General features: G+C 43.8%; 2 protein-coding genes across 2 annotated transcripts; one reads left to right on the top strand and one right to left on the bottom strand.

Moving 5' to 3' along the window:
* The first annotated feature begins 28,786 nt into the window (after window positions 1-28,786).
* Tm4sf18 (transmembrane 4 L six family member 18) lies at window positions 28,787-42,469 on the top strand. The gene is made up of 5 exons (XM_005325735.5): window positions 28,787-29,278; window positions 32,040-32,129; window positions 35,914-36,056; window positions 39,894-40,074; window positions 41,005-42,469. The coding sequence occupies exons 1-5, from the start codon at window positions 29,102-29,104 to the stop codon at window positions 41,017-41,019; spliced, it is 606 nt and encodes a 201-aa protein (XP_005325792.1). The 5' UTR covers window positions 28,787-29,101; the 3' UTR covers window positions 41,020-42,469.
* Window positions 42,470-48,487: 6,018 nt separating this feature from the next.
* On the bottom strand, window positions 48,488-50,260 carry Mar1 (syncytin-Mar1). Its single transcript, NM_001305587.1, is given in 1 exon segment — window positions 48,488-50,260. A coding segment is annotated over 1 exon segment (1,773 nt).
* Window positions 50,261-57,198: the final 6,938 nt, after the last annotated feature.

Genomic DNA, 57,198 nt, shown 5'->3' with positions numbered 1-57,198 from the left:
GCAGTGTCTATATCTGGCTTTAGTATGAAGGTAGTGCTGGCCTCATAATATATGAGTTTGGTGGTATTTCTTTTTCTTAAAATTTTTGGAAGAGTTTGAGGAGTATTGACATGAGTTCTTTAAATGCTTGGTAGACTTCATCTGTGAAGCCATCAGGTTCTGGGTTTTTCTTTTGAGGAGGGTTTTTAATTACTGATTCAATCTACTTACTCATTAATGCTCTGTTTTGATTTTCTATTTTTTCCTTTCTTGCCTATTCATTCATTCATTTATTTATTTGCAGAACTGGATATCAAACCCAATGGCCCTGCACTTTCTAGACAAGTGCTGTACCACTGAGCTTTTTAGTTTTTGTTTTGAGACAAGATTTTGCTAAGTTGCCCAGACTGGCCTCCAACTGGTGATCCTCCTTCCTCAGTCTCCTAATTAGCTGAGATTACAGGGGTGCACCACTGCACCCAGCTAGATTTTCTATTTCTTCAAGATTCAATCTTGGTAGGTTGTATGTTTCTAGAAATTGATCTATTTTTTTCTAGATTATTCAAGTTTTTGGTATTCATAATCATTTCTTATAATTCTTTGTTTCTGTAGTATAATTTGTAATGTCATAATTTCTTCTCCTTCATTTATCCTTTCTTTTTCCTCTCTCTTTTCATGGTTAGTCTAGTTAAAGCTTTGTCAATTGTATTTATTCATTTTTTTTCAAAAATTAACTCTTAGTTTCACAGATCTTTTCAATTGTATTTTTAGTTTTCTTATTTGTTTCTGTTCTAATCTTTATTTTCTTCCTTTTGCAATTTTGGGCTTGGTTTGTTGTTTTTCTATTTCCTTAAGTGTAAAGTTAGATTTATCTTAAATTTTTTTTCTTAATATTGGCCTTTCTTAATATCGCCCTTAGAACTGCTTTTACTGCATTCTCTAGTTCTTGGAATACACTGCATTTCCACTTTTTGTCCTAGGATTTTTTTTAAAAATTCCTTTTTGGTTTATTCAGAAGAGTGCTATTTAATTTCCACATATTTGCAAGTTTTCCAGTAGACAGTGGGAGAGGCTGTGTATGTGGGGACAGGAAGTGTATGTGAACTGAACTCTCTGTGCTTTCTTTTCAATTTTATTGTAAGCCTAAAAATGTTCTAAAAAATAAAGTTTCTATTTAGAAACCTACCCTGTAGCTTTCAAAATTCCCAATGCCAAAGTTGGCACAGTGTCACGTATTGTAGTTACAGTTGCTTGGGAGGCCTAAGCAGGAGGACTGTTTGAACCAGTTTGAGACCAGGCTGGGCAACACAGCAAGACTTTATCAGAGAAAAAAAAATTGCAATGCCTTGATTATGCCCAAGATCGATTAAATCAAATCAGGATGTATGGGGTGTGAACTATATATCAGTCAGCTTAATATACACTTAATATACCTCCATGAAATCCCAATTACAGTCAAGGCTGAGAACTACAGCCCTATACAGCCAAGGATCTCAATTAGAGTTAATGTAGAATTACCAATTAAATCGCAATTAGAGTTAGAGTAGAATTGCCAATGAAAATCACCTAGCCGTTTTCAAAACTATGTAGATGGCCAGGCCCCATTCACTGAAATTCTGATCCAGTTTTTCTGCTCTCTAGCAGTGTTTTTTTTTAAATTTATCTATTTTTTGTTTATATATGACAGCTGAGTGCATTACAGTTCTTATTACACATATAGAGCACAATTTTCATATTTCTAGTTGTATACAAAGTATATTCACACTAATTTGTGTCTTCATATATGTACTTTGAATAATAATGACCATCACTTTCCACCATCATTTCTAACCCCATGCCCCCTCCCTTTCCCCCCAATCCCTCTGCCCTATCTAGAGTTCTTCTATTCCTCCCATGCTCCCTCTCCCTATCCCACTATGAATCAGCCTCCTTATATCAGAGAAAACATTCAGCATTTGGTTTTTTGGGATTGGCTAACCTCGCTTAGCATTATCTTCTCTAACTCCATCCATTTACCTGAAAATGCCATGATTTCATTCTCTTTTATTGCTGAGTAATATTCCATTGTGTACATATGCCACATTTTTTTAATCCATTCATCTATTGAAGGGCATCTAGGTTGGTTCCACAGTTTAGCTATTGTGAATTGTGTTGCTATAAACATTGATGTGGCTGTGTCCCTGTAGTATGCTGTTTTTAAGTCCTTTGGGTATAGATCGAGGAGAGGGATAGCTGGGTCAAACGGTGGTTCCATTCCCAATTTTCCAAGAAATCTCCATACTCCTTTCCATATCGGCTGTACCAATTTGCAGTCCCACCAGCAATGTATGAGTGTGCCTTTTCCCCACATCCTCACCAACTCTTCTGATGATTCAGACACACCACCCACACTGAGAAGTGCTGATCTCAGGAAGGGTAACTTCCTACGGTGGGTATTTCTAATCCTGCAGTCCTGCACCCAAGGGAAACATCACTCCTCACTCCCAGAACTCCTCTCCAGGGAGCCTGGACATGGCCTTGAGATGCTTCTCTCCTCCACCTGCCAGGCAACCATCAGTAATTGATCAGAGATGCCTGTGGAATCCCCTTGGGCACCTCTGCTTTGCAGATCACTCACTCCCAGAGCCAGCAATGCCTTCGTCACACCTGACTCTGGGCTTCCTTCCTCCACCTCCATGACATGGAAGGTCTGATGTTGTCACAGACCAACTCTGTGACAGCTGCTCAGGCTCCGGGACAATGCTGTATGTTCATACCGTGTGTACAATCTTTAGATCTCAAGGACTTTCTGCAAACATTAACTCATTTGTTTGAAAATGGCTGGTGTTATGAGGACTAATGAGGTCATATTTACAAAACACTCAGTGTTCCCAGTTGAAAGACAGTATGTTATTCATGGAAAAGGCACTTTTAGAGGCCTCTGAAAATTCTCAGAGGACCCGGCTGCCTTCTCTGCTGTCACAGTCCTCTAGGGACTGGGCCTGGCCCCACCACCGTTCCTCACCGAAGGCCCAAGGCTCTGGTGAAGGTGGCCAGGTGGGACTCGGCCTTTGCCTTGGTCTTGTTTCATTACCTTGAAGCAGGTTTTCCTAATAACTTTCAGCTTCTCTTCTCTCATTTGGTGGGAGCGAGACACGGTCCAGCCCAGAGCAGACCGGGTGACTGTCAGCTAAGCAGAGACTGAGAGCCTGGGGCTGGTTTTCAAGAGCCGAATGCGAAGTAAATCAGCACTGAAGAACGGGGAAATTGTAGAACCCAGTGCTGGTGATGAATCCAGAAGGCAGCCTCCTTTCACCAAAGTGAGAATTCCTAGAATTTCTGTCTTCAAACGATTTCCTGTCTGTATTTATAGTTAAGTTCAAGATTTATGCGGAGTCCAGTTGCAGTCAGAAAGTTGTATCTGGCCATCTGGACACGAGTCCTCTCTATGCAAAACAAGACCCAGACGTCTTCGGAATCCACACCAAGCGGAACAGTGGAACTGAAGAAGAAAACTTCATTTCCTCAGCACAGAAGAAGACCCTGTAACAAAATGCAGAAGTATATCTCATCTCTCTCCTAAGATGTGTGTTATCATTGCCCTGTGACGTACCTGAAATTAGAGTACATCTTAAAATTGAAGACAGGTCATGGTTCAGTTGGCAGCATTTTTCTTTCCTTTTTAAGTGATTCCTAAAATAAATGGGTATGTTGAAACGGAGGCATCTTAGATTTGAGCAAATAGAGCAACATTATCACTCAAAGTTGTTGAAGGCGACATTGGAAAAGTATGTGTGTTCATTGTAATGTGGCAAGTTTTTGTTTGTTTGTTTGTTTAAATCAGAGGTTCTTTAGAGAGGTTCTTTATTTTTTGAGACAGAGTTTCACTAAATTGCTAAGGCTGGCCTCGAATTTGTAACCTCCTGCTTTAGCCTCCTAAGTCATTGGGATTACAGGTGTGCACCACCACAGCCAGCACCAACCTGATTTTTCACTTCACAGTTGGATGGGTGGGAAATCTAGGAGCAGTTTAGGTTCTGGCTGAGGGTCTCTCAAGAGGTGTCAACTGGGTCTGCTGAAGCTGGATGGAGTTGAGTTGGAATCAACTTGCCAGATCACTAGCATGACTGTTGACAAGACACCCCAGCTCTGGACACTGTGGGCCTCTCTGTGGGGCTTCTCACAAGGCCTCCCTGGCCTCTCCTAGAGTGGAGGGAGAGGGGCCCAAGAGATAGCCCAAGATGGAAGCTGCTGTCTTTTACACCACCCTGGAGGTCACCCATCCTTCATTCTGCAGTCTTGTGTTATCTCGTAGACTAACCCTGCTGTGAGGTAAATGGGGACTCCACAGGAGGCCACAAGCCTGGAGCCTGGCTACTTACAGCATCAACACACACAGTGACACAAAGAACATAAGAAGCAAAGGTTGGTTTCTTTCCCGTTTCTGGAACTTTCCTTTTTACCTGATATGGATGCAGCTAGAAGAAAGTGTGTCGGTGCTTGGGTTTGTATTGCCATCAAACTCATCAGCGCCAGCCTCTGAGGCAGCACAGCTCGGGTGGCCTCTGGAATCAAAGTGGAAGGATGTTGAAGAGAATCTTTTGTGCTTGACTCTTTCGCATGGCTGGTGCCAGATGCAGTCTGGCTTGTATACAGATGGAGAATCTCAGGGCCCTAGTGTCTCTTTTGAAAGAAAGCTTAGGCCATGTTTTGCCCTTCTGCCTGTTGAGAGTGAAGCAAGAAGACCCTCATCAGACACAAAATTCTAGAACCTTGATCTTGAACTTTCCAGACCCCAGACTGAAAGAAATCAGTTTCTTTTTTTTTTATTGGTTGTTCAAAACATTACGAAGCTCATGACATCATATCTTTCATACATTTGATTCAAGTGGGTTATGAACTCCCATTTTTACCCCAAATACAAATTGCAGAATCACATCGGTTACACACTCACATTTTTACATAATGCCATATTAGTGACTGTTGTATTCTGCTACCTTTCCTTTCCCCTACTATCCCCCCTCCCCTCCCCTCCCATCTTCCCTCTCTACCTCATCTGCTGTTTCCCCCCCCTTTCCCCTCACATCCTCTTCTATGTAATGTGTAAAACTGAGGGTCTCCTACCATTTCCATATGCTTTCCCTTCTCTCTCCCTTTCTCTCCCCCCACTCGTCTCTGTTTAATGTTAATCTTTTCCTCATGCTCTTCCTCCCTGTTCTGTTCTTAGTTGCTCTCTTTATATCAAAGAAGACATTTGGCATTTGTTTTTTAAGGATTGGCTAGCTTCGCTTAGCATAATCTGTTCTAATGCCATCCATTTCCCTGCAAATTCTATGATTTTGTCACTTTTTAGTGCTGCATAATACTCCATTGTGTATAGATGCCACATTTTTTTAATCCATTCATTTTTTGAAGGGCATCTAGGTTGGTTCCACAGTCTAGCTATTGTGAATTGTGCCGCTCTGATCATTGATGTGGCAGTATCCCTATAGTACGCTCTTTTAAGATCCTCAGGGAATAGTCCAAGAAGGGCGATAGCTGGGTCAAATGGTGGATCCATTCCCAGCTTTCCCAGGAATCTCCATACTGCTTTCCAAATTGGCCTCACCAATTTGCAGTCCCACCAGCAGTGTACAAGTGTACCCTTTTCCCCACATCCTCGCCAACACTTATTGTTGTTTGACTTCATAATGGCTGCCAATCTTACTGGAGTGAGATGGTATCTTAGGGTGGTTTTGATTTGCATTTCTCTGACTGCTAGAGATGGTGAGCATTTTTTCATGTGCTTGTTGATTGATTGTATGCCCTCCTCTGTGAAGTGTCTGTTCAGGTCCTTGGCCCATTTGTTGATTGGGTTATTTGTTATCTTATTGTTTAATTTTTTGAGTTCTTTGTATATTCTGGATATTAGGGCTCCATCTGAACTTTTCATGGATAGGCAGAACTAACATCATCAAAATAGCGATATTACCCAAAGTTCTCTACAGGTTTAATGCGATGCCAATCAAAATCCCAATGGCATTTCTTGTAGAAATAGATAAAGCAATCATGAAATTCATATGGAAAAACAAAAGACCCAGAATAGCAAAAGCAATTCTAAGCAGGAAGTGTGAATCTGGAGGTATAGTAATACCAGAGTTCAAACTGTACTACAAAGCAATAGTAACAAAAACAGTGTGGTACTGGTACCAAAACAGGCAGGTGGACCAATGGTACAGAATAGAGGACACAGAGACTAATCCACAAAAGTACAACTTTCTTATATTTGGTAAAGGGGCTAAAAGCATGCAATGGAGAAAGGATAGCATCTTCAACAAATGGTGCTGAGAAAATTGGAAATCCATATGCAACGAAATGAAACTGAATCCCTTTCTCTCACCATGCACAAAAGTTAACTCAAAATGGATCAAGGAGCTTGATATCAAATCAGAGACACGGCATCTGATAGAAGAAAAAGTTGGCCACGATCTACATACTGTGGGGTCGGGCTCCAAATTCCTTAATAGGACATCCATAGTCCAAGAGTTAATAACAAGAATAAAAAAATGGGACTTACTTAAACTAAAAAGTTTTTTCTCAGCAAGAGAAACAATAAGAGAGGTAAATAGAGAGCCTACATCCTGGGAACAAATTTTTACCCCTCACACTTCAGAAATCAGTTTCTATAGTTTATAAATTATCTGCTCTGGGATTGTTACAGCAGCACACATGCACTGAGACAGATCACAAGACCAACTCACTACAGCCCTGGAGTGGGGATTATTTTGACTATCCAGGCATGGGCCATGTCCCTACTCCAGTGGGAAGCAGGGACAGGCCATCACTGTTGGCAAACTCACCAGGATCATGTGGAATGCTGGAGGGTAGTTCTGCAAAGGAAAGAAAAACTGAATCTCAGGCAGTTTAAACCGTAATACATGGTCACTGTGAGTATACTCTGTGGGAATACTTTCTTCCAGAGATGGAGAGAGGGGGATGTGGGAAATAGGAAGCAGAATACAGTGGTTCCAGCTGCAGTTTGAATTAAGTGGCCCTTGGTCAGAAGCATGTGTGTTCCAAGTTGGAATGCAGAAAACCAGAGCGGACGCTGAGGGGCTGCCTTGCCCACACCCACCCCACTCATTTCCAGTTCCCATCCAGCCTTTGGGCAATGCCGCAGCCTTCCCAGCCTGGTGGTATTCCTAGAAATGAAGATGCAGGATCACTCTACAAAAGAGCACAGACCAGAATGAGGGCCCTGGTCTGCCCCTCCTGGCTGGGTCAAGTTCACTCCCTTCCCAGGAAACATGGCATTAGACCAGACAACATTCACACAGAGTATGGTGAAAACATGGGCAGGGCCTGGGTAGGGTGCATGGAAGGACAAAATACTCCAAGGGGGATTGGATGTATTTACAATCTTAAAAATACTATATTACGGATCTGTAACTTCACTGAAAAATAAAAATGATAGAATGAAAAGATATTCAGCATTATTTTGTCTTAGCCTTCCATGAGACAAGAACTTATAACTCTTCACTTTTTAGTGGGAGAGGTGCTAAGTCACTTTTCCTCATAGGCCAGTATAGAAAAAGCCTTCATGGACCAGTGTGTGAAGTTTTTCCTTAAGAAGATACAAATCAGTCAGAGAATACAGGGACAAAAGGTGGGTCCTAGAGTGTCTAGGGAGAGGCCGTGTTAAGAAGACCCTTGGTGTTTTGAGAGCTGGGGAGTGGATATGGAAACAACATTGCTACCAGCCCTTGGTCATCACAAGAGGATGGGAGGGAGTTCTGTAAATAGGAGCATCCATTGCAACCCAGAGATTCTGGGGCCACCTGGACGTGCTCAGAGACTGGAAGAGCTGGGATGAAAGGGCTGCCATGTTGGAGCCCCTGACAGAGATGAGAGGGAAGCCCCTGTCTGTCATGAAGGACCCCTTGACTCCAGGCTGCTCAGAGCAGAGGATTTTACCGTGAACCAACAGGCCCTCAACAGCGACACCGTGTGGCCTAGAGAAGTAAAGACAGCGCTGGACCAGTCATAAATTTTAAGATAAATGTTAAAAATCAATTTTATTTCTGAAAATTTGCAACTACATAATATCATCTTTTGCAGGCTTGTGGGAGGTCCGGAGCACTGCTCCCGGCCACTGACCCTGAGTTTGGCTTCATTTCCTCCTTCACTGCCTGGGATGCCAACTTGCTTTCTGAAAAGAAGAAAAGGAAGAGGGAGGACCCAAGTTTTGAATTTCAAACAGAACTACCCTATGGTCCTAACATTTTTCTCTAAATTTCAGCTCAAATGTCTACAATTTTTTTAATGGAACTATTTAATTGTTTTAGGATCTCCTGGGAAAGTTTGTCCTGCCACTCACTGGGGAGGTCGGTCGAGGTGTTGAAATGTTTTATTCCTAGGTGATCCCCACAGAATCCGTTTCTGGAAGCATTTATTAATACATAAGAGCCATGTAAATTAGTAGCTCTTTTGGCTTAGAGTGAGCTCCACTGATGTCAGGCATTTTGGGGGGTATGGAAGGTACTGTGTAGACAGCAGAGCCAGCTTCTCTACTCAGGAGGCTCCTTGAACAGAAAGAAAACCACAGGATGTTTTTAAGAGCAGAGAGGAGGAAGACCTGAGCCAATGTTTGTTGCCACCACTGAGTCTGAGAGGCATAAAAGCACAGATACCAACAACCAAACATGAAACCATCAGCAATTCACTGAGAAGGCAGTTTGCTCAAGAATTTGGTGTCAGGTGTTAGAGTCAAGGCCACTCGGTTTTGAATCCCAGTTCTGCCACGTATCTGTGTGTGATCTTGGGCATCACTCTGGTATCTTGGCTTCCTTACCTGCGCGAGTTGGAAAGAATATCTATCCTAAGGGAGGTTTAAGTTAGAAAACGCTGGCAAAGTATAGTGCTAGGAAGTGTTAGACCAGGACACAAGAAAAGACCATTGACTCCAATTAAAATCAAAATAAAGCAAGCTTATTATTTTGACCGGCCGGGCTACCTCTCCCACCCAAAACCACGGGAACAAGACAGCAACTCCAGCTTTCCTGCAGCCCAGCTTTATAGCCCAGAAAGTTACACAAAAGGGGGGGTGTTTACAGATAACAGAACTCTGACAAGCATAACACAAATGGTAGTTTACATTTTTGCTGGCCCCGACATCAGAATTTATGAGGATCATTAGAGCCTCGGAGAGGGTCCTTATCTGGCCAGGGAAGGCCAAGATTTGTGAGGTGTCACTAAAGTTTCAGAGAGGGCTGCTATCTGGTCAGAGAGCCAGGCATGGGTGAGTTCAAGGCATGGGCAGGCATTCCAAGCAGGTTCAGAATTTGCAGTAATTTATAGTAAAGCCGAAATTATTTTTTCAGGACTTTGTGGTGAGATGGCTCCCAATTTTGAGAGAAAATCAGGTTGGGTCTATCAGAAGAAATCTTTGTAAGTTGAATTTTATTGTAACAATCATAATGAGCCCGAAATTTGTAGATCAATCTGACCTCGATGCACTTTTGTTATGTTTCAAATCAGGAGTTGGCCCCTTTAATAAAAAAAACTGTGGGCTTCGAACAGATGAAATTTGTGGTACTTCTCTAATTTTCTGGATCTTAACCCTGGCTGCCTGTTTGACTCAGCTGCCTGGTTTTAAAATGCTGAATCCAGGGGCTGAGGGGTAGCTCAGAGGTAGAGTGCTTGCCTAACAAGTGTGAGGCCCTGGAGTGTACCTCAAGCGTCAGGAATTTTAATCAGGAACTAGTGTGCAGAAGTGTGCTTGGACCACAGGGGACTGAAGAAGTCACTGATAAAGACTTCCCCTCCTACACCTACATAAGCTAGAAGTTTCTTAGAAACTACCACTAAGAGAAGGGTGTCACCTCCACTAACCAGTGCTAAAAATCATACTTCCAGCCCCCCAAGATACCCCTGGTCCATCTCAGTACCAGTCCTGTTCCTTGGCCAGCAGCTGTGAGGTCCCTGGAGAGCTGGAGTGAGAGTAGAGTTCAGAGGCCACTGTGCCCTCATCCACCAAGAGGCTGTGGGCAAGGCGGCTGCCTCTTCATCTGGGCTTTTTTGTGTGTGTCCTTGGAGATGAAAAGGACCTTCCTGTGTATCTGCAGGGTTGTTCCTTCAGTGAAGTTGTGTTGGCAAAGCACTTTGTAAACCATAATGTACCGACGGAACCAAATGCCCAGTGGAGAAGAGACTCGATGCTTTTGAATCTGTAGAAACTGCTGTTTTTGTGAATTACAGTTTCTGCTGACTGATGTTAATTTTTCTACCGCCTTATTGCAAAACCACGATGACTCAGATATATAAACCCTATCACATTCTTAAAACAACTTGGAATACAAGTTATCACAAAAACAGTACTGCAGTACCCTATTATCTGTCCTCATCAATGACTATCATGACAAGCCCTAGGAAAGTACCCTTCTAGGGCTGGGCCTGTGGGGCACAATGACTCCTCCGTTGTGGAAAAACAAGTGCTGTAATGAGTTTTCTTTTTTTTAAGATATTTTTTAGTTATTGATGGATCTTTATTTTTTAATATTTGTATATGGTGCTGAGAATCAAACCCAGTGCCTCATGCATGCTAGGTAAATGCTTTACCACTGAGCCACAACCCCAGCCCCATGAGTTTTCTTTAATTAATTAATTTATTTGTTCTAATTTGTTAGACATGACAGCAGATGCATTTTGATTCATAGGACACAAATGGGGTACAGTTTTTCAGGTCTCTGGTTATACACAAAATAGAGTCACACCATTCATGTCTTCATACATGTACCTAGGGAATGATGTCCATCGCATTCCACCCTCTTCCCATCCCCCTGCCCCCTCCCTTCCCCTCCCTCCCCTTTGCCCTGTTGTAATGAGTTTTTGTTAAATAAATTAAAACACACAAGGGTCCCTGCAATTTTATTGAGAAAGAGGAAAAGTTGCCAGGATTTAAATTAAGAGTTCTGGTTAGTGATGTAAAGGGGTTGGTCACTATTTTAAGCAGAAGTATGCCCTTCTGCATCATGGTGACTTTAGAGAATGCTTTCCTGCTCTGATCTGGACTGGTGTGATGTCACTGAGTGAGATACAGAGTTGTGTACTGTGAACATGGCGGAGAAACTAGGATTCCAACACAACGAGAGGGACTTTCGACATGAGGCCAGGAGGCCACTCAGGGAGAAGGACTTACACTTGATTCCAGCTGCTTCCTGGGAGGGTGAACTTTGGTGTGACTGTGACTGCTGCCGATGGAAAAGACACTCTGTGCCCAGAGACTCGAGATGCACGCAAGAGGTCATCAGACTCATGTTTATGGGCGTTTTTTACTAATATACATTCTCTTCTCTGCCTTCTCACGGTCACATAACTCCTGGCAGATGGCACTGTTCCTTCTCCATTCAATACACATTTCTCACAAGGAAGCTTTACTGCTCTGTACAGCTAACCTAACATGCACCCGCGTCCTCTGCATTCTTGGGGACCCTGACTCAGAGCTATCTGAACCTGTTTCCAGCACTGCAATTCCCAAGAGCTCAGACAGAGTCCTTTTGCTGTGAGTTTCTGAGTTTGAACTGAATGATGGGTAGTGTGTTGTGCTGGGAACAGCTCAGGGCACCTGTGGAGCACGCAGTGGGGTACCACGAACAGGCAGGCAGGCTGATCTCTTCATCTCCCATGGCAGAAGAAGGCTTGGAAAGGGCCAGTGCATTCCATGAAAGGTGTGTTGAGAGGCAGCCCCATGCCCAAACCCCAACCAGAATCGCATGGCCAAATGTGGGTCCTAGCTAATTCAATCCAGGCCTGTGACTTCAGCCAATCAATTTAATCTCTCTGTGCTTCAGTTTCCCTTCCCATCAAATGGGGTAATAATAGTACCTACTTCACAAAGCGCATGTGAGGCCTAAATGAGTTCATATCAGTAGGATGCTTAAGACAGAAGCTGGAACATAGTAATACCATGTCAATGCTAAAAAAATTAAACTTTCTAACTCAGCACTCATTATGTCACCTGAAATTTACTCCAAGATGCATGAGAAAGGCCAGACTAGGGGAGGGCAAGTTAACTTTCACATACGTCTTAGTGGTGAGACTTTGACACTGAAATACCGAATTTGAGAGTGCATACTCCAGGGGGCTGAGAACAGAACTTCAAATATTGTCATGTGTGCAGGAAGGGCCCAGGAAGTAAACTGATTGTTTTATTAAGAAGAAGAAAAAAATGGTGACAACAGAAAAAACATCTTATAAAATAATATGGCTGCATAGTGTCCTTTACCTGAAAATACATTCATTCATTGAACAAATGTTAGGAACCTGTTACATAGCAAGCCTGACCAGAGATTCTGGATATACTTCTTTCTGAAGTAGATGTGAAGCACCCAAAAATGAGGCTCCAAAATGAGACTTGAAGAACAGATGTTCCCCAAAGAGCAACAAGGACAGGGTGGGACATGCTCTGCTACTGGGCAGCTGAAAGGAACTGGTGGGAGCTGGGGGCATGAACAGTGGTGAGACAATTTTCCATCAGGCTCCTGACCTGGACCTGGTGACAACCCTTGCAGTTGTCTCCCTTTGGAGACAACTTTCCCTCCACTCAATTCTTTCCTATCTGATAATAATTTGGAGAGTGTCCCCCAAATTGACATCTAACGAGAACCTCTGAATGTGAGCTTAGTGAATAGGGTCTTCCATAATATGCGTAGCTAAGATGATTCGTTTGATGGATGAGAGTGGGCCCTATTATGGGTTTGGTCTAGAACGTCCCCCAAAGATTCCTATGTTGAAGGATTGGTCCCCAACCCAGCAATGTCCCGAGGTGGGGCCTTGGGGGAAATGGCTGGATCATGAGGGAGGGCTCTGACCTCATCAGTGGATTAATCCACTGAGGGACTAAGAATCTGATGGCATTTGGGGGAAGAGGTAGAAACTACAAAGAGGTGGAGCCTCGCTGGAGGAAGACCTCTGGGGCAGTGTCTTGAAGAGTGTGTCTTGTCCCCAGCCTCTTCCTCTCGCTCTCCATCTCTCTCCATCTCTCTCTATCCCTCTCTCTCCTTTCTGGCTGCCAAGAGCTGAGCAGCATCCCTTCTCCTATGTCCTTCCGCCATGATCTTCTGCCTCACCTCAGGTTCAAGGCAATAGAGCCAGCTGACCATGGACTGGGACCTCTAAAACTGAGTCCAAATGAATCTTTTCTCCAAGTTGATTTTCCCAAGGTATTTTGTCACAGTGACAAAAAGCTGCCAAAACACAGGCCCTAAATTCAATGAATGGTGTTCTTATAAGAAGACCATGTGAATATGCAAATCGACAAATGTTCTACCATCACAGAAACAAAATCAAGGATAAAAATCACATGATCATCTCAACAGATGCAGAAAAAGCCTTTGATAAAACTCACAGGCCTTCATGGAAAAAAAAAAACCCTGAATAAATGAGGTATTGAAGGATTGTATCTCAACATAACAAAGGCTCTATACCAATATGAAGAAGAAAAAATGGTGACAACAGAAAAAAACAACTTATAAAATAATATAGCTGCATAGTGTCATTTACCTGAAAAATACATTCATTCATTGAACAAATGTTAGGAACCTGTTACATAGCAAGCCTGGCCATAACCAATATCATACTAAATGGGGGCGGGTACTGATAACAACTTCTATAAAGACAAGGGTGTCCCCTCTCACCACTCTTATTCAGTGAAATACTGAGAACTTTAGCCAGAACAATCAGATAAGGGACGGAAATTTAAAAAGGATATGACTAGGCAAGAAGGAAGTCTAATTATCTCTGTTTGCAGATGCCATGATTCTGTGCCTAGAAATCCCTAAAAATTCCACAAAAATCTTTAAGAACTGATAAGCAAACTTAGAAAAGTATCAGAAAACAAAATTAATATGCAAAAATTGGTAGCTTTCCTACACACCAATCATGAAGTCAGAGAAAGAGAAATCAGAATAGAGAAAGAGAAATCCCAGTAGCCTCAAAAAGAAAATTGGATACCTCAGAATAAAACTAACCAATGAAGTGGAAGACTTCTACAATGAAAATTTTAATATCCTGGAGGAAGAACTGAAGAAGACATTGTAAGATGGAAAAGCTTTCTCTGTTCCTGGATTGGGAGAGTTAGCATAGTTAAGATGGCCATCCTGCTGACAGTGACCTACAGATTCAGTGCAGTCCCCATCAAAATACCAATGACATTCTTTACAGAACTAAAAAACAATTCCACAATTCATACAGAAGCACAAAAGACCCCGAAGAGCCAAAGAAATCCTGAACAAAAAGAATAATGCAGTGGCATCAAAATACTTGATTTCAAAATATCCTGTAAAGCCATTGTAACAACATACCATAGTATTGGCATAAAATAGAATGAAGAACAGTAGAATAGAATAGGGGACCCAGGAATAAATACATGCATTGAAAGCCACTGGATTCTCAACAAAGGAACCAAAAAATTTTTTTGGAGAAAAAACAGCCTTTTTAAAAAATGGTGCTGGGAAAACTGGACATCCATCTATAGAAGATTGAAATTGGACCTTTATCTCTCACCCTATACAAAAGTCAACTCAAAATGGATGAAAAAACTTAATATAAGACCTGAAGCTGAAACTACTAGAGGAAAACATGGGGAAACCCTTCAAGACATTGGTATTGTCCATGATTTTGTGAGTAGGACTCCAAGTGCATAGGAATTAATAACAGGAGATAACAAATGGGGTTATAGTAACTAAAAAGCTTCTGCATAGCAAGAAAATAATGTGCAGAATAAAGAGACAGTCTACAGAATGGAAGAAAATCTTTCCTGCCATTCATCTGACAAAGGATTAATATCCAGAATATATACAGAACTTGAAAAAAATTAACCCCAAATTAATCCAATCAACATGGGCAAAATGACCTGAACAAACACTTATCAAAGGAAGTAGTACAAATGGCCGATAAATGCATGAAAAAAAAAATGTTCAACATCTTTAACCATCAGGGAAATGCAAATCAAAACCATTGAGTTTTCATCTCACCTCAGTCAGTATGCCTCTTACCAAGAAAGTAAAAAATAACAAATGCTGGTGAAGATGTGGAGAAAAAGATACTCTCATACACTGTTGGTGGGAATGCAACTTAGGGCAACCACTGTGGAAAATAGTATGAAGTTTCCTCAAAAAGCTAAAAATAGAATGATTCAGCTACACTTCTCCTGGGTTTGTCCTCAGAGGAATCTGTGGATATACTATAGAGGTACCCACGTAGCACATTTATCATGACACTACTCACAATAGCCAAGTTATGGAAGCAGCCTAGATGCCCACCAGTAGATGAATGGTTCAAGGAAATGTGGTCTATACACATAATGGAGTATTGCTATGGTTTGAATGTGAGGTGTCCCTGAAAACTCAGGTGTGAAACAATGCAAGAGAGTTCAGAGAGGAAAGGATTGGGTTGTAGGAACTTTAACCCAATTAGTGAATTAATCACCTGATGGGATTAATTGAGTGGTGATTGAAGGCAGGTAGGGTGTGGCTAGAGGATGTGGGCCATTGTGGGTGTGCCTTTGAGGTGTATATTTGTATTTGGAAAGTGAAGTCTCTCTCTCTCTCTCTCTCTCTCTCTCTCTCTCTCTCTCTCTCTCTCCCCTTCCTGATTATCATGTGAGCTGCTTCCCTCTGCCATACCCTTCCACCATGATGGAACTGGCTGTATATGGATTTCTGAAACCATGAGCCCTAAATAAACTTTTCCTCCTCTGTGATTGTTCTGGTCAGATCTTTTAGTCACAAGAGCCAAAAAGCTGACTAAAACAAGTATTATTCAGGCGTAAAGAAAAACGACATTATGTTATTTGATGAGAAATGGATGGAACTAGAGGTCATGATGTTAAGCAAAAAGGGCCAAAATCAGAAAGACTCATATCATGTATTTTCTCTCATCTGCAGAATCTAAAAGATGACATGAAAGCAGAAGGGGAATTTTTAGGGTAGGGCAAGGAGAAGAAGAGGAGGTGGGAGGGATGGTAAGAGTGGTTAGAGGGCAGATGGATACAATCCATGCATGCACTGAGATGTCACAATGACACCCCACCCATTCATTTTGTGCAATCAGCATGTGCTAAGAACTCAGTTTTTTAAAAGCAGGCCAAGTGAAGACACAGAGATGAAGGCCATGTGATAACCGAAGTAGGGGAGGGAGGGGTGCGCTCCAACCAAGGAATGCTGAGGATTGCTGGCAGGCACCCAGGCCAGGAAATGGGCACAGAAGAGAGCCCCTTTCAGGACCTCCACAAGAACCAACACCACTAGCCCCCTTGTATTTGGACCTCTCGTCTCCTAAACTGTGAGACAATAAACTATTGCTGTTTTGAGCCACCTACTTTGTGCTCTTTCTTACAGCAGCTATAAGAAACCGATACACATCCTGTGGACTGTTCTAATCCTATGTGGTTTTCTCCTCCAGGGTACACTCTGGTGCTGATCCTTTTGTACACTCTGTCCCTGGCACCTTTAACAGATAGCCTCCTTCCACCCAGGGCAACTAGGAAAGAATTCTAGGAATTAGCCTGCACAATTTCCCACCCTTTCAGTCTCCATATTCAATTAGTCACCAGGTCCCAAGGACACTGCACTCTATAAAATTACTTTCAAGAGGAATGGAGAAGCAGTACTTGCATAGGATTTAAAACTACGAAGCAGGAGTAGACAGACAAGTGGAAGAGGTGAGACGCTTCAAGTGTGTAAGTGTTGAAGAAAAATAAAAGTGGAGGCTGCCATTAGATGTGCCATTAGATGTGCCCGTAACTATATAACCCAACTTGGTCATCCCGATCTCCCTCCAACACTAATCTCTGCACAAGACATGAGCTTTATGTCCTCTTCAGTGTGATTCTGTAAAATTAGACCAACCAGCCATAGGTAAATCAGGTTACAGGGCTCTACTCCCTAAAAAAGAGTGCTAGCATATAACTGCTGATCGCACGTCCCCCTTCACGCTGCATACACCACCTCGGCTTCTCTGTTCCAAGTCTCCTGGTTGGCGAACCATTCTTCTGCATGCACAATAAACTCTTTAAATTCGTCTAACTCAATCTGATTTTATTTTTGACATATGGAAGTTTAAAGGTCACTAGGAAAATATTAATTTTAACAAAATGGTATAGCCATTTCGAAAAAAGATATCAGATGGCTATATGATACCATATTCCAGATCAAATTCCAAGTGAATAAGCAGTCTAAATGTAAAAATAAGGAAGGCATAAAAGTACTAAAAGAAAATACAAATGAATTCTTTGTAACTGGGTTTAACAAGAATTTTTTAAAGTTATAAAGAAGGCTCCTAAAGCAATAATAGAAAATCCTGATAAATTTGACGACATAAAAATAAAGGCATTTTTTTGGCAAGGCCTACCATGTCCTAAGTAAAGACAAAAGACCAATGAAAACTAATAGAAAATATTTGCAACTTATACTGTGGACAAAAAACAGATCACTTTAATATATAAAGAGTCCCTAAAAATAAAAGAAAAAAGAATAAAACTTAAAAAAAAATCTACATGATGGAGGACAACAGACACAATCATAAACAAATTACTGAAAGAGATTCACAGGGTGCCCTTAGTCATGTAAAACAGCATTCAACATTACTCACAGTAAGAGCAATGCTAGTTAAAACCACACAGAGATATTCATGTCTCCCCTACCAGACTGGCAATAATTCAAAAGCTTGATGACACCATCTTGGCAAGGCTATTGGAGAAACATGAACTGACAAACACATCTATGGAAATGCAAAACGGTACAATCCCCATGGAGAGAATTAGGCATTAGCTGACTATTATGATCATGTTGTTTACCTTTTGGCCCAAAAAAACACTTCTAGGAAATTATATTGAAGGTATAACTCCACAAATAAAAAAAAGGGGGGGATTACCTGTACAAAGACTTTCACTATGTTATTATCATAGATAAACTATCAGAAATAATACCAACAACCACTAATGAATCAAATGGCAGTGTCGCAACATGATGGAGACCATGCAGACATAAAAAAAACAATGGAAGAAAGACGGATAAAAACTGATACTGAGTGATTCCCAGGCTGTAGTACAAAGCAAAAATTAAACAAGACACATATATGGCACATTGTGTGAAAAATAGAGGAAATTTTTTAAAGTGTGTATATAAACATATACACGTAGTCTGGGGATGTGGCTCAAGTGGTAGCGTGCTTGCCTGGCATGCGCAGGGCACTGGGTTCGATCCTCAGCACCACATAAAATAAAATAAAGATGTTGTGTCCACCGAAAACTAAAGAATAAATGTTAAAAAAATTCTCTCTCTCTCTTAAAAAATATATACACGTTACATATATGTATATATGTAATTTGCTTATTTTTCCAAAGAAGGAAAAGAAAGTAACAGAGAAGATAAAACCAAGACTAATGGAAATGCCTACTTATGGAGGAGGGTAGGAACAGAGTGAAAATAAAGGACAGGAGCAACAAGTCTTCACATCTATCTTTGTATTTGCTTTGACTTTCGGACCAAGTGACTCATTAGAAATATGTCATAAAATATCTTTAAAAGTAAACTTTAAAATTGAGTATAAAAGGAAATGAACAAGTGTAGCGAATTATGACAAGATTTCTTTTCAGCCCTTTTGTCCTTGGATCATAGTCACCAAGAACTGTGTGCAAAAGTGACTGAGTTGCACGTTTGCTGTTTGTGTTTTGGGTGCTGCAGATCAAACCCAGAGCTCCACACAAGCAAGACACACATGATACCCCTAAGCTCCATCCCCAGCCCTTGGACAACTCTTCTGTACCCAACACAGAACCAGACTGCCTGTCGTTGGTGTCCTTATATTCTAAGGAGAAAAGAGATCACCAACAATCTAAACTTCTTGAATTTATGATTAGCAGTAATATCAGTATTATTATTTCAAGGCTGCTTTATGTATATCATAAAGAATAAAAGCAAACATGCTAATACCATCAAGACCCTAGCTTTTCTGTATGGTCTTATAGAAGGATGCTCCTGGTCTTTGCAGATACCTATTGATGTGTTCCAGTGAAGTTCGATGCCATCTGCATTTGAGGCACAGGTTCATGCTCTCTCCCCTGCACCTCTGCCAGGGAATGTCACAGCAAGAAGGCCCTCATAAGACACCAAAAAGATGCCAACACTGTGCCTCCGGACTTCCCAGCCTCCAAAACCATGAGCCAAATTAATTTATTTTCTTTATAAATGACCTTGCTGTACTATTCTGTTATAGCAACACAAAGTGGTCTTACATTCATAAAGGAAATGTCCCAATTTCCTTCCCTCAAATCAAACAGCACAGAGATTTACAGAGGAAAACCTCATCAACCAGTTGTTCTCCCTGGATATGATTATTATTAGCCGAGGCATGTATGAATTTATTTTCTTTTGGGGCCAGATCCGCCCTCCAAGTCTCTACTTGGGATGAGAGTCCTCTTGCCTTTTTCAGTGGACACAGTGTTGGGCTTTGCCAGTAGAGGGCAGTAGAGGGAGAATGGAGGAGCTAGAGGATGCTCTTTCTGGTGATCTGTCTCTCCTGCTCCTGGGCTGCTGTGGGGTGGGAGGCAGGGGACTCAAGATGGAGTTCACCCCAGCAGGTTCTGGGGTACCCTGACTGGTTCCCCTGCAGCAGATCCAGGGCAGACCTCATGAAGCAACCTGGCAGTTCACCAGCAGTCCAGTGAGGGCCCAGCGGCCTCCCCACCAGTCAGCACCTCCCAGGAAATGCTTTCTTGCCCTCAGCCTCAGCCTGCTAGGTGCCCAGTGACGGGGTTTCTGGCATGCCCACGCTGGCCTGTGACTCCCAGATTGCCAACTGATCAGCACTGACCTGGGACAACCCAGAAAAATCCTTCACCACCTGGGAGGCTGTGCTCTTTCCATGAGGTCTGCATCCAGCCTTGGGGAGCACCCCTTCCCGGGCCACTCCTTCCTCAGAAGTGACATTTCTTATAAGATATGCTTATACAGGGGCATTTTCAGCCACAGGGGACTCTTAAGAGTCCTTTTATTCCTCTTCAGAAATTTCCATTTCTGGAAATATACAAATAGTCATTCTTTATACTAACCCTTCTCTAATCCAATCATTGTATGACTTCTGATCAGTAAAATAGCTTCTTGTCACAGTCCTCCAGAAACCCTATGCCTATGTAGGTATATGTACACACAGTCACACTTGATTTGCTTTATATATTCTATACAGGGTTTTTTAAAAATTCAGCCATCACTGCATAGCAGCATGTATAGCTTTATCTCATTTTTAATAGCATCATAGTATTCCATTATACTGATTATGCCACAATCTATTTAACCAGTTTCTTATTCATGGAGTCTTTTCTCATCAAATGCTACAGTTATTTTTTGTTTATTTGTTTGTTTGATAGATCTATATGCCACTGTATAAGCATTTCTTATTAAAAAAAAGTTACTTCCTAGAAAAAATATTCTGCTCTCTTAAATTCTCTTTAAACCAGGAATTCTTTTTATTAAGTTGTTTTTGAATAAGTAATATATGATACCTTTATTTATTTATTTATTTATTTTTATGTGGTGCTGGGGATTGAACCCAGTGCCTCATGCATGCTAGACAAGTACTCTGCCACTGCGCCACAACCCCAGCCCCAGAAATTATTAATTAAAACAAAAAAATAGTGTGTAGTATTTTTTTTCTAAATTAGAATTTTTAAAAAGACATTTTGCATACATTTTAATTGCTTAAGGAACTTATAAAAATCAATGCGAAATATATCCCAAGGAAGACCATCATTAGATTCTTGAACACAGGCTTGTTCATGCAAATCTATGTACAAAAACTTTCTCTGTGTTCTCAGAATACGAATTTCTCTTAAAATCCTTTATACACTTTCAAAAGTTAATAACATTATGATGACACACACTTGTATCAAATTGGCCTCTGTCTGCTTAAGCTGCTGTAACAAAATGCATATAGATTGGGTAATTCATAACCAATAGAAATGTGTTGCCTAGTTCTGGAGGCTAGGAAGTCCACCATCAAGTCACCGGCAAGTTCTGGGTCTGGTGAGAGTTCATTTTCTCTGCTTCAGGGATGGTTTGCTCTGTGTGTCCTCCAGGAGCGTCCTCATTGGGACACTGAGCCCCTTCACAATGGGGGAGTCCTCATGACTTAATTTCCTCTAAAGCTCCTGCATCCTAATACTAAATGACCTTGGGAGCGACTAGCATTCAGATCATGGTTACCTTTAAAGTGCTCACATGAAAGTGGATGGAACATGGTAGGACATCCCCATTACTCCGGCAAGTGACTGGATCATTCTTCTATCTTGCAGCAGCTGTCTGTCTGGCTGTGTCAGAGGCGAGCCTTTGATATCTCCCCTTCTTTTATTAGCATGTGTGTTTTCTTATTCATCAAAATATCTTTCCTTTTTCCATCCCTAGTCTCTACCCAGCCAGTCCTCAAGTCCTACTATTTGTTTTTTTTTTGAAGTGAAGTCTATTGAGATACAATTTGCATACAGTTTTGATAGTACAGAGTTGTCTAACCACTACCAAATAAAAATACTGAATAAAGTATTTCTACCTCCCCTGAAAGTTCTAGGCCCCCCTTGGTTGTCAACTCCCCACACCAACCCCAGCTCCTACTTGGAATTCCCAAGATGAAAATACCCTTCAAATTTTAGGCAGCATTGCCATTCACGCAAGTTAAGTAGTTACCTAGGCACCTTCTTCAATAATCTTTTCTGAGAAATTTTCCAAACTCTTGAAAGTTAAAAAAATTGGTACAATGGACCTCCAAATTCAAATTAAGCAATGATCAATATTTTGGGACATTTGCTTTATTTATGGATCTATCATTATTCTCTTCCTCCTCCTTATTTTCCTAAGAGTAAGGTGTATGTGTCTCCTAAATATTAAAACAATCTTCTTCATGGCACCATTGTTAGACCCCAATTCACAACATCCTTCTACCACTTTCAGGTTTTATATCCTACATTCATCTACTACGGCACATTTCACTTGGATCGAGTCCCAGGTTGCCCTGCCACAAGCATCTTAACTTGAAGATTCAGTTCTGTTCCAACCTTGCGAGAAATCCCCCCTGACCCCCAGCTTCCCTTCAAGAAGCCAAGGTTAAATCAGTTGGAGGCTCAACATTTTGTATTGCAAATCTGCTGCTAAACACATTGACATCCTGGACTCGACTCTGGGCATCCTGAGGCCAAGGAGTGGTGCTCTTTCCCTTGGTTGTCGATGCCCAACATGGATCTTCAGAATAAAGACCCAAATCAGCTTCTCATGCTCTCACTGTGAGAAGCTCAAAGAACTCAATGGACTTTGACATCTGGGGGCATGAGAGTGATCCAGGTGGACGTGCCCCCGGCAGAAGGCTGCTGGGGAGCTTTGGGTAGGAATTGCTTACGCATTTCCTCCTCTCTGTGGGCAAAAAGCTCCATGTTCACCATTAGCTGGAGATCAACCCAGAGGCTGCTGGCGTTGTTGGCATTTGGGCCAGATAATTCTAGAGAAGAATCATAAACACAGAACTCAGGAAGGCTTTGTCCAAAGGGCCCACATCTGTTTACACAGCTGTTCTGCTGTTTTTTCTAATGTGTTTTTAAGCAAATATTTACTCCCAGTGGGTCTCTAACCTGGACCCTGACCAGGACTGTGTGCCCTTAGACGATGTAGGAAATCACCATTTGTTTATTTTGAACTCTCAGGATGAGATTACTCTGAAATAGTCAACTTCTCTGCTGTTTAGTCTTTGTGGCAAACTTTTCTTGTCGATACATTGATTTCAGATGCTTCTTCCAATCCCCCCTTCCCATCACCTGTGTGACAAATTCCAGGATCACACATCAACTCTGACTCTGAGGTGACTCAGACATTGTGCGCTAAGACTATTTTAGGTGGAGTGTTTCCTCCTGAGTCACCCAGCCCAGGAGCAGGCATCCTGCGGATTTCCTCAGCTCTGCTGTGGAGAACAGGAAGCCAAGGCCAGAAGCAGCCAATGGGCACAGTCTCCCCATGACCCTTCCCTGTTGCTGGGGATCAGCAAGAAAGTCCTGATTTAGTAAGAAATTCCTTGGCAAGGAAATCGGGAGCTTACGGGAGGCAAATAGCTTCAAAAGGATGTCATTTATGATCAGACAGATTCTTTCCGAGGCAAGTTAAAAACGTTTTCTTAGAAATAAAATGGAGTACATTTTTTTAGTTCTCTGGGGAGATTTCATTAGATATTTTCACTGATGGGATAACCAAAGACAAGGAACTTGTTCCAAATTTCCTTTTTCATAATCTTATCAAATTTTCCAGCCAGTTATGCATTCTTTGTTCACTCCTGTTGGCTGTTTCTGGACAGTCTCCCAAATGACAACTGGTCATTCGTGTCCCCTCAAGTTTTCATAACTACCGGTGAACTGAAACCATCATTAGAGACACGATTTTGGGAGTGACCGAGACTGGGAAACACTGGCCAGGCATGACGCCCTTCCCTGACCCCGTTTCCATCACAGACATCACTAATCTATCTAGGTAATCTCTCTGGCCTGCATGTCCCTCCCCCTGAAGTCCTCGTCCCTTCCAAACAGTGCCACGGGCAACCACTACTAAGAAGTCGCTCCACACTTGAAAACTAATTGTAATGGAGAAGAAGGATCCATACACAGAAATATATTAAGCAAGGAAGGAAGTGATGGAAGAGTTCAAGTTGTATGAAGGTCTGGGGCTTAATGTCTAGCTCTTGAGTACGTTTTTAAAACTTTCCTGAGATCCATGTTTTTGTGTTCACGTAAGATGGGGCTAACCGTGTCTTCCACCTCAATGTCACTGTAAGAATTTCTTAGGGGGGGGATTTTTGTTTGTTTTTAATACTTGCAAAAGCTTCTGGCTCACTGCCTCACTTAAAAGATTCTCAAGAGATGTCGGTCATGATTATTTTGAGGAAGGCCCTAACTGAGAGTGAAGGCTGTCCTCACTGACATGGACAATTCCCACCAGCCATGGCCTTTCCGCAAGGTGGGAAAACCTCTAAGACTCCAGTCTCCATAAGCATGGAGAAATGTATTCTTACTCTTCTCCAAAGTACCCAGTGTTGGCAATCAGCACTTCGAAAGAAATCTCACCTGATGGAACCTTCTTAGACCCTTGCAAACTGGTCTCTACAACCCAGCAGCTCCTGGGATCTTGGTAAGCCAGTGATCCTCTTCTGTGATCGTCCTGTTCTCTCCTTTCTCGCTCCTTCCTTCAGTGCTGGTTAGAAGCTCCATGAGAGCAGGATTCCAGGTGGGGAATTTGAAGGGAACATGCTCCAGTCCATGTCAGCCCTCTAAGGCTTCGTTTTCACCAGTTCCTGAAGTGACTCTAGAGCCTCAAATTCAGCATCCCGCTCTCAGTCTTCCTAGAGCCCACTCTTGCTCTGTCACCCCAAACCAACAGCCCTCCTGTTACACTAGGATACACAATTTAAAAATGCCGATGCTCTTTTCCTGCTCCTCCCACTCTCTCACAGTGTTTCCAGCCCATCCTAGAACTGGCTCTTTGCATCTCTTCCTGATCCTCTTCCACCCTCTGTCTACGTGGTTCTTGCCTGGCAAGTCCAAGTCCTGGTTGAGTCCGGCTCTCTTCCCACTCTGCCTATGCCTTGCAGCTGGAGCTCCCTGGGAAGAGCACCCAAGTTGCCTGGCCTCACCCTCAATCCATGGTCACAAACTTGAGCTCCTGCCCCACTGCCCTAGTCCACTCATCGCCCTCCTTTCTAAACCAAATATCTGAAATTCTCTAAGCTTTCAACATCCTTCCTGTTCTGGTTGGGATATGATGTGTCCCCTAGAAGCTCATGGTTGAGAGGATGCGAGCATTTTCAGAGATAAAGTGATTTGATCATGAGGGGTATAACCTAATCTGTGGATTAATCCACTTATGTGGATTAACTGTAGGCAGGTAGGATGTAGCTGGAGGAGATCACTGGGCCAGGCCTTTGGAGTTCATATTTTATCTTTGGTGAGTGGAGCTCTCTATGTGGCCATGTCCTGAGCTGCTCTCCTCCACCAATGCCCTTCCACCAGATGTTCTGCCTCACCTCAGGCCCAGAGCCATGGAGTCACGAACCTGGCAATGAACTTCTGATACTACGAGCCAAATAAACTTTTCTCCTCAACGTGACTTTTGTCAGGTCTTTTGGTCTCAGCTAGTACTCGGCCCATCCTCATCTCAGCTGATGAGCTGGTTCACTGAGGAAGCAGAAGTCATCAGAGTTTCCCACTCATGGCCTCCAGGCCTACGTGCTCTGTCTTCCTTTCTGTTGCCAAGAGTGACCGGCTCCTGCTGCCACCTAAGCCCTGCTCCCCGCCTCTCCCTGACTCAAGGACACACCCCAGCACTCCTCTTCCTCTCCTCACTCCCACCTGAATGTCTTCCTTGACTCCCATGTTCCCTCTGGCGATGGCTCCTGTTGAGAGCCACAGCCAAAGGGGCCCCAGCAAACTTCCAGCTGCCAGCAAACTTCCAGCTGCCGGCTGATGATTGGCTCACAGCGGCCCCAGCAACATCTAGCTGATTGGCTCCTCTGCGGTGATGTTCATTGGCCTGTTTCCCTGCCCTTTCAGACCACAGAGCTGCTCATTGGGGGACTTCTTTGGCTCTGCCCACGAGACCCAGCCAATCGGCCTCAAGAGCAGGAGGATATTGGGAGGTGGTGAGGCTTGTGTTGGGGTGAGAGGCTTGTGGGAAGCCGGTGGTGGCAGTTGGGTTCTGAGGGTTTTTTCCTGAGGAGCTGTTTTGTTTGGCCTGTGTGGTTCTAAAAATAAAGTTCGTTTCTTTTGACAAGTGGCTCCTGAATTCCTGAATTGTGCCCAGCCAGACTGCGGCAGGCTCCATTGTTATGTGTTACCTCCCCTCTCCAATTCCTCTCCCCCATTCTCTCACAACCCCACACCAGCTGAGTCTCTTCTCTCCATCACACAAGCTCCTCTTTCCAAGGCCACCACTGACTCCGCAGGGCTCAGTGCCCAACACAAATGGTCTGACTGGCAGCAGTTAACTCAGAGGGTCCACTCCCTTTTCTAGGAACCTCAACTTCCAGGATGGGCTCCTGGTGTTTCTTGTAACTCACTGGTCACTTCTCCGGCTCTTTGCTGGCTTCCTCTCGTGTCCACAAGCTCAGCTCTGGACTTTCCAGGAGTGGGTCCTTAGTGGTCTTTCCTGTCAACACATACTATTCACACCACTGGAGACTGTCCTGGGTACACTTCATCCCAGGCTTCTTCTCTGAACTTCATCCTCTTCCCTGAACTTCATCTTCTTCCCTGAACTTGTTTTTGTTTTTTGTTTTTTGTTGTTTTTTTTTCTTTTTTTAAAATTGGTTGTTCACAACATTACAAAGTGGGTTATGAACTCCCAATTTTACCCCAAATGCAGATTGCAGAATCACATCGGTTACACATCCACAATTTTACATAATGCCCTATTAGTAATTGTTGTATTTTTCTACCTTTCCTATCCCCTACTATCCCACCTCCCCTTCCCTCACATGTTCTCTCTCCCTGAACTTGTTTTTGTATCTCCAACTGCCTATCAGGCATCTGCACTGGGATTTTCACAGGTGTCTAAACACTTTGCATGTTTGAAATGGAGCACGCCATCTTCCCTCCCCAACCTACTATGGCTCTTTTGCTCATTTCTGTTCATTACAGCCTCATGGCTCCTGCTGCTCAGGCCCCAACCAGGTAGTCGTCTTTGACACCTGTCTTTCTCTTACCCCACATCCATCCTGTCAGCTCTACCTTTGAAGTCCAGCCTGTCCTCAGCAGCTCTGCTGCTGGGTTCATGGTCTGCCACCTTCAGCTCCTGCCTGGATGGTTGAGACACTATGAGAACTCATCTCCTTTCTTATCATCTGTTCACAGCCCTTCAGCCAGACTGAGTCTGTTAACACCAAGTCATTGTTCTGCTCAGAAGTCGTCTTTTATATTTAACTCTTCTTATCTCCCTCTCTTGGCTCCAGCCCCAGTGATCTCATTGCTGTGGCTCACTTCGACCTCCAGGTCTCCTAACACTTCCTGTTCTCACCATCTGGAATGCTTTCCCCCTAGTTCTCTGAATGGCTCCCACCTCTACCTCCTTCAGGTCTTTGCTCAAATGTCACATTGTCACTAAGGTCTTCCCTGATCACCTTTTTGAAATTATATCCCTACCTTTATTCTCTGGTGCCACGAGTTCCTTTTCTTGATTTATTTGAGCCACACTTATCGCCACCTAAGGTGCTCCATTGAGTGTCCACTCCACAGAGGCAGAGATTGGGACTCTTATTCACAGATCTCTTCTCTGCTCTTAGAACAGTGACTGGCAGATGGTAGGTGCTTAATTAATATTCAACCAAAAATGATGCTTTTCTTTCCAATCATTGAAAGAACGCCCATATATGACTTGAGGCTGCTTCTATGTCTTTGGGAGGGAGATCTATTGTCCAGAACCTTGATGCACTTGGATCAAAAAAAGCTAGAGAAAAACACACACCCACAAACACACACACACACACAAGCATGCACACACATGCCCACAAGGGAGTGCCAAGAACTCTCTGGCCATCATAGTGCAAGACCACTGGTTTCTACTTTTGTTTCCTTTCAATCCAAAAGTGCTTCCACGTATCTCAATTTTCTAAAAAAGTATAGTAAAGCTTTTTTATAATCATGTCATCTGAAAATGATTCTCATAAAAATAAATTTTTGTTTTCCCAAATTAAAGCATGTATGTATTAACATTTTCAGGAGGACTATAAGATATTAAATGGGCTCTGGACTTAGGACCATGATTCAGAACTTCATGAGTATACAGAAGAGTAAATAAGCAAACTTTCTTCTAATCTCTGTACTATTTTGACAATTATATTCCTTTAATAACCCTTTGTTTTATTAATGATGACTCCTAGACTGGAAATGTAGCCTTGTGATAAAGCACCTAGCCTAGTGTGTTCAATCCCCAGCACTGAAAAAATAAAATAGAATCAAAGATGATTACTAATGGCTCCCATTGATTGCTATCAGTCTGTCTGTCTATATGTGCAGCTGAAACTGTTTTGTGCACATAATCTTGTTTAAACATCTTCACGTTATCTTTCTGGGCAAGGTACTATTTTTTTTTTAAATCCCCATTTCACAGTTGAGAAGTTGAGACTTAGGAGAAGTCAAGCCGATCCAGTAGAAAGGGGAGGAACCAGGTCCAGCAATTGTTGGATTTGCATCCACCACTGTCCACTCGGTCTTTAACCTGCTGCAATAATTCCTTCTCACGTCCTCATAATTAGAGGGCATCGGTGGCTCTTTGCATTTAAGGCAGTCATTTGGAAGAGAGAATTCCTGATCTTCATTAAAAGGTCACAGAGTCCTAAACCACCTTCATTCATCTCCTTTTCCTTAACAGTAGGAAATGTATGCATTTGTGCCTGCTGTGACTTGTTCAGAGAGGCAGAGGTGATGGACGGGTGCTCTGGAAAGAAGGCGGTGCTGAACTTGGACAGTCAAGTTATCAGTTGGGACACTGGCTTTCCCCATCCCCTGTCCCTTAGTCCCCTGGCACCCCTTTCAGAATGAATGACCCCTAATAATAGCTACAGAAAATCATCAAGAGCCTTGGTGAAAGGGAGAGAGATGAAAAGGGATGAAGAGGTCACACTCTAACCCAAGCCTCCTGGGTGGTTTCTCTTGAACCCTGTCTCCACTGCTGGATGAGATTTACCAGACTCAATTCCAGCTGCCTCCCCCAACTTCCTTCTCCAGACTTGCTCAGGGTCAAGTCTGCAGTGCTCTAATCCAGGGGAAAATGACTTATTCTCCAAAGCAGTGTCAAACAGCACATTCCTCTGGCACAGGATGAAGACCAGCTCAGCTCCTCAGCCCTTGATCATTGTCTATTGTTCTCCAAATAGTAAACCAGTACTCACACGGATTTTTCTGGGCTGCAGTTGTACTCCAAGCCCTGGCTCCTCATGAATCTGAAGTGAAGGGCTCTGACCCAGAAAGTGGCAGGTAATTTTTTAAAAAGAAAAAAGAAAGAAGGAAAGAAAAAGAAAAGGACAGACAGGAAAAAGGACCACCGGCGTATGAAATTCTCTCCTGGACTCTACGGGCTGTAAGCAGGCCACAATGGGGTCTCGGAAGTGCGGGGGCTGCCTGAGCTGCCTGCTAATTCCACTTGCACTTTGGAGCATCATTGTGAACATATTACTGTATTTCCCCAACGGGCAGGTCTCCTACGCAGCCAGCAATAAGCTCACCAACTACGTGTGGTATTTTGAAGGAATCTGTTTCTCGGGTGTCATGGTAAGTGTGATGTTCGAGACTTGAGATTGCAGAATGGGGATCCGTTAGTAAGCATGGCCTTGTACACAGTCAAAGTGATGAAAAGCGTTCTACGAATCTTGACTTTCAGATTTGGAAGGTGGGAGGGGATGGAGGGGCTATTAGTCCTTTAAGATTTGGGGCGCAGCTTTGTTTTGGATAAACTATTCAGCAATGTAATGTGGCTTTAGCAATACAGAAAACTAGTCCAAGTAAAGTTTTTGGGTCGCTGACCTATAAAAATATTATGCTGAAAAAAATCATGAACCCAGTGTATCAATTTAAGCTACTTAATTTCCAGTGGCATTACTCTTTTCTAGAATGGATTTTCTGTCTGCACGCAGGATTTGTTTAGCCTGGGTCCAGGGGTACTAAAACAGCATGGAAAAATCAGAGACTTGGAGATTCACACAAACTTTCTTTCAAATCTAGTCTCTGTCATTTGTGTCAGGAGACCTTTGGCTAGATACTTAAAGCCCGTGTCCACATTTTCAAAATGTGAATAATGATGTTTACTTCCCAGGGTGATTGTAGGGATTAAATAAAATCAGATAAAGTGCCCTGGACAGAGACTGACAAGTAGTATGTAGCCAGTGACTGTCATAATTATATTTATTTAAAAATGGGCCACATTATCAGTAAGGAGTCCAAATCACCTCTCCAATGATGGAGGATGTTCTTAAATAGGAACTCAAAATTATCACTGGAAAGAATCCGTGAATGTTTTCCTGATGGCTTTGTGTTCTTCAAAAATAAATGAGCTGATAGTAATTCATGTTGGCAACTCAGAGGAAAAGACGCTCTTCCTGGTGGTCCCATTCCTGAAAACAATACCTTGCACACTGTAATCTCCTGAGACTTCCAATAACGTGGAAGAAAAGGCATTACATCTATCTGCATTTGGGGGGAATGTACTTATTACAACATTTGAATAGCTATTGTTGGAAAGCAGTTGTCATTTACTTTTGATTTCATTTTGGTTTTGCATATTAAATTGGTAGACTTTTAAGTATGAATACCCAATGCTATGGATATTGCCACATAATGGGTACACAGCTAATGTCAGTGGCCCTGCCAATAAAAGCAAATCCTTTGGAGAAGAGTTTGGTGCAAAACATCAAGGTCCACGAAAATGCTGTTGTCTCTCGATTTGGCAATCCTAAATCTCATCATTCATTCTGAGGAAATAATCCAAAATAAGGAAAGAATTATATGAACCATGGTTGCTATAGCATTATTTTAAAAAGCATCTTAGCAGAAAAGGGTCTAAATAAATCATGGTACACTCCCTTCATACAGTGATAAAGATTGTAATTATGGAAATATAACAACATTGAAAATGAACATTATTTTATGTTAAGTGAACAAAGATACAACAAAGTTAGATACATTTGTTATTACAACTATAGAAAACACATGGAAATGAAAAAACTCTGGAAATAAATAGATTGGAAACATGAAGATGGGTGGAATTGTGGGTAATTTTTCTCCATTGCTTGTGAGTCCTCCACGGTGTGATAATGTTCTAAAACAAAATGAAGGCAGCCTCTCTTTCAACAGTCAACAGCTAAGCAACAGGACTCTAGGGTCTAGGGCTAATTATGACTACCAATACTATAATGATGCTGGTTACTGTTACTTCAGCTTTATCTTACCATTGTTTCCCTCAATAAGTATCTGTAATGAATGGAAAATACACATAAATAAGATTAAACCAGAATCTATAAGAATCTGTAATAATTAACATTGTTGAAAGGAGAAGAAATATAGGACTCCTTTACTTGTATTCCAGGTGAAATTTAAAATTGGAAGAAGAACCCATTTTTTTATTTTTCATTTTCTAAGGATTACTGCAAAATATTATTGTAATGTCATGATTTCCTGCAGTTCTGATTCCTTGTTAAGAGAAGGTTGAGAAATACAGATAAACAGTTAAAGGGACAGACAAAGAAAGGAAAGCTGAAGGTGTTGGACACTGGAGGTGTTGTCAATGGTAGAGTGACAGTGACCTCCACCTTAGGATTTAGTGCTCAACAGTGAGAGCAAAGGATGGGTCGGGAATTTCCCATAAGCTCTGGTTCATACCTCTCTTAGCCAGAAATTCAGAGTAACGAAATCCACGTTCTTTCCAGAGCTTGAGTCCTTTGCCTAAGATACCAAGAAAAGAAGTAGAAAACATTGAATTATCCCAGCCAGTTGGCCTAAAACAGACAAAACACACTGGAAATTTTTGATTGTATGGGAAACTGAGCTTCCTTTAAAGAGATAAAGTTTCAGACTAACCCTTCTTCTCACCTCCATTCCCAAGGGCAGTTAGTAGAGAGAGTGGCAGGCTGCAAACTCTGGTGAAGGATTTTCCTTCATCCTACACTACTGAGGCAGAGAAAATGCAGGTTTGCTGCCCAAGGTGGGGTGCTTCACGGCTGTACGGTCTACTCCTCCTTATCCATTAGCTTTGACTATTGCAAATCTTGAGAGTAATAGCCAATATTGATCAATCACTATGAATCCAGCACTGAACTCAAAGGGCTACATAGTGCCTGATAACAACTCAGGGGGGTGAGTTCTGAACCCTACATTTTAGAGAATGACTCTCAAGTTCACACAGCTAGAAAGCAGTAGAGCTGGGATTTGAACCCAAGTCCACCTGACTCCAGACTCAGTGCTTCGAATCCCGGTCCTCTGCTCAGAACCATGAGTGTCAATGAGTCTCCATTTCTGACATTTTCTCCTCCTCCCACAGATGCTGATGGTAGCCTTGGTTCTTCTTGTCCTGGACAATGAGAGCCGCTATAAGTGTTGCCAGAGTGAAAATTGCACCAAAAAATACATGGTAAGAGCAGCAGCTCAGGAGATGGGGGGGTAGGTGGGTTCCAGCTTCCTTTCCTGTCAATATAGCATACTGGCGTCATCTCACACTCTTGGTCCTTGGCTCAGACTGAGAGTTCTTGGCTCAGACATCAGACTGATGTCTTCCACTTTGCTTACCTATTTCCTCTGCCTTTGTTCTGATGGTACTTTTCTAGAATCCCAGAATTGAAAGGCACATGGAATTGGGAAAGAGCACTATTTTTTCCTCACTGGGTTTCCAGGAGTCTATTTTTATTCCATGCCAACTTCATTGAGGACCAAGTTACATATGATAAATGACATCCACTGAAAGTGCAGAATTCTATGAGTTTGGTCTGTTGGATGCACCGTGAAGCTATTGCAATAATAACATATGGAACACTTCCATTAACCCCCCCCCAAAAGTAACCTTTGATCTCCTCTGTCATTATAGATTGGTTAGTATCTTATATAAAATGAATCTTATAGTATCTTTCTTTTTATCTGGTTTCTCTTATCGACTTAATGATTTGTAGATTCATACATGTTGCTGGGTGTATATGATTTACATTTTTTAAAAAAAATTGGTACTTTAAAAATAATTAAAATAGAATCAGAGAGAATAGTTCCACCCAGTCTCCTAAGCCCAAGCTCATCAGGCACACCTGGGCTCTGGCTTCCCCACCATCTTCTCTTCCTCTCCTTCCTAAAATCACATTTACAGAACGATTTCTAGTTCTTTCACATTTGCCCAGTACGTAGATTGTCGTGGCTGCTATCTTATAGAGGAGGCACCTGTGGGTCCAAGTGAACTTGGTGTTGGTTGACTAGGAGGAGCCTGATCAGACTCTCCTGGGCACTCTGCAGCAGGGGCTCCCACTGTGACCACCCGGAACTTGCAAAAAACCTAGTACCTGAATTCCACCCCCGCCCCACCCCAGGTCTCTGATTTAGTCAGTTTGGGATACAACATGGGCGTGATTTCTTTAAAAATCTCCCTAGCAGGTTTGGATTTATAGCCAAGATGGTTTGGCCAAATTTTTTGGCCTTTGGAAAATTAAATTAATTACTTAATTTAGCACTGTGACCCTGAGGGGTGTGTGTGTGTGTGTGTGTGTGTGTGTGTGTGTGTGTGTTCTCAACCAATACACTCAGACATCTCTGTCCCATAGCTACTTATATTACAATTACAGAAGAGCTTTCAAAATTGTTTGGGTGAAGCAATAGATTGAGGTAAACGCGTAAGCCATGCTAGTCAAGGAAATTCTCGGAAACAAATGTATCTATCATTAAGTATAGAACCAAAAGCAACATGTCCAATTTGTCTTGACTTCCAGTTAGCATCTCCAAAACAAAAGGCTGCCAGGAATAGTCTGATGTTATAGCCAGTGACATAATTTTGAACAAAGGATTGCAACTTGGCATCATTTTTATTCCTAAAGTTGCAGGTGTGCCCTCCGCCTTCTGGTCTCAGCTTCTAGATTTATCTGCATGTCACTGCCTTCCTGTCTTCCTCTCCCCTTCCAATCAACATTTCTGAAATAAATTGGGTTTTCTCCCAAACCAAACTATACTTCTTGGCATCCTTGTTTCTTTGCCCTTTTCATCTAAATTTCAACTCTGGATTTTTTTTTTTTTAATAATTCCATCTCCTGTCTCGTTTCTCCCTAATGTGTTTTACTCCAGTGACTTTCTGTCACCTCAACTTCAAGTCATCTCCAGCGGGGCCCTCATCTGTGGGCTCTTCACTTCCAGCCCTGTGCCACCACTGCCAGAGCAGGCCTCCAGAAGCACATTGGGTCACGTCATTTCCTTGCTCAAAAATCAGTTCCAAGATTTGTGAGAAAAACAGCCTATTCAAGGTCTGGGGCTGGTAAAGTTCCAAATGAACCTGGGGCACCAGGAAGCAAGGAATTGTTCAAGAACGACAGGAGTAGGCCAAGGAGTTGACCCAAAGGGGGTTCCTGTGGCCAATTTGGACCCTCTGGGCATCTGAGAAAGTGGTAGCAGCTATGGATTATTGTACATTGGATTATAAAATCAATGAGTCCACAATAATATTGAAAGAGAGAAGCAGAGGAGAGAGAAATGGGAAATGGAAGTCCTTCTGGGTAAGAAAGGGTCACCTAAAATTCAGAGAAATGATAGAATCAATAAAGCAGCTCATTGCAATACCCTGTGTGTTCACTGGTGACCACTGAGGTCATCAGTGGATGCCAGGTCTGTCACTTGAAATGTTAGGAAACAGACTTTGACCCTGTCTCAAAGGGCTCCCTCACCAGTTATTTACTAATTTCAAAATGGAAAATGTACCTATAGGGGAGAAGTCCAAGGGGCACCTTTAGCCAAGGGAACATGCTCAGCTTCAGAGCATGAGAGGCTCACGGTGCACCTCACCACTCCGGTGTTCCTGCCTAGACGTCTGCACCTTAACATAAAGAAATAGGCAGGAAATCCCAGAATATGGGACCTTCACAAGATGACTGGTAGAATTCTTCAAAAAAATCTGATACTATGAGAAACAAAGTCAGATTAGTGTAGAGAAACTTAACCTTGCACATAAACCTTCATTGGATCCATTAGAAAGAGTTCCAAAATAATGGAAGGCTTTTAACCTTAGGAAAGATGCTTTGTATTTAGGGGTGAAAGATCATAACGTCTGCAGACCCACTTTCAAATGGTTCAACAAAACAAGAGTGTGTGTGGGTACGAACATATGTGTACACACATGTGCAAAGACACATGCACACAGAGCAAGGGCACAGCATGGGAAGATGTTTGTGATGGGTGAGTTTAGATAAAGAGTACAGAGGGCTTTGTGGTTTTATGTTTTCAACTTTTGTTGTGGATGTAAACATTTTTTTTAATAAAATGTTGGAGCAGGGCATGCCCCTGCCAAGGATGAAGAGGTCCAGACTCCTTGATCTGGTATGCAAGCCATCTCTAGCCCAGATCCATGCTGCTTCCCAAGTTCCTTGAGGGTTGAATAGTGTCTGTGGAGCCTGTCTCCCCAACATTAACCCCAGGTCCATCTGGTCTTCAGAGCTGCTCCCTCGAGCCTCTGAATGAGCCCTTCTCAGGTCAGAGCAGCCTGCCCACTCTCTCACATCTGCCTGTGCCCTTGCTCCTGCTCCCCACACAGAGAAGCCCTTCCGATCCATGCCATTCTGTGTGAACTTGAACATGAACACCTAGCAAACACCTCTAACCCCCGTTACATTCTTACATGTGAAGATTTTCAAATCTTCACAAAGGAAACAGAAGTCAGAGCTTATTCTTAGAGAAGCTGCTCTACCTAGAAAATAACAGGTCCAACAAATAGCTACAGGCTGATGGATCACGCCCCTTTACCACGATCCTATAGAAGGTCATCATTATTTTGATGGCAGACTTCCAGAAAAACAGAAGAAATTTAGCAAATGATCTGATACCCTCTGAATGATAACAAAAAAAAATCATTTGGAAATGTATTTTATGATCAGACAGGTTTGGATCAAATTTTTCCATTTTTTTTTAAATTGTAGTCGTAGATAGACCAAGTGTCTTTATTTTATTTGTCTATTTTCATGTGGTGCTGAGCTTCAAACCTAGTGCCTCACACATAAGAGGCAAGTGCTCTGCGACTGAGCTACCGCCCCAGCCCCAAATTTTCCCATTTTTATATGGCATTTGGAATTACATGGGCTACCTTGGGTACAGACCAGCAGGGGCGAGTCCCAAAGAGTACTGTGGATACACGACCTCCTTGTTTTGCTCATTCTCTAACCTCTCTTCTGTATCTGATTTAGACCATGTTGTCGATGATCTTTTCTGCTCTGGGAATTGCCTTCTCTGGATACAGCATGGTCATCTCTGCTCTGGGTCTCCTCCAGGGCCCATACTGCCGCACCCTCCATGGCTGGGAATATGCCTTTGAAGACACCGCAGGACGGTAAGGACTCATTTCCCAACCAAAGAGCTCAGAAAATCAGAAACCCTGTCCTCATTCAGTTCCATCGTCCACGATTGCCCTGGGGTTCCACATGGACACACACCTTTGGTTATCTTCTCTGGTTTCTGAATGTGATCTGTACTCAATATTTTGAGGCAAGCCATCACTGAAAGTCACGTTCTTCCCATTGTTCAGATTAAAACCTGGTGATTATCTGGCAACTAATGGAGCTGGGATTTGCCGGGTTTCAGTGACTCAGTCTTCTTTTGTAGCCATTTTTGATGTGATCTGTTGCAGTGACAGAAAAGGAATCGTGGTGCCCTTGGAGAGTGCCACTTTTAGCTATAGCAGCAGGGGACATGGAGGTAGAACCATGAAGGATGAGCAGGAAGGTGCAGTCAGATCCAGGAACACGACTTGGGACAGTAGACAGTGGAGACAGCCAGGGGCTTCCCCAGCTGGTAATGAAGAAGGGTCCAAAGAGATGCCCTTGCTCAGAAGGCTGGTGGCATCCCCACCCTGTATCTCAGAATGCCTGGACTGGCCTTGGGTTGGCCTTACTGGGCTACCAGCACCTGCAGACGCAGCTCGGGAGGAAGCAGGGCCCAGAAAGGGATGCAGGAGAAGCCCAGTCTCCTTGTCTTTATCTTATGCTCAGAATAGAATGGAATACAGTGAAGAGCATATACTGCTCCCTGGGGAGGCTGCGTTTTCTTCCCCAGGCCCTACGACTGGCTCCACTGTCTGTTCCAAGGCCTTGTCTATGTGAGGATCTCACATGCAACCTGGGCCTGCAAGGCACTGCTGACCTCTTTTAGTACACAGGGCTCTCCTCAGGTCAGGAGAACATAGACAATAACCTCAGGCCTTCCAGTGCATTGGAGGTGACACTCCTGTGGTACAGAAGGGGCTCAGGAAAGAAGATCTCAACATAGAAATTCCCGAGTGGACAAAGACCTTTTTGATACCAACTTTTTCCTACCTCCAAACCAGAGCCACTTTCCCTTCCACAAGTCTCTCCGTCACTTTGTTCAACTACCTTGAATGTGGGTCTTCACCTGTCTCTGACTACATAAAAGTGTTTGGAGGTGAAAAATTGTTTGCAGACCATCCAGGAAAGCTAAGTCTCTGGTCTCCTAGAGAAGTTTCCAAGGTTTGGTTAAATGCAGGGTAGAGAAAGGATTAATATCAAAACGATGAATATCAGCATTTCATTTATGCAGCAAATATTTATTGAGCATCTATTATGTTTTGAACTTGGGCTGAGTGTTAGAGAATCATAGCTAAATTGCAGAGGTTCCCTCCCTTCTAGAATTCACAGAACTGACAGAAGAGTCTACTGAGTGAGAGCCTTAGGATAAAGTTTGCCCTTGAAGCACACAGGTCTTTGATGCTTATAGGTTTGGACTTAAATCTCCAAACCCCCCTTTCTCTGCTGTATGATACTAGACAAGTATATGGCTGTCTCTGAGCCTCTATAAGTTGGGGAAAATAATCATATCTACCTTACAGAGCTGAGAATTATAAAGGATGTGATACACAAATAAGATGTAATAAATGCTCATGGTATGCCAGGTTTTATTTATTTTTTTATTTTTATTTTTTGGGGGGTGTACCAGGATTGAACTCAGGGGAACCTGACCACTGAGTCACATCCCCAGCCCTATTTTGTATTTGATTTAGAGACAGGATCTCACGGAGTTGCTTAGCGCCTTTCTTTTACTGAGGCTGGCTTTGAACTCATGATCCTCCTGCCTCAGCCTCCTGAGCTGCTGGTATTACAGGCGTGCACCACCGTGCCCAGCTCCAAGTTTTATTATTATTAATAACATTACTCTGCAGACTCCTTTATGTCCCTTGAATTCCCCATCCTCCAACTGGCTAGCAGTTCCAGCCACTATAAAATGACTAGTGAGGATCCTGAATCAGTTTTCAATCAACAAACATTTGTTAATCTGTACATGATACTGGGAACTGCCTTAAGGCTAAACCTGGCTGTTCAGAGAATCAGGGCCCTTAGATGGCAGTTTGGTTAGGAAATGGAAGCAGATGCAGACATAGATTTATAGAGTGAACATCTAGGTGGAGTTCCCACCCCTGAAGTCAATGCTGAGATGGCTTCTCTATTCCTCCTCACCCTGCTGCTGCAGTTTATAAGAGGAATAAACCTTACCATAGCCTGGGTGAGACAGACCCTCTTCTGACTGGTTTTTAAGTGCTAAATGATCTGTGCACAACGTGCGAGGGGAAGTGTCTAAAGAAGGGATCAGGAGGGACTCGCCTCCCTCATGGCTGGCTGAGACGCTACACACGTCTCACCAAATATTCACAATCATGTGCTATTTTTTTTTAAAGATAGAGAGAAGAGGAAGAGAGAGAATCTTTTAATATTTATTTTTCAGTTTTCGGTGGACACAACATCTTTATTTTATTTTTATGTGGTGCTGAGAATCGAACCCAGCACCCCGTGCATACCAGGCAAGCGCGCTACCGCTTGAGCCACATCCCCAGCCCCGATCATGGGCTATTTTAACCCATCATCCAGATAAGACTCTGGTGGTCAAAAGGGTAAAGTCCCTTCCCAGGGCCCTGCAATCCCAGGTGCCGACTCTTTATGGCTGGGGATGAGGACCCTTAGCAATATCGAGAAATTCTCAGAGTGCTTCTGAGTTTCTAGAGCATTAGAGAAGGGAAATAAAGAAAGAGGAAAGAGTTCAGAGGAAGGAGTAGGAGAGGAATAGAGGTCAGGGGAAGAAAAACAGAGGAGAGGTCAAGGTGGGGTGTGTGGTCACCAGAGTAGGAATCCACCCCTGCTCGACCCCGACCCCGGTGCCCACAGCCTCAAGGCCAGGACATGGGCTGCTGGCTGCAACTCTGAGAAAAGCCACCCTGCCAAGCACTTTGCCCCTGTGAATGTGACAATTGTTTTTGTCGGGGCAGGTTTTGGGGAGGCCAGTTCTCCATTTCAGTGTTGCTGAACACACAGTCTGACCATTAGAAGTGCCCAGGACCATGAGAGAGCCAGGGTGAGCCTGCAAACTGGGTTGGTCCAGAGTAGCTTCTGGTTTGTCCTGGGAGTGGTTTGATCTTACATCCCTGTGCTAAACTGGACGGATTGAAACGTGGGCCGTTGTGTTCCCATCCCATAATCTGAGTCTCCTTCAGCTGGGACAGCAATGTTGCAAAAAAAAAAAAAAAAAAAGGTTCTTTATGGGGACCAGAGCTGAGCACAGCAGCATCACCCCTGGGGGACTTAGAACTGGAACTCGGTTCCTCCGGACCCACCAAGCCAGCACGGTGGAGTGGGGCCTGCATGCTGGGTTCTCACGGGCCTTCCTATCTTCCCGATGTTGGCTCACGTGGTTGCCTTTATTGAAAGGGCTTGGACAGTGTCAAGGAATTTCTAGCGCAATTTTTATCCTTTTGCCATAAATGTGATTTTATGTCCAGAACAAGTCTCCATCCCTGACCAACTTCTCAACTCCCCATCTTGGAATCTGCAACCTTCTGCTGCCTTCTGCTGTGGTTGACCTGTCTGGGGTTTGTCTTGCCTCCTGATCAACTGAGAGTGCCTCCCAGGCAGACACCATGTTTAAACTAAGGGTCTAACTCAGTGGCTGTACATACAGTGTTCAATAGATGCACCTGAATGACTTTTCAAATATATCAATTCATATTACTGTTTAATATTACTACATACTAATATGATGTTATGTTTGTTACATTTTAATAATAAAGTATTAACTTCCCAAACATATGAGTGGCTGTAGTTTCAGCCTTGGGTACAATGTGAGCCCAGACCCAGGTTCCAATTGGCCACTCCCTCCCCTCTCTCAGTTTTCTGACAGATTCCAGCATGTGGAGCCAATGTCTGGAGCCCACGCACGTGGTGGAGTGGAACGTGATTTTGTTTTCCATCCTCATAGCCCTGAGTGGGCTTCAGGTGATCATCTGCCTCGTCAGAATCTCCATTCAGCTTTCCAAGACCCTGTGCGGCACCTACTCCGTCATCATCCAGGTAGTGCTGGCCACTAGCCTTTTCCCCTTTATCCTGGGGGAAGGTCTCTGCAATCCCTTATTTATCCCCATTTCTACTGCCCTTATTTTTCCTCAAACTCTAAAATCTCAATTTTTTTTTTCTGATGTTCCAATGCATTTGTTGACTGGCCTCAATGGAATGAATGAAGTCAACAACTGTCAAATCGATGTACTATATTGTATGGTAAAAATAGCCTAAGAGTTTTTAATGAGTGCATTTTATTTCTCTATGTAGAGATACCAAAAGCATGATGATATTTTACTGTTTTAAGAATTGTCATGCTCATGAGATAATGGAAGGCTCAGGACTTTATCTCACTATTGTTATATTCAAGTAATAAAACTTCTTTATACTGAGGACACTAACAAGTGGTTTGAGAAGAGGGGAAATGTCTCATCCTATTGAAACTAATTAACTTCATCTGCTAAAATACTGATAATTTACTTATGGTTGCAACTGCTAAACCTATTCAACAAGTCAAGAGTGAAGAGAAATCTTGAACAAGGAATCTCACATTTTAATAACATATAATGTCAGCATCTCTCTGAGCAGTTTCAAATAGATATTTTCCTATCCTAACATTTTTTTTTTGCAGTGAGGGGGGGGGCTACCGTGGATTGAACTGAGGGGCACTTGACCACTGAGCCACATCCCCAGCCCTATTTTGTATTTTATTTAGAGACAGGATCTCACCTAGTTGCTTAGCACTTCGCTTTTGCTAAGGCTGGCTTTGAACTCACGATCCTCCTGCCTCAGCCTCCTGAGATGCTGAGATTACAGACATCCATGCCCACCTCCTATCACGTTTTGAATATGCTAAATGTTTAAGTTGTTACCTGGATGATGGGTTATTAATCAAGACAATTTTATAACTTGACTCACTTTGTTTTTTTTTTTCTTTTTCCATAGCCTGGAATCATCTGAATATGGACAAGAGTGTTTTTATTGTCAAGCTACAGCTGTCAACCTAAGCCTCAGGCCCACTGAGTACTTTGAGGATGACAATGGATGAGGGCATCTCCTGCATTTGGTGTTCATCATGCCCATTTGTGAAATTTACAGTCCTCACTGAAAGTGCCACCTTTTCATTGAGAATTTTTTTCAAACTAATGTGTCAGGAACTTTACAAGTATGTGTAGTTATACCCTTCAATCAAATAAGTCCATTTCCAAGAATCTGTACTATGAAAACAAGTAAGAATATAAGAGAAAATTCTATGCAAATGTGTATTGAAACATGGTCTAATATTCTGGAAAAGAGGAAATCCCCCAAAAATCTAACTTTGGGGGAAGAATTAAAGCATGGTACATTAAATGTAAAATTATATGATAATTATGAATGATGTTTTAGAGGTTAGGAATAATGCTACATAACAAAGCAGGTTACAAATTTCTGTTTACAGCACCAGCATAACTATTTAAAACAAACCACCAAATAATCAAAGTTTAGGATAAAAATGAAATCTAGTAAGAAGCAACAAAATATCAATTGTGATTGATTTGGGTCTTCCTATTTTTCTATACTTTTAAAGTTTTGTTTATTAAGTATGTTTTACTATAAATATTTTTTAAAAACTCATATTTTTACTATTAAAATTTTCTATTTTTTCAACCCTTAAAAGTACATGCTTTGTACAAGTGTTTCCAAACAATTAGTATTTATAAAAATCATGGAATAGCACTTCAACTTTCAATGAGGAAAAGAGTGACCTAGATAACCCAAGAAGTTTTATATAAATGCATAGAATCTGATTCTTGATCTTCTCTCACTTCTGGTGGTGAGGATGCTGGACTAGAATAGTAGCTATGAACTAAATGAGTAGCTGGGGACCTTCCCACTGGGCACTGGAGGATCTATGGATCAGTAGATGCCTGTGTCCTGGGAATTACCACTGACCTGTGTTGCTAAAGTCAAAAGCATTTAAGGTAGAACATTTACAAACCTTCCATCTGCACCCACCATGACACCCCTGAGGAGTGCAGCCACATCTTATACTTTCCCATCATCTGTGGGGCCTAGCACACAGTGGGCCTACAGGCCCTCCATGTCAACATGCACACCAGGCCTTTCTCCCTGTGTCTCTAGGCTGGGCACCCTCTCCATCACAGAACTGCTGGGCTTCAGTGTGGGAAGCCATTCTCGCTCGTGATTTGAGCTACCTCCCTGGCGGGGTGTGAGGTGCTTAGACAAGCTGTGTCAGAGCCTTCCCCACCCTTCCCCAGGTGCGAGGGCTTGTCCATGTGGGGGTGTGGCTGACCACTGACCTGAAAACCAATCGCTGACCCTGACCTTGGAATGCTGCCCCTCTCAACCTTCATTGGATGGAATTTTCCCATGAATTTTTTGTTCCCCAATAAAAGCTAACTCCCTGGTGTGTTTCTCTCTCTCTCTTGCTGGCCTCTTGTGTAAACCTCCCTACCGTGTCAGGTGGCTAGAGGCAGGAGCTGGGAGGAGCCGTCTCTGAGCTGGGCAAAAATGGTAAATTGAGAGTCATGTTTCTTTAATTTGAACTCACTAGTTAATTTCTATGTTTTGAACCTCAAGTATGAAGCTAGAGTGCTGGTCGCTGACTTCAGCACTCTGCCAATCCCTATTGCTATCCTCCATGCACACAGTCAACACCTGCTCTGAGACACACACACACACACACACACTCAAACTTGCATACTTTTCTCAGAAAAGAGTATTTGGTACACGAATGTGAATTACACGTGATCTATGGCAAAGTGAGGAAAGATGTATTTTGGAGTCAGATTGCTCAGGTTGAAGTCTGGGCTCTGCCTTATTAGCTGTGGAACTTTGTAAATTTACTGAGCCTCTCTTAAATCAGAACCTAGGTCCACTTAGAGCCCAAGATCTGGGATGCCGAGACTTGGAAGTACTACAAAAGCAACCAAAGAAAAGGGCAGAGGAAGGAAATAGGGCCACAGAGGTGACATGACATCCGAATGTGGGAGAGAAAGGAGGAGAAGGTAAGAGGCAGGCAGTACAGGTTAGACTCCCAAATCCAGAGTACAAAGAAGACCATTAAAACAAAAAGCTCAACTTTCCTTATGTCACCAGCTGAGACCATGAGCTTAGTGGCCAGGTCCTCAGGTTCCTGGAAGCCCTGCCTGTGGCCTGTGCACTTCTATCCCTGGGAAGCTGGCGGAGGGTGGGGGGGTATTCAAGGTCATGTTAGGAAAGACACTGGCCAGTGCTTCCTGCTGTGGGAGATGGTGTCAAGGTCAGTCCTGGAGGAGCTGCGGCATCTGTCAGGAGTAGAGATGCAGCCGCATAGCTGGGCAGGCCGGCAGGACACATAGAACCGGACACGAAAACTTTTTACTTAGAAAGAGTGCTGGATTTGGTGCCAGGCCACTTGGATCAGAAATAACACAGTACCTGGTCCAAAGAACTTAACCAAATCAAACAAAATGCTTTTTAAGGATTGAGATAAAAACACATACACATACATCCCTATAATTTCACGCCTGCCTAAAATGACACTGAATTTATAATAGTTTTGTTTGTTTGTTTTGTACCAGGGATTGAACCCAAGGGTGCTTAACCACTGACCCACATCTCCAGTCCTTTTTATGTTCTATTTAGAGACAGGGTCTCACTAAGTTGCTTAGGACCCTGTGAAATTGCTGAGACTGGCTTTGAACTCACAATCCTCCTGTCTGAGCCTCCGGGATTCTAGGCATGTACCACCACGCCCAGCCTAATCCAGTTTTTTTTAAAGAATCAAGACCACAAACGTGGAGAGGTGAGGGGAAAAGACAACCACAATAAAATTGTAGAAGCTGAGAGGTTATCTGAGTAACCAACCCAAGAATCACGGCAAGCTCGAGCTGTCCACGGGACACTGAGAACCAACCTGGTTTGTATCTTAGAAACCTCAAAAGGAGACCAGAGATGATATCCGTGTTGAGAATAAATCAGGATCCAGGTCCCCGTTGCCTTTGTGTTGAAGATTGAACACCCAAGAAAGGCCAAAGCCATCTCAGAAAAGAAGTTTTATTTAAAGGATAGAACAGACATAGACTTTACCCAACGGCAAGGGGATCCAGAGCTGGTTTTATTTCATTTCAGATTTCCTTTTTCCTAATGTGCCTTCCTCCTCTTATCTTGCCTATGTGACTAGTGACCAAAAGCCCAGAGAGGAGCTGCTCAGAAGGGCAGGGAACCATGGGGGAGGGGGGCAGGGATGCACTCATTAACTCATTAGCTGTGAGGAACAGCTCCCTGGAGGCAGGTCCCCTTGGCAACAGGTTGGAGGAGGGGGAAGTGCTCTGGAGGTATCAGCATTTTATTTCCTTTTGAACTCCATCTTCCTGGCCCAATTATTCATTGCCTACACTGGCCTTTTGCCCCGATCTTAAAAAGACTCCCAAATGGACCACTGGACCAAGAAGGATTTTGTGAGCCCCATGCCACTAGGAAGTGGCAGGTGTCTGAAATTTAATTCTTTGGGAAAGTAAAAACAGAGGGTCCCAGAGTTGGAGAAAACTAGACACAGTTACTGCACCCAGAGACTGCATGGCCCAAATACTGGATGCTGGGACACTCCTCACTGTGAGCCCTCTTATCCCACACAGATCTCGGAAAGTTGGTGGCCACCCAGCCTATCACTTCCCTATAGAGACTCTCTAGGGAGTCTGGCCAGGAGGAAAAGCTCACTGGCTGTGTTAGGCAGAATAACACCCCCACCCACCACTGCCCCTATGCCATGTCCTAATCTCTGGAACCCGCAAGTATGTTACCTAGAAAAGCGTTTAGCAGAAGTGATTAAGTTGAGGAGTTTTGAATGAAGAGATGGCCCTGCTGGGTTGCCAGGTCAGCCCCACCCATCACCAGCATCCTCAGAAAGGGACAAGAGTGTTAGGCACAGAGAGAGATGATACAAAAACTCAAGAGAGGAGAAAGTCGCTCCCTTGCTGGCTTTGGACATGGGGTAAGGGGCACAAACCAAAGAACACGGTGGACACCAGAACCTGGGAGGACAAGGAGCAACTTCTCCCTGGAAGGATCCCTGGCCAGCCAGCCCTTTCAGTCCTGGGAAGCTGACTTTGGATGTAAGATCATTTGTGCTGTGTTTTGTCTCTAAGTTTGTGGAGTTTGTCATAGCCCAATAAAAAGCTAATATTCTCATGTTTTAAATAAGCAAAAACATGATAGAAGATTTAAAAAATAAAGTCAAGGACTCCTTCAGAGACCAGAGCAAAAAAGAATAAGAAATCTTTAAAACTGGACCAAAAGTCAAAGAAAATTAAAAAACTAGCCAAATAGTCCAACGTCAAATACCAGAAATTTCTAGAGGGAGCAGAGAATCGGAGGGCACAATCATTGCTTTTAAAATCCTGGCATAGTGTAGCTAATAAAAAAAAATAAAATTAAAATAAAAAAAATAATAATAAATAAAATAAAATAAAATCCTGGCATAAAAGAGAATATTCTACAGGCTTCCAGGAACAAAAAGAATAGGTCACCCAGAAAGTAGAGGGACTCACTTAGCTTCAGGCTTCTGATGGGCTAAACTGGACCGACCAGAGAGCAGCACCTTCAGAATTCTAAAGGAAATTGTTTTCCTGATGCTTGACATTTTCCAGTGAGCGCGTTTCCCAAAAAAAAAAAATCCCTTTACCAAGAAGCCACTGGAGAATGCACTCCTCCAAAATGAGAGAATTTGTCTTCCTCCAAAAAGAGGGAGAAATGGGATTCAGGAAAGAAGAGGTAGGTGAGGGAATCCCCCAGGGAGAAGGAAAGGGTGTCCCAGGATGGCAGCTGTTCACCAGGGACAGAGTCCACTGGAGGGAGCCTGTGACTTAGAGACCCAGACCTGCAGGCCAAGCACAGTCGCTGCTCTGGAGCCCTGCTGCCAGCACCGCCCTTTAGACTTCCAGACAGTACACCTGGGCGAGGTTCTTATCTTCCGTGGCTGGACTTAAGCATCCTAATGTTGCTCCCGCCTTCCCCTCTATTTCCCCCTGTTGGGTCAGCTGAGGACATCCCTTCCACGCCACAGCAAGGCTTCTCCACTGGGAGCTTAGAAGCAAGAGGGACAGAGAGGCTGACTGCTGTGCCCTGGGTTTAGCCCGAGAAAGACTCTTGAACCTCAGGGCTGATGCAGTCTGACCTCCAGGCAGCTCCCTCATCTTCTCCCAGGAAGTCTCTTCCCACCTTGGCAGAGCTGCCTTTTCTCACCTGGATGGGCTTACGCTTGTTGTTCTTGTTTTCTTCAAAAGTAAATAATATATTGCTTAGGGTGAGGAACACGAGGTAGAATGGGAGGGGAAGGAATCAGGCCGTGGGAGCTACGTAAGCTTCTCTGGAATGGGAACTGCAGTCTCCTCTGCAGACCTCAGACACAACCCTGCAGAATAGACGCCTTGGGCTGTCTTGGTCTCTGGGCCCCTGATGAAGCCATTCCTGAAGGATCTGGGGAAAAGGGACCCTAGAAATGAAGAGCTTAGGACATGAGTGGGACCCAGGAGCTTCCGCACCAGGGAAGGATGGGGCTGGCAGTCTGGGAAGCCATGGTTCTGCAGGTGGGAATCTCCAGTAAGTGCAGATACGGCCCCTCGGGAAGGGGTCTCTTAGCTCTTCTGAGCTGAAAATGAGGCTCTTAATGCTCTTGGCTATGAGAAAGCTCTGACTTTGAGAGCAAGTGTCTTTGTTCTGACTTTGAGCTCTGAGCCTCTCCTTTTCATCTACTTTGGCAGAGAGGTGGTTAGAACCACCCCTAGGAGTAGAGGAGATGAGATTGAAGGGGAGTATTTACAAGAATTCTGGAAGCAGTTTCTGTCTTGAGTCAGACTATAATAGCAGGAAACCACTAAGGACAAGTCCCTGCGGACCTGAAGACATAAGAGGACAGCAAGGGGCATAATGAGGCTCACTCAAAGAATTCAGGGGCCAGGTATCAGTAAACTCCATTAATTATAGGTTATTGGAGTTCAGAGACCAGAAATAGAGATTGATCCTGTAATCAGTTCATTTTCTGTTGCTATGACAGAATGTGGGGAGCTGGGTACTTTATAAAGAAAAGGGGCTTATTTAAATAGCTCACAGGTTTGGAAGCTGCAAGTCCAAGATCAGGTAGCCCCATTGCTTTAGCCTCTGATAAAGGCCCTTTGGCAACATGGCAGATGGCATCAAGGCAGGAACATATGAGAGCAGGACATCACACCAAGAGGCAGGAAGCCAGAAGCATTCAGGGCTGAGGCTTGGTCTTTATAACAATCCATGTCTATATTAACCTCCTCTGAGAGCATAGCCCTAATGACCTAATCACATTCCATGAGATCCCAGCTCTTAAAGGTCCTACCATGATATCATCACACTGTGACCTAGCTTCAAGGGCCTGAACTCTTGGGGAACACTCTCAAACCATATGGAAACCACAGCAGATTCTTCATGTTAAGAGGAGTTCTGGGTGAGTCATACTAAATCATTTTTTTAAAGTGTCTTTGGGGAATAAGATGCTCAAGCTTTGTCTTTGAGAATAACTTCTCAATCACAAAGGTAAATGTTACCTTTGCAATAGAGAGATCTAGAAGACACCACCTTTCCCAAGAGACCAAGTTGAGCATAGCAAACCCTTGGATCCTCCTCCAATTTCCCTTGTTCCACCACACAGGGCCTCTCCAGACTGTTCCAGAATAGGCAGACAACTTCTGCATCTCTGTTCCTGAAGAAACTCTCTGGAGATGGAAGCATGTGGTTCGACCAGTGAGTGTTGTTGGATAAATCCCATGACTTCTGTGCCTGTGGGTGATGCAGGACAGATGAAGCTGGACACCGGAGGAATCAGCAAGAAGCAGGTTTATTGGCTACAGTGATTCAGAGTGAGGCCCGTGTGCAAGAAAGTCCTCTGGACCCCGAGTCTGGAAATTCTTGGAACTTCATACCCACTTGGGGGTGGGGAGTGGGTGCTTGGAAGTTTACATATTTGTAGGAATCTACATAAAATTTTAATTCACAGAAAGTGTTTTTCGTCCCATTTTTTTTTTAGATTAGACAGGTTTTACAAGTTTTATTACAAAAGCAGAAGTAACATCATCAAGTCTTCAGCCAAACTTAGCTTTGCAAGACAGAACAACTTTGTCCTCACAAAAAAAAAATAGGAAGTCCTAACCCATCTGGAGTTTTTTAACAGAGATTTTTGCTGCAATTCTGTTAATAAGAACAATTGTGGGCTGAGGATATAGTTCAGTTGGTAGAGTGCTTGCCTCACATGCACAAGGCCCTGGATTCAATCTCTAGTACCATAAAGGAGGAAAAAAAAAAACAGAACAATTGTGGTAAGGGTCTCTAGAGAAGCTTAATTGAGATTTTTAGTGGAGGAGGGTGTGTCACAACAATTCCCCCCCTTTAATATTGTGCTCTACAATTTAATTTTTTTAAATTAAAGAGCATCATTATCACCTTCTTGCCTTAAAGTCTTATATAATGCCAAAATCTTATTTGTTGTCCTTCTTTCAATAGCTGCTTCCATAGTAGACCCAATAGTTTTAATGCACAGGGGAGCCAAACATGGGAGCAATAAACAAGTTAATAGTAGAAGACCTACTATACCAATTAAGCTTTTAAATCCACCAAGAGTTGAAAACCATCCTCCAAACAGTGAGCTTGGATCCCAAGCTTTAAAACCCTTCCAGGTTTGAACTGGCACATGTGCTAGTTTTCTTATGTTTCTGGCTATGTCTTTGACTGCCTGTCCATTGTCATCTATTTGGATGCAACAGTCTGAGCTGTTGAACTTTCCACACACTCCCCCTTCCTCAGCCAGTAGGTAATCTAATGCCAAGCGGTTTTGATAGATAGCTGCTCTCATCTGTGTTTGTTGTGTGGCTAGGAGGTCAAAGGCTGTGGCAGTCTGATTAGTAATAATTTCTAGTACAGCTTGTAGGCGAATGATCCTGTTTAGCATGTAAATAGGAGTTCTATAGCCCCAACTGCCATCCTGTGCCCAGGTAGCGGGACCATAAGTGGCAATAATTCTCTGAGGTGGCCAGTCATCCTCAGCCCAAGATTGTTGACCTCCTAGATCAAGTCCTTTCCCAATGGACCTCTTTTTCCTTGGCCCTAGGTCCTCATACAAGGGGATCCCTAGGTCTTTTCCAGTTGTATTTGGCAACAGGAAAAATCCAGGTTTAATAGTACCAATAGTGCAGGTTCCCCTCCAGTTTGTTGGGAGGTGGGTATAGGCCTTTTTTCCACAGATCCAAAATAGTCCATCAGGTGCTTTCCAATTAGAGGAGGCTGGATTGTTCCAGAATTTGTGGATCTCAGGGATGCTCCGAAAAGAACTGATTTGGCTAGTGTCTGAAGTGGTACAGTTAAAAAGAACTCTTTTCTTTAAGGGCTTTTTGCATATAAGACCCCTAATCCCCAGCCAATGTGGTTTATCTGCCCAAAACCAAGTAGGTTTTTGAGGCCACCAGGTGGCGTTCCAGAACAATATTCTGTTACACGGGGTTTCCCCTACCCACTGGGTGTGTTGAGGTCCAAACCTTCCAATACATTCCTGACCAAGTACTTCTGAAGTGAGGACCCAGCCCTGGGGCCTTTCAATTTTTAGTTCCACATGAGTCTTATTCCACAGTAGTAAGGAGTAAGCATCTAGACTTGTTCCGGTCCAGGGCCATTCTTCACTCATCAGGGCCCCTCCACACACCCAACAGTTTTTAACCTCAAGGCTTTTAGCTATTCTTTCTGCTAGGTCCAGAAAGAGATTTTTCCCCAAAGAAGGAAAGTTGAGATTTGGACTTAATCCCTCATATAGTTTAGCAGCAGGGCTAGGACTTACGGTGGGTCTTGGAGCAATCGAACTTGAATCACTTTTTACAAAGTTTTCCCATGTCAGAGGCTGAGGATCCAGCGGCCAGCAATACCAAATTCCATTGGTAGGGGGGAAATTCCCTGGGCAAATTATATCCCCCTTATATTGGGATTCAATCCAAGCCATGTAGACTCTTTTTCTTTCCCAGAGACAAACAGTCATGCTCTTATAGCATCTTTCTGGTGGGGCAGGTCCTAAATATATAGTTTGAATCACCCCTTCATTATAATAGATTGATTGGACACATGGTTCACATGATTTCCACTTTTGGGGCAGGAGTGGGGTAGAGCTCCCTAAGAGTATCAAAGGAAACCAAACTAAATGGTAGACCAACATTTTGGTTAGGCTAAACAGTGTAAGTTAACAAAGCCAAACTAAGAACACCAAACAAACCCGAGTAAACCTATAAAGCAAAGTTAAAAAAAGGACAAATGAAATTTTGTTACCAAGAGTCCAGTCAGTAGGAGTCACTGTTATCAAACCTGTAGCAAAAACCAAGCAGAGAACTATATATAGGGATAGAAGTAAGGGGTGTCAATGCATTTCAGTATAAGAACTATCTTGGCGGCTGAAAGAGTCTATTTGTCCTGATAGTAAGTCTATCTTCCGCTGTGTGTTGATCAGCCAGCCTCTGAGTGGCCAAAGCAGGGCTGTGGTCTTCTCGAGCTTCGACCGTGCGTCGACCGTGCGCAGTCTAGTCAGCTTGCGGAGGGACTAGAACAGGGCTGTCGTCCTTCTGATCCTCAAGCTTCTCCAGAGCTTCCTTCCTCTGGATAGTCAGCTTCAGGGATGCAGCAGGGTCTGGAGAGCATCTCAGTCCACAGCTGCGGGCTTGAGCCTGGTGTTATGAATCCAGGGACCGGCTCGTAACTTTTCCTGCAGTTGGGGTAGATAAAATAACAGTGAAAAGACCCTTCCAAAGAGGTTTCAGGGGCTGAGCATTTCATTCTTTGATTCAGACCAAATCTCCAGGCTTGAAGGAGTATGCATCTGAGGTCAAACTTACTAGCAATCTTCCCCTGATTCATTGGTTGAGAGTCTGTAAGGTTTTCCCTAAAGCCAGAAGCTGTTGTCTCAATGTTAATTCTCCTATGTCTCTTAAGTCTCCCTGTAATCCCCTGGTATGTGGTGGCGGGGGGGGGGGGTCTCCCACACATTATCTCATAAGGAGAGAATCCAGTCCTCCTAGTGGGAGTGGATCTAATTCTTAACCGTGCAATAGGGAGGAGTTCATCCCAATGCAGGTGAGTTTTCTGACACAGTTTACCCAGTTGAGCCTTTAAAGTCCAATTTATCTTTTCAACTTTACCAGAATTCTGTGACCTACGGCCCAGTATGTGGCTTCCATCTGATCTATGTTTTAATTAATTGGTAGGCTTTTATTTTATATATTTCTGTGCGGTGCTGAGAATTGAACTCCGTGCCTCACACATACCAAGTAAGTGCACGACTGCTGAGCCACGACCCAATTGCCATCTGATATTTAAACTCTTGGCCAATAATTGTATCACCTCTGCCATGAAATCCGGCCCATTGTCTGAGCCAATGGTTATTGGGATGCCAAATCTGGGAAAAAAAATTTCCCAGAGGAACATCCTGGCCACCTCTCTAGCCTTCTCTGTGCAGGTTGGAGAGGCTTCAACCCAGCCAGAGTAAGCACACAAAAACCAGTTCTGTGAAGTCTCCTTCCAGGTCCTCAAAAAGTGATCCTCCTTTAGTTTGGATTTCTGGTGGAAGCCTTGGGCCCTGGCAAGGGGTTGTCGTGGGCACAAATCTCACATTGTTCACAGATCACCCAGGAGATGCTTGCGAAAATCTCTACCATCTGCCTGGGAGATATCTTCCTTTTTCAGTCTTAAACCAATTACTTCCATGTTGGGAGTATTTGGGTTTCCATTTTCTTCGAGGGTCAGACAGAAGAAATGGCATTTAAGCCTGAGACTAGATTTCCTTCCTGTTTCCTGCAGGCAGCTAAGCTGGCCTTTCTGTCTGCTCTTCGGTTGCCCTGAGCAACCATGGTGTTTCCCCTTTGGTGGTCTGGCACTTATAACGGCACATTTCTGAGTGCCCTTACTGTACCTGGAAGATTAGAAATTTCCTGTCTATATTTTGGGCCTTTCCCTCCTGAGTTAATTAGCCCCTTCTCTTTATATAAGGCCCCAATGGACATTAAGGGTGGTGAAAGCATACTTTCAGTCTGTGTAGATGTTTACAGAGATTCCTGCTGCCAATTGGAGTGCTCAGGTCAGAGCAATATGTTCTGCCTCGACAATGGAGTCCAGAGTGACCCCTGCATATCTAGCCAGACAGATCCCGTCCTTTATGAAACTGCTTTCATTCGTGAAGTACTCTGCATCAGATCACATCTTGAGGGTGTGATCTGCCAGGTCTGGTCTGCTGGAGGCCTATTGCACTGACCTCAATACAGTTGTGATCAGGTTGTTCCGTTCCACAGGCAGCAGAGTTGCTAGGTCTAGAGATGGGACGACTTCACCACGGATATACAGATTTTCACATAGCATGCCCTGGTATTTGACCATCCTCTCATTAGTCAGCCAATATTATCCTTTATACTCTAACAATGCCAAAATTGAATGAGGAACTCTGACAATCAATTCTTGTCCCATAGCCAGTTTATCAGCTTCCAACGTCAGAAGGGCTCTGGCTGCAAAGGCCCATAAACAAGATGGCCAACCTTGGGCTACAGAGTCCAGCTATTTAGAAAGATATTCCACTGGACCATGCCACGACCCTGGCATTTGAGTCAGGACTCCTTACTGCTATTCCAGACTGCTCATGGACATACAGAGAGAAGGGCTTTGGGAGGTCAGGGAAGCCTTGTCCAGGTGCACTGGTGAGGGCTTGTTTAATATCCTCAAAGGCCTTTTGTTGCACTGGCCCCCACATCAGAGGCTCTCATTCTCCCCTCTTTGTGGCTTCAGAGATGGGTTTTGCCATAAATAAAAAGTTGGGGATCCATATGTGGCAGAATCCAGCAGTACTGAGAACTCTCTGATTTGACAGCAGGTTGAAGGGACCAGAATTGAGCAGATCGCCTATTTCCTCTTGGAGTCCAGTTGCCATTGACCCTGAGTCAGATAGAAACCAAGGTATTTGACTTTTTCTTCACAGATCTGGGCTTCCTTCTTTGAAACTTTGTATCCAGGCTTATACAGGAGAGTGAGAAGCAGCTGTGACCCTTACATGTAGTCCTCTCTGGTTGTTCTGAGTAGCAACCAATCATCTATGCATGGCAGCCATGTATACCCACATTGCTTCTCAGGAAAGTCAGAGGCCAGCGCTATCCCAAAGATGGTTGGTGAGTTTTTGAAAACTTTTCATAGCCTAGTCCAGGTCCACTGGCCTCTGTTCTCATTGGCGTCTTCCCATTGGAAGGCAAAGGGTGGTGACTCTGTGGTGCCAGTTGAATGCAGAGACGGCATCTTTAAGGTCCAGGCATGTGAAATAGGTTGCTTCAGCTGGGGAAGACTTAGGAGAGTTTGTGGATTGGGGACCACAGGATATAAGGTGACTGTGGCTTGATTTACTGCGTATAAATCTTGGACTGGCCAGTCATCACCAGTTCCTGGTTTCTGGACAGGCACAAAAGGTTGATTGGCTAGTGATTGGCAAGGCCTGAGAATTCCAACTTGTGCCTTATGAGGAATATGGTAGTATCTCAGGTGTACCAGTATGGCTCCTGGTTTTAAATTCACCACCACTGGGGGAATGCTCTGGGCTAGTCCAGGTGGATTGTCCTCTGCCCATACTCCCAGTACTTGGCAAGGGAGCTCTGGTCCATGTTATGGTGTCTGTACAAGGTGGAGGAGGCACTACTCTTCTTCCTAGGGAATTGTGAGGGTTAAAATTCTTGTTCAGGTTTTCCCAGTGGTAAGGCTGCCTGGCCTTTTGCATCAAAAATTATCTGGGCTCAGAGCTTTCCTAGCAGGTCTCAACCCATCAGTGGCACCAGGTACAGGAACTCATGGACCACTTCGTGACCTGCTAAATTGCAACACTGAGACAACAGGAAAGGATGACAAGCTTTGTTGCCCAGGGCTCCCACAACTGTGGTCTGTTTCTTTGAAAGTAGGCCCACAGGTTGGGTCACCGCAGAATGGAGGGCCTCACTCTCCATAGGTTGGCCCCCTATAAGCATTCAGACCCCATAGGGATGGAGCCCAGTCAGTCCTAGCCCTCATCATAATTTCCCATGGCTGCCAGTCCCACAAAATCTTTCCTCGGGTGTATCATGGGGTGTCTGCGGTATTGAGCATCATGGGGGATGGATTTAGGCCTGGTATTACCCTTGAATGGCTTTGCCTCTCATCCTGGTAAGGAGTAGTAGCAACCAGTTGTCTCCCTTCATTTGGGGGCATTCATTTTCCCAGTGGCTCTCTAGATGGCAGCAGGCACATTGGTTTAGTCTCAGCCTATTCCCCTGGTGAGGTGGTCCCTCCATCCAGACCTTCCTCCCACCCTGCATCTGGCCCCAATTTTGATATTTGTTTTGGCTTTGTCCTGGTGGGACCTCCCCCCACCCCGCTTGGGTGGCTCTTGGGTTTGCAGTAAGGGCAGGTGCAAGGAGAGACCCATCCTCTTCTTCATCTTTTGGTCTGCTTCTTGCTGGGCCTCTTGGTCTTGGTTGACAAACACTTCAACCAGCTCACTGGCATTCTTCCCAGAAAAACCCTCTAGTTTTTGTAGTTTTTAGCAAATGTCACCCTGAACCTGTCCCACAAAGGCAGCCTTGATTATCTGTTGATGTCTGGTGCCTCGGGATCCAAGGGAGTGAAGAGCTTGAAGGCCTCACATGGAACTGCTTGGATCACCCATCTATGCTCCTCCATATTGAATAATCAGAAGGAGCTGGCAGCGGTCAACCCAGGTAGGCTGATGGGTTTGGAGAATGGATTGCACAGATCAATCATGGCCTGGGGCTTCTCTGTGTAGGAGCGAGTATGATTTTTCCAGTTCGAGAGATCAGTGATGATGAAAGGCTGATACACAAAAATGCATTGTCCTCCGCAGACATTTCCCTCCTGGTCAACACTGGCAGGTCCTCTTGTGTCTCATAGGGGCATCTGGAGAGTTCTCAACTGGGTCGTGACTCTGGTCTTGGGGCAGGTTCCCATCTTGGTCTTGGGGGGCAGAGAAGGAGTCTTTGGCCCTGGGGAAGCCTCTGGCCCTACAGACATCAAGGAGGAAGTAGTAGCCTGTGTCGAAAGGCCATCATCTGCTGTCTTTGGGGACAAAGGGTCTGAGGGGCCAGCCTGTTGTCTTGGTGGTCCTGGCAAGGTCCTGTAGTGTGGCATGTAAGTTGGTGGGTTCTCTTCTGGCTCACTGGGCAAAACTGGTTCCTTTTCTTTGTCAGGTATTCTCTGCTTAGTTGCATTTTTGGGAGGTCTTACAGACTAACATCAACCTGGACTGTCCATGTAGACAGACTCTCAACCAAGGGGGCTGTTTCTGTACTATCTCGTGGGAGCAATCAATGTAAGGGAGCTAGTCTGGGGGTTCCAACAACTATTTAAAAGATCTCAGCATTGATAGGCTTATCTAAAGATCCTTCTGGTGGCCAGCCCACACCTAAAGTGGGTCATTCTAATTCCCAGAGAGTATGTGACCTTTGCGGAGTGAGTTTCATTCCACAGTCTCCATTAAAACCTTTCTTAAAGTTTCTCAACATACAGACCAAGGGGTTTTAAGGGACTCCGTTTCCTTTGTGTGCCTCCCATGTTCCACCCTGCATGGAGTCTCACAATTAGGACAAGACTCCCTCTAGCCCTCTCGGGCCATTCCCCTTAAGTCAGGGACTTAAGGTCCTCTCAGCCTTGAGGGTTGGCATCAACCCCCAACCTGGAGCTTTCACCTGGACGTTGATGGGTGGAGTCCACCACAGACTGTTCGTGGCACCACAGAACCGCAGATCGGGACTTCACACTCGCTTGGCCCTCGGGTCAGGTTGGAGCCCTTCCTTCATCTGTCTCTTCACACGTTTCACACACCTTCACACAGACATGGTCAGAGCAAAATTTCTATACTGCCCAAATCCCCGAAATTCCACAAATTCCAAAACCAAAGAAGGAGTCATGGTTTCCCCTCTGCAGGCTGACCCCAAACAGAGACTACTCGGGCGACTCCCTGGGTCCTTTTCTGCTCCAACTCCTTTTGGAAGTTACTCAGGACCCTCAGAGGGTGATCCAGCCTCTCTTCCACCGGCTTAGGCCTCTATGGGGAAGTCAAGGGGGCTACCTCTAATGGATCTGGGTCTTACCTGCTCAGTCGGGCGGTGCTCCAAGTTCCCTAGTCTTTCTTCCTGTTCCTCCTGGGCTCCCTTGTGCTGGGGCAGCCACTCCAGGGCACCGGGGAAGTCACCTCACCTACAGGCAAAGAGTCACCTGTGAAGCACCCAAGAGAAGTGTTGTCCTCTGCTGTCCCAGAAAAGCCAGACCCCTAGACCAGAAAGGCAGAAAAGCCACCTTCACCTCCACCATCCCATCTGGGTCACCAAATGATGTAGGACAGATAATGCTGGGCACCCAAGGAATTAGCAGGAAGCATATTTGTTGGCTGCAGTGGTCCAGAAGATTTTATTCAGTATGAGCCTCAATCCCTCGGGTGTCCAGCCTCCTCTGTCCTACATCATCAGCAAGGTCACTCTGACGGAGGTGTGGCTCAGTTGCTCAGAGTCCCCAGCTGGGCTGGCCCCACGTGCTCATAGCAGTCACCCCATCTCAAGTGGACTTTTCCACTTCCTGCCCCGCTTCCTCACTCCCACGTGCTTCCTGAGATCATGTCCCAAATAAACCATTTGTACTAAACTCTTTGTCTCAGGGTCTGCTTTTTGGGAGAAAAAAAAAAAAAGACTCCTAACATCACCAGCACAGGTGTGCGTGGAGGGCATGTGCTTCCAGATGCCCTGCAGTGGACACCCAATATTTATATAGTTTTCTTGCCAAAGAAGGTCTTCTAGCCTGTGGCTGGACAGATCTACATGGTGAAACATTCCACAAAACACTTGGTCTGTGCTCTTCAAAATGCCAATGCAATAGAGATCAAAAATGGTGGAGAAACTGGTCTAAAAGAAATGAGTGAAAGAAACATGGCAAGCCTATGCAAGCACCTTTTCTGACTGGACCCCAGATCAGAGCAGAGAAGAAAAACATCCATAAAGGACAACATTGAGATAATTGCTGAAATTTTATTATGGACTATAAACTACACAAATTTTTAGTGTTGGTGTTGAATTTCTTTGTTGTGATAATGACATC

The sequence above is a fragment of the Ictidomys tridecemlineatus genome, chromosome 3 (genome assembly GCF_052094955.1).
Source record: "Ictidomys tridecemlineatus isolate mIctTri1 chromosome 3, mIctTri1.hap1, whole genome shotgun sequence".
Taxonomy (NCBI): domain Eukaryota; kingdom Metazoa; phylum Chordata; class Mammalia; order Rodentia; family Sciuridae; genus Ictidomys; species Ictidomys tridecemlineatus.
The sequence above is the reverse complement of the archived record's forward strand: the minus strand, read 5'-3'. Positions and strand labels throughout refer to the sequence as shown.

What these genes read in the sequence shown, in the direction of transcription:
- Tm4sf18 (XM_005325735.5), top strand. Translation starts at nt 29,102, where the DNA reads ATGGGGTCTCGGAAGTGCGGGGGCTGCCTGAGCTGCCTGCTAATTCCA. An exon ending in ATTGCACCAAAAAATACATG is followed by an intron (nt 32,130 to 35,913) that starts GTAAGAGCAGCA and finishes TATCTGATTTAG; the next exon opens with ACCATGTTGTCGATGATCTT. An exon ending in TTTGAAGACACCGCAGGACG is followed by an intron (nt 36,057 to 39,893) that starts GTAAGGACTCAT and finishes CCCCTCTCTCAG; the next exon opens with TTTTCTGACAGATTCCAGCA.